Source organism: Choloepus didactylus, chromosome 6, assembly GCF_015220235.1.
Source record: "Choloepus didactylus isolate mChoDid1 chromosome 6, mChoDid1.pri, whole genome shotgun sequence".
Taxonomy (NCBI): Eukaryota; Metazoa; Chordata; class Mammalia; order Pilosa; family Megalonychidae; genus Choloepus; species Choloepus didactylus.
The window spans coordinates 16,356,644-16,428,732 of NC_051312.1; the positions used below are offsets into that span (position 1 = coordinate 16,356,644).

At 38.0% G+C, this 72,089-nt stretch overlaps 2 protein-coding genes and 3 pseudogenes across 2 annotated transcripts; 3 read left to right on the forward strand and 2 right to left on the reverse strand.

Annotated features, from left to right (window-relative positions):
- Window positions 1–17,458: 17,458 nt before the first annotated feature.
- On the forward strand, window positions 17,459–18,421 carry LOC119536615 (olfactory receptor 5A1-like). The gene has a single exon (XM_037839463.1). The coding sequence runs from the start codon at window positions 17,459–17,461 to the stop codon at window positions 18,419–18,421; it is 963 nt and encodes a 320-aa protein (XP_037695391.1).
- A 3,176-nt stretch (window positions 18,422–21,597) lies between these two features.
- On the reverse strand, window positions 21,598–22,376 carry LOC119536616 (annotated as a pseudogene).
- Window positions 22,377–23,624: 1,248 nt separating this feature from the next.
- Window positions 23,625–30,313, forward strand: LOC119536617 (olfactory receptor 5A2-like). Its single transcript, XM_037839465.1, has 2 exons — window positions 23,625–23,695; window positions 29,398–30,313. The coding sequence occupies exons 1-2, from the start codon at window positions 23,625–23,627 to the stop codon at window positions 30,311–30,313; spliced, it is 987 nt and encodes a 328-aa protein (XP_037695393.1).
- Window positions 30,314–44,520: 14,207 nt separating this feature from the next.
- On the reverse strand, window positions 44,521–48,463 carry LOC119536618 (annotated as a pseudogene).
- Window positions 48,464–54,281: 5,818 nt separating this feature from the next.
- On the forward strand, window positions 54,282–55,617 carry LOC119538376 (annotated as a pseudogene).
- The last annotated feature ends 16,472 nt before the right edge of the window (window positions 55,618–72,089 follow it).

Sequence of the window (72,089 nt, forward strand, 5' to 3'; positions counted from 1 at the left end):
AAGCAGGTGTAGCAATATTAATCTCAGATAAAATAGACTTTAAATGCAGGGATGTTTTGAGAGACTAAGAAGGCCACTACATACTAATAAAAGGGGCAATTCAACAAGAAGAAATAACAATCGTAAATGTCTATGCACCCAATCAAGGTGCCACAAAACACATGAGAGAAACACTGGCAAAACTAAAGGAAGCAATTGATGTATCCACAGTAATTGTGGGAGACTTCAACACATCACTCTCTCCTATAGATAGATCAACCAGACAGAAGACCAATAAGGAAATTGAAAACCTAAACAATCTGATAAATGAATTAGATTTAACAGACATATACAGGACATTACATCCCAAATCACCAGGATACACATACTTTTCTAGTGCTCGTGGAACTTTCTCCAGAATAGATCATATGCTGGGACATAAAACAAGCCTCAATAAATTTAAAAAGATTGAAATTATTCAAAGCACATTCTCTGACCACAATGGAATACAATTAGAAGTCAATAACCATCAGAGACTTAGAAAATTCACAAATACCCGGAGGTTAAACAACACACTACTAAACAATCAGTGGGTTAAAGAAGAAATAGCAAGAGAAATTGCTAAATATATAGAGACGAATGAAAATGAGAACAGAACATACCAAAACCTATGGGATGCAGCAAAAGCAGTGCTAAGGGGGAAATTTATAGCACTAAACGCATATATTAAAAAGGAAGAAAGAGCCAAAATCAAAGAACTAATGGATCAACTGAAGAAGCTAGAAAATGAACAGCAAACCAACCCAAACCAAGTAGAAGAAAAGAAATAACAAGGATTAAAGCAGAAATAAATGACATAGAGAACAAAAAAACAATAGAGAGGATAAATATCACCAAAAGTTGGTTCTTTGAGAAGATCAACAAGATTGACAAGCCCCTAGCTAGACTGACAAAATCAAAAAGAGAGAAGACCCATATAAACAAAATAATGAATGAAAAAGGTGCCATAACTGCAGATCCTGAAGAAATGAAAAAAATTATAAGAGGATATTATGAACAACTGTATGGCAACAAACTGGATAATGTAGAAGAAATGGACAATTTCCTGGAAACATATGAACAACCTAGACTGACCAGAGAAGAAATAGAAGATCTCAACCAACCCAACACAAGCAAAGAGATCCAATCAGTCATCAAAAATCTTCCCACAAATAAATGCCCAGGGCCAGATGGCTTCACAGGGGAATTCTACCAAACTTTCCAGAAAGAACTGACACCAATCTTACTCAAACTCTTTCAAAACATTGAAGAAAATGGAACACTACCTAACTCATTTTATGAAGCTAACATCAATCTAATACCAAAACCAGGCAAAGATGCTACAAAAAAGGAAAACTACCGGCCAATCTCCCTAATGAATATAGATGCAAAAATCCTCAAGAAAATACTTGCAAATCGAATCCAAAGACACATTAAAAAAATCATACACCATGACCAAGTGGGGTTCATTCCAGGCGTGCAAGGATGGTTCAACATAAGAAAAACAATCAATGTATTACAACACATTAAAAACTCGAAAGGGAAAAATCAATTGATCATCTCAATAGATGCTGAAAAAGCATTTGACAAAATCCAACATCCGTTTTTGATAAAAACACTTCAAAAGGTAGGAATTGAAGGAAACTTCCTCAACATGATAAAGAGCATATATGAAAAACCCACAGCCAGCATAGTACTCAATGGTGAGAGACTGAAAGCCTTCCCTCTAAGATCAGGAACAAGACAAGGATGCCCGCTGTCACCACTGTTACTCAACATTGTGCTGGAAGTGCTAGCCAGGGCAATCCGGCAAGACAAAGAAATAAAAGGCATCCAAATTGGAAAAGAAGAAGTAAAACTGTCATTGTTTGCAGATGATATGATCTTATTTCTAGAAAACCCTGAGAAATCGACGATACAGCTACTAGAGCTAATAAACAAATTTAGCAAAGTAGCGGGATACAAGGTTAATGCACATAAGTCAGTAATGTTTCTATATGCTAGAAATGAACAAACTGAAGAGACACTCAAGAAAAAGATACCATTTTCAATAGCAACTAAAAAAATCAAGTACCTAGGAATAAACTTAACCAAAGATGTAAAAGACCTATACAAAGAAAACTACATAACTCTACTAAAAGAAATAGAAGGGGACCTTAAAAGATGGAAAAATATTCCCTGTTCATGGATAGGAAGGCTAAATGTCATTAAGATGTCAATTCTACCCAAACTCATCTACAGATTCAATGCAATCCCAATCAAAATTCCAACAACCTACTTTGCAGACTTGGAAAAGCTAGTTATCAAATTTATTTGGAAAGGGAAGATGCCTCGAATTGCTAAAGACACTCTAAAAAAGAAAAACGAAGTGGGAGGACTTACACTCCCTGACTTTGAAGCTTATTATAAAGCCACAGTTGCCAAAACAGCATGGTACTGGCACAAAGATAGACATATAGATCAATGGAATCGAATTGAGAATTCAGAGATAGACCCTCAGATCTATGGCTGACTGATCTTTGATAAGGCCCCCAAAGTCACTGAACTGAGCCATAATGGTCTTTTCAACAAATGGGGCTGGAAGAGTTGGATATCCATATCCAAAAGAATGAAAGAGGACCCCTACCTCACCCCCTACACAAAAATTAACTCAAAATGGACCAAAGATCTCAATATAAAAGAAAGTACCATAAAACTCCTAGAAGATAATGTAGGAAAACATCTTCAAGACCTTGTATTAGGCGGCCACTTCCTAGACTTTACACCCAAAGCACAAGCAACAAAAGAAAACACAGATAAATGGGAACTCCTCAAGCTTAGAAGTTTCTGCACCTCAAAGGAATTTGTCAAAAAGGTAAAGAGGCAGCCAACTCAATGGGAAAAAATTTTTGGAAACCATGTATCTGACAAAAGACTGATATCTTGCATATATAAAGAAATCCTACAACTCAATGACAATAGTACAGTCGGCCCAATTATAAAATGGGCAAAAGATATGAAAAGACAGTTCTCTGAAGAGGAAATACAAATGGCCAAGAAACACATGAAAAAATGTTCAGCTTCACTAGCTATTAGAGAGATGCAAATTAAGACCACAATGAGATACCATCTAACACCGGTTAGAATGGCTGCCATTAAACAAACAGGAAACTACAAATGCTGGAGGGGATGTGGAGAAATTGGAACTCTTATTCACTGTTGGTGGGACTGTATAATGGTTCAGCCACTCTGGAAGTCAGTCTGGCAGTTCCTTAGAAAACTAGATATAGAGTTACCGTTCGATCCAGCGATTGCACTTCTCGGTATATACTCGGAAGATGGGAAAGCAGTGACATGAACAGATATCTGCACGCCAATGTTCATAGCAGCATTATTCACAATTGCCAAGAGATGGAAACAACCCAAATGTCCTTCAACAGATGAGTGGATAAATAAAATGTGGTATATACACACGATGGAATACTACGCGGCAGTAAGAAGGAACGATCTCGTGAAACATATGACAACATGGGTGAACCGTGAAGACATAATGCTGAGCGAAATAAGCCAGGCACAAAAAGAGAAATATTATATGCTACCACTAATGTGAACTTTGAAAAATGTAAAACAAATGGTTTATAATGTTGAATGTAGGGGAACTAGCAATAGAGAGCAATTAAGGAAGGGGGAACAATAATCCAAGAAGAACAGATAAGCTATTTAACATTCTGGGGATGCCCAGAAATGACTACGGTCTGTTAATTTCTGATGGATATATTTGGAACAAGTTCACAGAAATGTTGCTATATTAAGTAACTTTCTTGGGGTAAAGTAGGAACATGTTGGGAGTTAAGCAGTTATCTTAGGTTAGTTGTCTTTTTCTTACTCCCTTGTTATGGGCTCTTTGAAATGTTCTTTTATTGTATGTTTGTTTTCTTTTCAACTTTTTTTTCATACAGTTGATTTAAAAAAGAAGGGAAAGTTAAAAAAAAAAAAAAAGAAAAAGAAGGAAAAAAATATGTAGTGCCCCCTTGAGGAGCCTGTGGAGAATGTAGGGGTATTGGCCTTCCCCACCTCGATGGTTGCTAACATGACCACAGACATAGGGGTCTGGTGGTTTGATGGGTGGAGCCCTCTACCATAGGTTTTACCCTTGGGAAGACGGTTGCTGCAAAGGAGAGGCTAGGCCTCCCTGTGGTTGTGCCTAAGAGCCTCCTCCCGAATGCCTCTTTGGTGCTCAGATGTGGCCCTCTCTCTCTGGCTAAGCCAACTTGAAATGTGAAATCACTGCCCTCCCCCCTATGTGGGATCAGATACCCAGGGGAGTGAAGCTCCCTGGCAACGTGGAATACGACTCCCAGGGAGGAATGTAGACCTGGCATCATGGGATGGAGAACATCTTCTTGACCAAAAGGGGGATGTGAAAGGAAATGAAATAAGCTTCAGTAGCAGAGAGATTCCAAAAGGAGCCGAGAGGTCACTCTGGTGGGCACTCTTATGCACACTTTAGACAACCCTTTTTAGGCTCTAAAGAATTGGGGTAGCTGGTGGTGGATACCTGAAACTGTCAAACTACAACCCAGAACCCATGAATCTCAAAGACAGTTGTATAAAAATGTAGCTTATGATGGGTGAGAATGGGATTAGGAAAGCCATAAGGACCACACTCCACTTTGTCTAGTTTATGGATGGATGAGTAGAAAAATAGGGGAAGGAAACAAACAGACAAAGGTACCCAGTGTTCTTTTTTACTTCAATTGCTCTTTTTCACTCTAATTATTATTCTTGTTATTTTTGTGTGTGTGCTAATGAAGGTGTCAGGGATTGATTTAGGTGATGAATGTACAACTATGTAATGGTACTGTGAACAATCGAAAGTACGATTTGTTTTGTATGACTGTGTGGTATGTGAACATATCTCAATAAAATGAAGATAAAAAAAAAGAATAAATTAAAAAAATCTAAAAAAAACCAAACCAAACCAAACCAAAACAAACAAACAAACAAACAAAAAAAAACAGAGGAATTAAGATGGTTTCCACATAGTGAAAAGTGAGATTCTCTCTGTCTTATGTCTCTTATCCCATCACACATCCATTTCATTCAATATTCAACTTTTGGAACACTCTTAGCTGGGTTGCTATCTCCTGGACAGGTGCCTGGATAATTCTTATGCTGAGAACAACCTCTCAAAGAGAAAATACCTAGTGATACATGTAGCAGAGTTCCATTAGAGCAATTGTGAAGATCTTCCAGATCAGAAAGTTGAAAAGTCCATGAGGACAATTCCTGACCATGAACCAAGCTGCAGATCTTCTTTTTTTGTGCCTCACTCTAAAATGAGAAAGGACAGCTAAGGATCACCAGATCAAGTCCCTAAAATGAACAAACAAGAAAGAAAAGAACCCTAATGACAAAAAGACATTTCAGAGGAGCATAATAATATGTAAAAAAACAAATTCCCTCATTAGTATACTCAGAGAGATTTAAGAAGTTATTGTCTTTTTAAAAACAAGCACAAGTTGCTATTTAATAGGAGTAAGAATGAGAATGGTATCAGAAGATTTTCTGATACTATAAATCTATTAAAATTACTTGACTTTTAAAATATGCATACTTCTTATTTTTTACATTGAGAATTAAATTACAAAATATAGTGGTTTGTTTATTTTTTTGCTGCCCAGAATCCATAATCATTCTTTCCGAGAGGAGTATTTTGAATTTTTTAATTGGTAGGGGAATCTGCTTTTCCATCTCCAGCCCTCATTGTTTGAGTAGGATTAGTCCCAAACTTTATTTAGGGGTTGAATCCTCATTGTTTTTAGTCAGTGAGGAAATACAATCAGTTTGCCATGGCAACTAGCTTGGTGTAGAAGTGGGGTCTGACCTTATTTGTAAATAGGATCTTGGCAGATGTAATTAAGATCAAGGGAAGATGAGCTTATATTGGATTAGTGTGGGCCCTCAGTCCAATGACAGGTGTCCTTATAAGAGGCAAATTAGGACACAGAGAGACAGAAGACACACAACTCTGTGATGAAGGAAGCCAAGATGGTAGGCATGTATTTGCAAGCCAAGGAATGTCAAAGTAGGAGAGAAGCATAGAACAGATTCAACCTCAGATTCTCCAGAAGGAACCAATCTTGCCAACACCTGGATTTATTTCTGTTGTTTCAAGCCACCCAGTTTGTGGAGATTTGTTATGGCAGCCATGAGAAACTAATACAGTGGCATAGCCTAATCAAATTTAGAAAGTTGCAAGGAGATGTTTGCTGGGGCTTATGTGAAAGGAAACCTAATTCTTTTCTGTGGAAGCTGCCAGAAGAGACTCTCCTTTATTTTGGGTGATGTGGAGTGAGGCTGAGATCTGGAACATGCTAGCAATTTTATAACAGTAATGGAAATTAGCCTTAGAATGGAACAGTTACTGCATAAGGCATCTAATCAGAAGAAAAGAAACTGGATACTGTTTGAACCACTGGATCAAATTTTCCCTGACTACCTCAGTTTCACGATCCAATAGATTCACTTTATTGTTTCACCCACTTTCAGTTCTTTTTTTTTTGTCATTAAAACTGAAAGTTTCCTTCTTCCAAAAATAATTCTGTAATATTCACCAAGAATCATACATTTTGATTAAGTGGCCTCTCACTATATTAATTATGTATTCTAGTGTACAGATTACTATAAAACTTAGTGGCTTAAAACAGGAATAAAGATTTATCATTTTACACAGTAGTTTAAGTCAGATTTGTCTCAGTGTCATGTTGCATTCAAGTAGTCACCTGAAGGCTGGACTGAGACTGGAGAGTCCACCTCCTGGGTAGATCACTCACATACTGGAAAAGTTATGTGGCTGGTGGCAGAAGGCCAGCGTTCTATTGGTTTCATGGGTTAAAGCCCTATTCAATAAAGGAGGAAACTACCCAAGTCCATGGGGCCATCTTAGAGGAAGAATATCATACTCAGATCTTACTTATGTTTTAAAGTAGAAATATTCCAAGACATTCATTGAAAATTTGGAAATGACATATGTTACACAAAGGAAATGGTCAAATAAATGAAGGTATATTCACTAGGTCTGTTAGTTTGCATGTGGAAAAAGCATTGCTTACTTACAATACTCTCAAGAGTTTTTTGTTTGTTTTTTTTACATGCATGGTTAGTGTTTCATTCTTTAATGAATGGTTCTAAAACATCACACTAAGTAAGATTGAAAGGTCAAGTTTAAAATAGTTTTATAAGGATAAGTTATAACACACGTAATGACTGCTCATGCTACAAAATCTTGATCTTATTTTTCAGATAGACAGTCAACATCTTTGTCCTGTCTGCATAGACTTTCTCATTAGGTGCCTTCTGCATTTGTTGCATGATCTCAGATTCTCTGAGAAGTGGTCAAGCTGTCTTTTCTTTTCCCCTTGCTAATTTCTTGGGTTTTGTTCATGTTTTTCTGGCAGGCAACTTCTCTTGATTTCCACAGGCCATGCCAACCATGGGAAGGAGCCTGGAAGAGAGCAACTCAGAAAAGCAATGGCTGTGTCTCATGCAGAGCCATCTTCACTACCCATCAATCTGGAGGGCTGAGCCCATGCCTCAGGAGTTTTTGACAATCAATCCACAAACTCAGCTATTCAAGAAATAAATTTTTCCTTATCTTTCTAGAACTTGATTTCTAATATTGTTGTCTTTTCTTCTCTATTGGGAAAAAAAAAAATAGCCTCCTTGTGGTCCTTCCCACACCTCCCCAGGTTGTGTCTTAGTATGAGGGGGGCATCTGGTCCCTGACATCTTTCCACATCAGCAACTCCTGAAATATGTTTTGTTCCATCAGATCTTCAGCTCTCAAATTACAGCTGGCTTGCTACTGAATTCCATTTATCCACACCCTCAAGGCTCATTAGGTCTGATGAGTATGCTACTTTCAGCCACTCTTGGTTAAGTAAAAATTGTTATGCTTACCCATCCTCTACTACAGCACTGGAAACTGTGTTTCCACAAACTCTGTGGGGATGGTTTTCTACCTAAACCCCCACAGCTATTAAAGTTCTGGCTGCCAACCCAGGCTCAATTCAATAGATGTTCAGGTCTTCTCTGCTCTTGTGTTTTCAAAATTATCTGATGGTTGTGTTGTCTCCTGTGGGCTCTGCCCATAAGCCTCTCTGCAGGCTTTCTCATTTTTGGCCTTATCACCTCTGCTTCGACTTATATTCTCTGTCACCTCCCTTCTCTAACAACCTAGCCACCTGAGAGACGTGGACGGCCAAAGAGATATAGGAGGAAATATTAGGTAAAAAGCTAGATACTAATTCAAAAATTATCCTGCCACATACAGGTAAGTGAAAATTTCAAATAGAGGGTTGGGTTGGGTATAAAATATGAGCACAAGCAGACACTTTTTTCTAATACATTGCAACCCGCTGTTTGGCCATCTCCAAAGCCTGGCCTATTTTCTCCACTCTAACATGCTCTTCCCATATAGTGTCAAGGGTTTTCCTAAGGAGAAGCCAGTGCTTAGGAACCAAAGGAATAGGACTTAATCTCTTTTAGCTTCAAGGACTACCAAAACAAGAATTGCTTCTCTTCCTATACAGGTGGAGAGAGAAGGTAGTGAGGTAGGATGGAGGGAAGTAGAATGGCTTCTTCTTGTTTGTGCTTGGAAGGCATTGAATATTATTTATCTTTTCAAAGTTGTGTACTAATTTGTGTGGTTTTCTCTACTTTTCTCCTTTCTTTGCCCTTTCTCATATTCTCATTCTCCGTCGCCTACTATTTTATTTCTTTAAGCAAGCATCTGTGGTGATGGGAGAGAAGAAAGGAGCCATTCATGTTTCTTCCTCCCTATTCCAAGCCTCAGTAAGATCTTTCTGAATATGATCCTCTCCATGGAGTATCATCTGAATGTAACAAATTTGTCCAACATATGAACATGGAGAGTCTGGACTCCCTCTACTGCAGACAGTCTGATTGGCTAGGGATTTGCTGCTCTCTGGTGTCAGTGACAGAGAGACATCTCTGATGAATGCTCCTAATTTATTTTATAGATAACAAGGTTGCATGTGACCTTTATATTGGCCCCATGATTTCTTTTTGGGAAGTAAACAGGCTGGTTTAAAGGAGGGTTCCCTGACACCAAAATGTCTCAAAAGATTAACAACCTGAAGGGAAGTCTTGGAGCTTAAACATGGGACTAATTAACAGGATTGGTTTCTCCTCTATCACCCAGGAAGGACATTGTTTACAGCCTGCATGGTTTTAATTGTTTGTTCTTTGTTGTGGGCTGCATTCTCAAGTCCTGTGTTGATGTGATAGGTAAGGCTCATAAGCATTTAAGTCTCTCTTATTCTACAATGAGGTCATTTCTGAAGGAGACTGGGTGAGTCTAACATTGCTATGAATAGGCTATTTATCCATCTTGGGATACTGATGGGAATAGGATGCTCTCAGAAAATAGATGTTGAAATATCTGTTGGGAATTTTCTGAGTATCTGGAATACTACAAAATAAAGGAGTTGGTTCACTGGAGAAGAAAGCTTTCTCAAAATATTAGGTGTGTGTCTTAGGGGCTCTGCTCTAGGGAACGTTGATGACCAAGGACGTAGTCAGAATTTCATAGATTTACCAACGACTCAGTGTCACTGTCCTTGGAGTCTGAGCTTTATAAGAGCCCTTTCCATGTCAGTTCTTTTAACTTGAAAAACAAACCTGTATTAGAGTCATCTAATATATAGGCTGTGTGAATAAATATTAGCCTAACTCTGACTCATTTAGTTAGTATTTAAAATAAATGGATAACAGAGGCTCAGAATAAGAGTGGTGGGTGATTTTTGAGGGCCCTATACTACCTAATTTGTTACATTTAAAAACTCATACTTGAGAAGTCCACAGGTGACGCAGTTGGGTCCGGGTTTAGAATTCCTGAATTGAGTGGTCTAAAGCAGCTCTTAATTAGCATGCCAAGTCTTCTAAGTCCCACCTGTCTAGAATAGATGTAGTACTTGATTATCTGAGTAATCCTGTCGTCATTGTTCCTAGTAGGCAAAGCTCTTCAGATTTTGTTTCCTGGTCTACACATATGTTGAATTATCTCAAAACCACTATAATCATCATTAGAGGTAGATGTACAGTGGAGGAAAAGTAAAGATTAGAAATGCAGCTGACAAAATGGCTAAAGAAAAGAGTGTATGAAAGAGGCCAGTTTTTCATATTCTCTTTCCACTTCCTTCTTTCCTCATTTGCCAGGAAGGGTCAAGTGGAAGTAAGCATGGGGAGGAGGAACATATTATGCCAAGAATGATGTGAGAAAAAGCTGAAGGATGAGAGGCAAAAACCATTATCCCAAGGTAAACTATTCAAAACAAAAGAAAAAAAGCTTCAGAATCACTGATAATTTAGAGGTTACTAAAATAAGAGGGAAATAAAAGGTAACTAAATCAGAGGTAGCATTAAAAAATAATAGACTCTGACATGGTTAACAAAATGTGTCAATTAAAAGGAGCCTCTAAGACCAGCAATGGGATCACTTATTTACCATGGATCTCTGCATAAATTAGGGTTTGATGTGTGAAAATTTTGCCTATTAGGTATTTGTGGACACAAACTTTGCAGTGGTTACCATTTAAAGATTTCTCTGTCCCTCAGTTACACCAGCACACATTGCTGAACATTTTTTTTAATTTGAGAAGTTGTGGGTTTACAGGGCAATCATACATAAAATACAGGAGTCTCATTACCAGCCTATTATAAACTCCTTGTATAGGTGTGGCACATTTCATACCAATTACCATTTTGTTACAATTGAAGAATGCATATTTTTATAATTGTACTATTAACTGCAGTCCATGGTTTAACTTAGAGTCAACAATTTAATACCTCCTCATCTCTTCTTCCTGAAAGAAAACTAAATTCTCTTCCAGTTTGTGTTATTCCCTTAGTATTTCTTTTCCTGAAAGAGTATGTATGTGAAGAGTTATGGAATTGTATTATTGATAGCATGCTCAAGTGCATTGCCATTACTCTGTCCTTTTGTATAATAATGCCTCAGAAATAGACTTGACATTTGTGGTGGTTTGAAGCTGTATGTGAGAAAAACACGTTCTTAAATTTAACCCATTCCTGTGGGTGTGAATCCATTGTTTAAGTGGGACCTTTCGATGAGCCTATTTCAGTTGAGATATGACCTACATCCATCAGGATGGATCTTAATACTATTACTGGAGTCCTTTTTAAATGGAAGGAATTCAGACATGAGCCCCCAGAAGCTAAAAATCATAGGGTCCCAGATACGACCATGTGCCTAGCCATGTGCCCAGAAGCTAGTCTTTGAGGAGAAAGCATCACCTTGATGATGCTTTCATTTGGACTTTTTCCAGCCTCAAACCATAAGCTAATAAATCCCATTGTTTAACCCAACCCATTTCATGGTATTTGCTTTAAGTAGCCTAGGAAATTAAAACAGCATGTTAGAGAACTTTTTTTGAGAAATTCCTTCAAAGAATATGCAGGGGCCTTTCAAGGTCTCTAACTTCCTACTCACAACTAGCTGGTGATCACCTATAGGATTTTTATCTCTGACTCCCTCATGCCAAACATCATGTCTTGCCTTGTATTATGGCCCTATGGACACATTTCTTATCTCCATCCCGTGATACAGTCATCTTATGGACTCCTGTGCATCTTCCCAAGTATAGTGCTTTTCCCTTGATAGTTGTTTAGAAATAAGATTAATGCAGCAATAATTACACTTTAGAGAGGGAGTAGTGTGTAGTCATTAAAGGTGTGACTCTGGAGCTAGAGTGTCTGGATTTGCATCCCTAAGTTCTGTCCTTTATGGGTTGCCACTCTGAGACACAGACCCTCATCTTTAAAATGGGGATAGTAAGATACATGTCTTGTAGGGCTATTTCACAAATTAAAATAAGATAAAATGGAGGAACCTAAGATGGCGGCTAGGTGAGACAGAGAAAAAAACACCTCCGTGGAAAACACTAGATAAAAAATGAGAAAGTGACCCAGAACACCACTTCCAGAGTAGCACCAGCCGGAGAAGTTCTGCTAAAGCCACAGGGAATGTGCGTTTGGTGAAACCAGGAGTCTGCATTCTGAAACAAGTGAGTGAGATGGCTGAGTCCCTCGGCCATGCTGCAGTGTGGGGAAACGGTGGGTTGGCATTTAAAAAAAAAAAAAAAAAGCCTGGGAACAGCTGCAGATAAGACAGGAGCGGTCTGGACAAATGCCTCGGTGTCTGGGGTGGAGGATACCCCTTCCCACACCCACTGCTGATTGTCTTGGGTCCAGGGGAGCAAAGGGGAGATGCATGACTTGCAGCAGTCTCCCCAGTGGGTGGGGCTACTCCTGCCTGGGGCCGAACACACAGCACAGAGCTGAGCCAAGAAACCCAGCCTGACAGGGAGTCTTTCCCGCAGCACCGCTCACACGACACAATATTGGCCATGGACGATGGCCTTGAATACACCCACAGCTAATTGTCCTGGAGCTGGGAGAGTGGAGCTGTGCAGAAAGGGGGAAGTTAACGTGTCCCATTCAACCATCTCTGAAGTGGGCTGGGTATGCCCCTACACAGCCCGGTGGCCCAGGGCTTCCCTGGAGGCCGGCGCTCACTTGTGACAAGGCACCGCCCTCCCCTCCTCAGCAGAGGTCCTGGAAAAGCACAGCTGGGAGCGGGGAACCACTTGGAAATCCCAGGGCACCTACACCAATACCAAGGACTTTTGTGTCAGTGGCAGAGAACAGCCTTAAATCTCTGGGAACACCTGGGAGGTTTGATTATTAAACCTGCCCTTCCTCCCTAACTGCTCAGACACATGCCCCTCATTGAGGGCAGACAGCACCGGCAACACACCCAAATTAAGTGCACCAATTGGACCCCAAAAGAATCTGATCCCCACACACCACAAAGTTGGGGAGAACTGACTTGAGGGGAATAAGTGACTCACGGACACCATCTGCTGGTTAGAGAAAGTGTATGTCACCAAGCTGCAATTCTAACAAATTAAAGATCAAGTAAAGCAAATGCCAAGAGGCCAAAAACAAGAGAAAATCTTAAAGCATATGATAAAATCAGACAACATGGAGAACCTGAACCCAAACACTCAAATCAAAAGATCCGAAGACACACAGTTCCTGGCAAAATTAATCAAAGAACTACAGACAGGCAATGAGAGTACGGCATGTGATATAAAAGGCTTGAAGAGGAGCATGGCACAGAATATAAAAGACATAAAGACCCTAGAAGAGCATAAAGAAGAAATTGCAAGAGTAAATAAAAAAAATAGATCTTATGGAAATTAAAGAAACTATAGGCCAAATTAAAAAGACTCCGGATACTCATAATACAAGATTAGAGGAAGTTGAACAACAACTCAGCCTCCTCGAGGACCACAGAACAGAAAATGAAAGAACAAAAGAAAGAATGGGGAAAAATTGAAAAAATTGAAATGGATCTCAGGGATATGATAGATAAAATAAAACATCCAAATTTAAGACTCATTGGTGTCCCAGAAGGGGAAGAGAAGGGTAAAGGTCTAGAAAGAGTATTTTAAAGAAATTGTTGGGGAAAACTTCCCAAACCTTCTACACAATATAAATACACAAAGCATAAATGCCCAGCGAACTCCAAATAGAATAAATTCAAACAAGCCCACTCCAAGACATATTTTGATCAGATGGTCAAATACTGAAGAGAAGGAGCAAGTTCTGAAAGCAGCAAGAGAAAAGCAATTCACCACATACAAAGGAAACAACATAAGACAACTAAGTTGTGACTACTCAGCAGCCACCATGGAGGCTAGAAGGCAGTGGCATGACATATTTAAAATTCTGAGAGAGAAAAATTTCCAACTAAGAATACTTTATCCAGCAAAACTCTCCTTCAGATTTGAGGGAGAGCTTAAATTTTTCACAGACAAATGCTGAGAGAATTTGCTAATAAAAGACCTGCCCTACTTCAGATACTAAAGCGAGCCCTACTGACAGAGAAACAAAGAAATGAGAGAGATAGAGAGACTTTTAACAGACATATATAGAATATTACATCCCAGGTCACTGGGACACGTGTTCTTCACTAGTGATCATGGATCTTTCTCCAGAATGGACTGTATGTGGGGACATAAAAACAAGCCTCAATAAAATAAAAAATAAAAAAATGAATTTATTCAAAGCATGTTCTCCGACCACAATAGAATACAAATAGAAGTCAATAACCATCAGAGACTTGGAGAATTCACAAACACCTGAAGGATAAAAATGAGGGGGAGATGAAAACATTCCTGGATGATCAAAAGCTGAGGGACTTCATCACCAGTAGATCAGTCCTAAGCAGGCTGAAAGGAAGGGACACTAAACAACTGACTGAAACCACATGAAGAAATAAATATTTCCAGTAAAGATCACATGGTAAATATAAAGACCAATACTACTGTATTGTTGATTTATAGCTCCACTATTTACTTCCTACAGGATCTAAAATACGTAAACTGTAATGATAAATCGGTGGTTTTGGAATCAATGTAAAATATATAATTTTTGACAAGAACTACATAAAGGTGGGGGAATGGAGGCGTATAGGAACACAGTTTATGTGTCCTATTGAAGTTAAGTTGGTATCAAAGAAAAACAAGATTGTTATAGATTTAAGATGTTAAATTTAAGCCCAATGGTAAACACAAAGAAAGTATCAGAGAATATGACCAAAGAGATGAAAAGTAGAGTAGGGGTTCCAAGAAGTGGGGGAAGGGGCAATGGGGAGTTAAGAAATGAGAGAAGAGTTTTTGTTTGTGGTGAAGGGAAATTTTTAGAAATGGATGGTGGGAAGGTGATAGCATTGCAACATTTTAAATGTGATTAATCCCACTAATGGAATGCTAGGGAGGGGTTGAATAGGAAGATTTAGGCTACATATATCTTTCCACAGTTGAAAAAAAAAATAAGACAGTCTAAATAGATGACAATTAAATGCCAAGGATGATCCTGGATGGGATCTGAGGTCGGAGGAGAGGAGGCTCAAAGGGACACAGATGGGACACAAGAAAAAAAGAGAAAAAAAAAAAAGGAACTGTAGAATGTAAGCTTTATATCAGAGTTGAATTTCTTGAACTTCTTAGCTGCGTTTAATGAGATTGCATAAAATAACGTTCTTGTCCATGGGAAAGGTATATGTGAATTATACTGTTTGTTCAAAGATATGTGCAGCTTGCTCTCATATGTTCAGAGGACAGAGCAATAGATGATGGGTGTTAGGGAGGGAGGGAGGGAGGGAGAGAGGGAGGGAAAGAAAGAGACAGTGGTGTGACAGGATCTTAAAGGTGATGGATCAGGGTATTGGGGGAGGGGTGTCAGGGTATGATGGAGTTCTATGTATGGGGTTTGTATTGTTTTTGCAACTGTTCCTGTAAGATTGAACTTGTTTCAAAATAAAGTTTATTATAAAAAAATAAGATAAAACATCAAAGAAGTGAGAATAGCACCTGGAACACAGAAAATACTCATTATATGTTAGCTCTCTAATACTTGCTTTGTTTTTAAAATAAAGGAGAGGAAATTTTCAAAAAACTGCTTGTTTTATAGACAGCACATCGGGTCTAAGTATTGCTTATTGAATGGATGGACATGAGGGGAAGCTGTGCAGATCTCTGTGATCCTAAGGAGATGATCAGTATATGATGCAGCTTGTCAGTAAGTCTTTATATTGTTATGGTTCTGGTGATGGTGTTGAAGATGATAATGATGTCATATATAATCTTCTGCTCTCTTTCCACAAGGTTTTCCTTTCATGTATTCTTACTGTGGACAGAATCACCCCTAAGCCTGGGATGGTAAATACATTGTTTGTTACCATTCTCCACTTCCCATAATGATAGCAGACATTATGACTTTCTTTTGCAATTATTGCCCCAATTCCCTCAGAATCCTTCTCAAAAGAGTGTAATAACTGAGGAGGCAAAAACTGATCTGATTTTTAGATATGAGCTGTTGGCCTTACTTCTCTGGATATGGCCTTACACTTCTACAGGAATTTTCTCTTTTTCTTCACTTTGGGAAGCAGGTGGCTGGGAAATGGTTAGAGGAAAAGATGCGTTTTGGATGGCTAAGGTTGACAAATATTTCTAATTCAAAGACATATTTTATTTCATTAACATCCCAGCTTCTATCTAGGGAAATCTCCAAGACTTCCATTTTCTATCCTTATACAGAATGCATAGGCTACATATAACAGCTGTTTTCTTCCTTTCAAGGCTTCCTATGATTTTCTTTGTAACTTGGGTTCTTCTGGATGAAGGTGTGTTTTGGGGGGTGAGGGGGATGTTTCAATAATTGCCTAGAAAGAATGAAAGCTGTATCTTCTTGAAGGGAACATAATGCCTGATGCAAAAATACTCTTTTGGTTAGTTACTATTTAGACCAAAGTGTTAGTGCTTGCTTTTCCTGAATGGTGCCATGTGAAAAAGCAAAAGATCTTCCCCAAATCCCACCCTCATTTCCCTGTTCTCATGACCATCACTTAAGTATCCTGACTACATAAGTCCAGATCACTCTCCCATGTAGGAGAAGATGTCAACGTGGGAACTATGGATAGAACTTCTGTGTAGCAGAGAATCCAATAAATCCATTTAGAAATGTGATATTTGCATTTTGCTAGATAAGGAGACCAGAGTTTCCGTAAGATTTTCAAAAGAATCACTGACCTAAAGAAAATCAAGTATCATTGTCCAAGATAGTGTAACTTAGAAGTATTTCTGACTTGAGGAAAGGAAATTACACACTTGCGAGTAAGCGATCCTTCTGGCTCTTACAACCCTGTCTTATTTCAGTTCTGAGGAGCTGGTCTAGAGTCATGAAATTGGTTAAATCACATCCATTTCAACCTGCTGCTTCTTGATTTGTGACTCTTCACACCATCCTACTATATTGTTCTTTTATCTTTCCAAGTCTTTGAAAGCAAGAAGAATCATTGACCCTCCCTGATTACAGAATAATTGAATGTTAGTTTTCAAGGAGATTATAGGGAACATCTACTCCAGTCTCCTTAAATGAGACCCAATGTGATTCAGGGGCTTCTCTAAGCATCAGGTTAATAGAGCCATGTGTAAGCTGAATATTTTTGTTTCAGCATATATAGAGATGTCATTTTTTTTCCTAAGTTGGTATAACTCCAAGTGTCACACATTTGCAAAATCTGACTGGTAAAACATATTGAGTTATTTTTGGGAGATATGGTACTAATGATGCCCTTTTGCTATCTTTATTCCAAAAGACAGAATGATAATATTTACCCAAATAATTTTCCCGCTGAGGTTGGTGATTGTATACAGAAGGCACATTTTAATTTAACTTTGGTGTTTTAAGATTGTACAATTAGCCAGTTGCATGGTTGAAAATAGTTAGTGTTTCCTTTTCTTGTTTTGGAATAATGCTATTTCTTTCTCTCATCTTTTTTCAACAGATGGCAGGAAGCAGGTCCAGGGAATGGAATGGAAACCACACCACTGTGACCATGTTTGTTCTCCTGGGACTCTCAGATGAAGGACAGTTGCAGCTCATCCTCTTTCCAGTCTTTCTAGGGATTTACATTTTGACCTTGACCTGGAACCTGGGTCTCATTCTACTAATCAAGATGGACTCCCATCTGCATACACCCATGTACTTCTTTCTCAGCTTCCTATCATTTACAGATATCTGCTATTCTTCTTCCATTAGTCCAAGGATGATTTCAGACTTCTTAAAAAGCAGAAAAGAGATTTCCTTTTTTGCCTGTGCTGTTCAATATTTTGTCGGGGCTTGGATGGGGCTGGCTGAGTGCTGCCTCTTGGCCACCATGGCCTATGACCGATATGTTGCTATTGGTAACCCTCTGCTGTACTCAGCCATCATGGCCCCTGGATTCTGTGGGAAGATGGTTGCTGGGTCCTCTATGAGTGGTTTCTTTTGTAGCTTAGTTCTAACAGTCTCTTGCTTTCATCTCTACTACTGTGGGCCAAATATCATTCAAAATTTCTTCTGTGATGTACCTCAGGTTATTTCCTTGGCTTGCTCTAATCCCTTATTCAGCCAAATAGTTCTTCTTCTAATAGCTGTATTTGTTGGGTTTGGTTCTTTATTTGTTATATTCTTCTCCTATGGTTTTATTACAGCTTCTGTCCTGAAAATGCCCTCAGTCAAGGGCAGGTCCAAGGCCTTCAATACCTGTGCCTCCCACCTGGTGGCTGTGACACTCTTCTATGGCACAGCCCTCTCTGTGTACATGCGTCCCAGCTCTAACTGCTCCCTGGAGCAGGACAAGGTGCTGTCAGTGTTCTATGTCATTATTATCCCCATGTTAAACCCTCTGATCTATAGTTTGAGGAACAAGGAGATAAAAGAGGCCCTCAAGAGGGAAATAAAGGGGGCAATGGGTTTACCTCAGTAAGAATAATATTTGAGCAGATATTATGATCCTTTCAAGGAAGAAGGTAAGAATGTGTAATTGGCCTTTTGCAGGTCACATAAATAGGTAGGTGTCCTTGATTTCTGGTGTGATCATGCTTAGCTGTCATCAAGAAGGAATCTGTCTGAGGCTATGACACCTGTACTGAATACAGTTTAAAAAGATAGTTTCCTTGATTAGAACCAAGGTAGATAAAGCACACAACTTCTAATGCTTATAGGAGACAGGGGCTAATAGATATTATATGTAGAGAAATGGTAAGAATCCAGGACTCTATACAGCCTGTTCTTTCCTTCACTGATTTTCTTTCTTTATTTTATTCATTTAAGTTGTTAAACATTTCTTTTATTTCAATAAAATAACACATAAAATACATGAAAACTAAAAAAATAATTTAAAAAGGAACACTTTATAGTTTTGGGTGTGTTTCTGTGTGTGTGAGATATATATATATATATATATATATATTGAGAGAGAGAGAGAGAGAGAGAGAGAGAGAGAGAGAGAGAGAGAGAGAGAGAGAGAGAGAGAGACTTTGGCTGTGTTTGCTCCTAAAGAAGATTGTTCTCTAAACCTTACCCATTGAACTTACGAAAGGAAGGAATCCTTAAACAGAGATGGGAGAGAGGAAGAGGAGAAGGGAGGGGACACCCTAAGGAACAGAGTTAGGGAAATTCTTGGGAGCCAGAAAGAGGCCAAAGTCAGCAATTTCTGGGTGTAGATAGGCCTGGAGCATGTAACTTGTTAGCAACCCAAAGACTGTGCAGAACCACAGAAATGAAGACTGTCATGGTTGTTTAGGGGGCAGGACTCAGCCAGCAGAAACCTGAGCCTTCTAGGGATTCCAGGGCCTTAAGTTTCAGAAGGAAGCAGCAAAGCAACCAGAATCAAGGGTACCTTAGAGACTGAGTCCAATGAAGAGGACTTAAAAAGGAGACATTTCTTGCACACTGGAGTTTTTGGGCCAAGTCTCATAAAATGTTACATTATTATGTAGACTTTATACTTCACATATATTCATCATATAGATTTGGTTTTTTTCTTTCCATGTGAAGTTGGAACGTGAGAAATCATCTCCTTTATGGAATTTTGGGGCATATTGAGGTCTCTCATGCTCTTTCCACTGTAGGCAATGATGTATCTTGAACCTCACAAAGTGTGATTTGTGGAACATATATTGCCTTATCGGCCAAAAATATTTTCTCCATTGCTTTGGTACTGTGCCTAAATTTCATATTCTTGTGTTTTTTTTTTTTTTTTTTAATCAAACCTGTCTTAAGAAGGTGTTCAGCTAAAGGATTAAATCATTACAGCCCTTATGAGGGAAGTATGTAATCCTAAACTATTAGCAGTAGTCAGACCAAGTAGAGGACCTCGTATAAAACATAAGTGTATTTTGAGAAAATAGCACAATAGGTGAGCTCTTTCCACCAAGATAATGTTAGGAATGATCTTAAGGATATATATATATATATATATATATATATATATATATATATATTTAACAGTTAGCATTTTTAAATTAAGATTTATGCACACACCACACACCATACAATCATCCAAATTATACAATCAGCTGATCACATCACCATCATATAGTTGTTCACTCATCACCCCAATCTATTTTTTAAACATTTTCCTAGCACCAGAGAAAATGAAAATAAGAATAAATAAATAAATAAGAGTAAAAAAAAACACCCAAATCATTCCTCCACCCCCACCCTATTTTTCCTTTAGTCTTTTGCCCCCATTTTTCTACTCATCTATCCATACTCTGGATACAGGGGAGTGTGATCCATAAGGCTTTCACAGTCACATTGTCACCCCTTGTAAGCTACAGTGTTGTACAATCGCCTTCAAAATTCAAGGCTACTGGGTTGTAGTTTGATAGTTGCAGGTATTTACTACCAGCTATTCCAATTCATAAAAACCTAAAAAGAGTTCTTTATATAGTGCATAAGAATGCCTACCAGAGTGACCTCTCAACTCTGTTTGGAATCTCTCAGCCATTGGAACTTCATTTCATTTCATTTCACATCCCCCTTCTGGTCAAGATGTTCTCCATCCCATGATGCCAGGTCCAGATTCCTCCCCGGGGGTCATATTCTGCATTGCCAGGGAGATTTATACCCCTGGGTGTCAGATCCCACATAGGGGGGAGGGCAATGATTTCACCCACCAAGTTGGCCTAGCTAGAGAGGGAGGGCCACATCTGAGCAACAAAGAGGGATTCAGTGGGGGACTCATAGACTGGGGAGTGACTTGATCTGATTTATATTTTTGGAAAGTTATTCTGGCTGATTTTGGAGAATGGGTTATAGTAGGTTGGAAATGAGATTAGTCTATGTGAGGGATGATGGTGGCTTGAACTTAGTGTTAGGAGTGGGGTCAGAGAGATGTCGTTATATATCAGATACTATATTTTGGAGATGGAATGGCCTAGAAATAGGAAAAGGGGAATCAGTTATGAGATTTTGGCTTGAGTGGCTGGTGGGTGATGGTACCATTTACTGGGAAAGGGAATACTGATGAAAGAACAGAAATTTGAAGGAAAGCAAGAGTTCTGTTTTAGTATGCTAATTTTCAGATGATGATTACACAACCATTGGATATCAGAAGACCAGTTAGGTTCATGAGTTGGGAACTTGATGGAGAAGTCAGGGCTGGAGATAGAACTTTGAGTGTCACTGGCCTAGAAGAGTCTTATGGCCGCAGAATTGGATGAGATCACCCAAGAAGACAATGTAAGCAATGACATCACACTCCATAGCATACTGCCAGGATGCATTTCTTGGAGTTCAAGAGATGAACCCATTCTTTGAAATATATAATCACCATACAATGAATTCCCTTTTTTGTTTTGTTCGAAATTGAGATAATTTGATTTAAATTGAAAACATTCTTAAAACTACATTTAGTCAATACTCTTTTGTTCTAAAAATCATGAGTAGGTAGGGCAGAAATAGTTCTAGGTTAACAGGTGCAGATTCGGTTTTATTCTTTAAACTGTAGAATATAGAGAAAAAAATAGGTTATTTGCAGAAAACAATATCTACATATGTACCCAGAAGTACAAATTTGGTGACAGGAAAGACCTGCCGGCATCTCAGAAGCAGTTCAAAAAGAACTTTGTTTTCTTTTCTTGAATTTATGTATATCTAAAGTCCTTCTTCATCCTCGATCTTGGGAGTCAAATAGGATTTTAAATGCCCCATATCAGCAATTTTATATTCTATAACAAGAGGTACATCTGCAGACATACTAATTGTTCCTGTAGGAGAGTGTGGAGTGGCTTTTGGAAAGAAGTTCGGGTACCTCAGTGAAAAGTCAGCTGAACTAGCTCATTCATCTCTATGCTAGCAGCTTCCTCCTCTGCATTGACAGTGGTTGTGATAACTTAACGTTTCCATTTCCAAGTTCTCCACTTGGAGAAAATTTCACTCCATCTTTTGCACAGGAAATTACAACAGCATCTTCAATCTGACTGAGATCTTGGCAAATACGTGCAAATTCACCAGAAACCATCTTGACTACACAGCTATACTCCTTTTCTGGAATTCCAAGGTGTTCAGCATCTAAATCCATTAACTTCATTCCACAGTCTGAAACTTTTTCTTGATTTAGTGCTTCAAATACCGGCACCAAAGTGTCAGCATTATCTTCATCCCTTAGCGTAATGACGTCTTCACTGCGATTTCATTTTAGTACTCTGGACATGCTGGTGAGGTTCACACCCATGGTCAAATTACAGTCTCAGCGGTAGGTGTCAAAGCCTTCAGAGCGCACAGGGAGCCGCACCAAGGAGACATGGGACGAGTCCATGTCCTGCAGGCTCATGGCTCAAGCTGGTGTCCCAGCAGGCCTCGTTGATGAGGTCCTTGAGCGCCTCCAGCACCTTCTTCAAGACGGAGCCCTAGACGAGGCGCGCCTCTATCATGGTGCAGGAATTGCTATGATGCGGTTACAGGAGAGTGAGAAGAAGGAAGTTCCTGTCGGCTTTGGCTTGATGGGGATCTGAGCAAGCTGGGAACGCAGCACCGGAATGTTGGGACCACGGGGAAGCGCCTCCGGACCTCTGCGTTGGCAACTGGTTAATGTGGCCGCTTCTGGGAACGCACACTCTCCGTCCCTACAATGAATTACTTTTGATAACTGATGGAAGACCCAGATATTAATGTGGAGGAGCTTGGCTATATTTTGACCATGAGTGATATGCCCACTTTCCCCCCTTTTTTTGGTGGGGATTGAGTGAGGGAAAGAACCTGGCAAATGGGTACCAGGCTATCTTTTAATCTGATTTTCAGTGTGAGGAAAGGTGAAATGGCAGTGTGTTAAGTCCAAATGGGCAGCTGATCAGGAAGGAAAGTAGGTAGAACCCAAACCAAGTAGTGGGATTTGAGAGACGGTGATTCCAAACAACCCCATCACAAAAGAGCAACAGCACAAGTGGCAAGTAAGCAATTTTCATGAGAGTAATCCTAAAGCAGAATCAAGCCTCAGTTCTAAAAGCCGAGATAGTCATGGGAGGTGTGTTGAATAAGGAAAATAGTGTAGACCAGGAGTTATTCTGAAACCAGGGAGTCACTGGCTACAGCAGGTTTTTGTTTCTTTGTTTTCAGTTCTTGCATATGTAGCTTAGAACATGGCTGGGAGAATGAAAAGTATTGAGGAAAAACATGTGTAAGTGCATGTGTGTGCCTTTGTGTTGGGGGAGCAGAACGGACACCAGGGATGGCATACTAATTGCTTTTTCACTAATTCTTTCTCCTCATGTCCCCTCCGCCCATCCATATGGGGATATTCCTAAAATTCTTGTTTCTTGTCCTTTTTTACCCTCTATACATTTTGACTAGGTTATTTTCTCTTATCTCAGAGTTTAAATTAATAGTGTTATGCATACCCATCATTTTCTGGCCACATTGGACAGAGGTTTAAAGCATAATTACAATACAGCCATAAAACAATGTGTTCCAGACTCTCTCCTTACTTATTCTTCAGGAACCCCAGATTCCTCCAAATTCCTCCTAGTTCTGGGAGCTATAAGGGGGGTGTCTCACATGTTTTTATTTTTTTAATTTTATTTTTTTCTCATGTTTCTACAATCATCTGCCATTGCACTGTCTACCATTTTTCTTTGTTTTTGCTTGGAGTCAGGATGGTGTTTCCTGCAGGTACCTGACTGCAGATGTCACGGACTCCGAGGCACACCAGCACCATGCTGCAGCTGCAGATGCTGCCACTGAAGGCACATGTCATGTAACTGCACTGAAAGCACCATCTCCTGATGCTGCCCACACTACTGGCCTCAGTGCTGCTCGCACTTCCAATGCCCCATGAATATTAGTCAGCACTCTTTTTCAGTTTCTTCTTTCCACCATTCTTTTTCTAGTTCCTTTGGTATATGATTTAGGAATGGGTCTTTGGTCTGGGCTGAAGGATGATGCAAGTGATAGAAAACTGACTCTTTCAGGAATCACCACTCTCCTCTGTAACCAACCATTGCACCTTGGTTGTCTTCTTTTAGGATACTCCCTTCGAGGGTTCCTGAAGGAACTTCTGATGAATGGGATTTTAGTCAAAGCAACACTCAAAGCCTTCTTGGAAAATTCATAGTCTTTATGGTATTGACTCAAACGTGTCTTTTAAAGGCCTTGAGAAGAAGGGAAAGTTTAGCTTTTCTTTTGCATTTGCATATTTTAAATCTATGCTGCAACTTCCAATATATCAGTGGTTAAGGAAAGTTTTATTTTTAGGGAGAAACACATAAAATGATATATTAAGTGGCATTTTAATTAAAATATTGGTACTTAATGAAAACACATAGTTAGCTGGGAACAGCAGTTATATTGATTACCTTGCTGTTTCTAATAAACTGTTATCAGAATATTATAGTTGGAGGTGTTTCTTCTGAGACTAATGGGCAATTAAAAATCAAAATGATATCTCCTTCCATTTGAGGAGCTGTTATGATGTTTTCATATAGGATTATGTCATGTGAGCCTCATACAATCATGCAGTGTCTATACAATCACCCTTATCAAATATATTTGTTTATTACTGTCATTCACTATTTACACTAAGTATAGTAAGTTGCTTTATCTCCTTGGTCTGGGATCTTTACCAAGATTGATCCGCAGTATAGTATTGACCTCAGATGCTTTGGGAGCTCATGGTACAGTGCCTGGAGAAGGAGGGGGGAGGGATAATGTGTTTCATAATGATCATTATTACAATGCTGTGGTCTCATGCATTTTAGTCCCCAAAGTCACTCTTAAAACTGACCTTGCAATTTAGACACATTTCCACAAGGTGGCAGCAATTCCCCATAGGGGGTCTAAACTAGGATGCACTGTGCAGCTGTGGTTTGTAGATTTATCTTAGATGTAATAATATAGTTCGGGTTCTTCTAGTTAAGTTTCATGTTTTGGTTGTAGGAAACTGAGGCCCAGAGAAGTCAAGAGCCTAATCTCCCACAGTAGATGGGGAATTGGAACTCAAGTTTTAGGACTTTTAGCCTAGTGCTTTTCCTCTTTCAATATTTTTAAAAGAATTCTAAAATCTCTAAATGCATCTTTACCTTGGATTTGTTAGATAAGACTGCTTGGTGAAAAGACTTTGGATATTTATCAGGTTCAAGTTTTTACTAGTCACTAGTGGAAGAAATGAAAGTTGAATACTCTTCAGACTCCAATTTGAGAATCAAGATAATAGATTTTTTTCTGGGCTTTGTTTTAAAACAAAATAGCATCATTAGAACAGCTATGTTGACATGTTAATGAAACATAAAGGGAATTAAAATTTTAGGAGATGCTGTCAGTGAACTAACTCTAAGATGCATAGAATCCTAGTGAGATAAATTTTGAGCTGAGTTGTAAAGTCATGTCCTCTGCTTCTCAACATTTATAATTCCATGTGAAGTTTATTTTCTTTTATGTGGTATTTGCACTGACACAGTTTTTGGTATGGGTTTACTTCTGGACTTTCAATTATATTCCACTTATAGATATATGTATCCTTAGGCAGTAGCACACTGTTCTATTTTTAACTTTTTATTGTAGTAACAAATATCGAATTTAAAATTTTCCTTTTTAACTATGATCAAGTGTACAGTTCATAAGTATTAATTACATTCACAATTATGTGCTACTCTTACCAATACCCATTATCCCAACCTTTTTATTATCTCAAACAAAAACTTTGCACACGGTAAGCAATAATTCCTTCTCCTCCATTTTTGTCCCTGGTAATCTATAATCTACTACCCATCTCTATGAAATTTGCTTCTTCTAGACATTTCATATAAGGGAGATCATGTGATATTTTCCTTTTGTGTCTGGTTTATTTCACTCAACATGATGTCTTCAAGGTTCATCCATGTTGCATGCTATCAGAACTTCATATTTTATGGCTGAATAATATTCCTTTGTATGTATATCTCACTTTTGTTTGTCCATTCATGTGTTGATGGACACTAGGGTTGCTTCCATGCTTTGGTACTTTTTGCTGTTTACTTAAACTTCTGCTATTAAACTGTTATTGAAATTTGATATGTTTTGGGTGAAGGTTTGAAGACTTTATAATATACAGTTGAATTTAATCAGATGATTTCTTCCTCATTTTCAAATTTCTTATAGAATTGCTTAACAAGTACTGAGTATCTCCACTCTGCAACTTCCTGCCCAAGGCAGATGTTACTAATTTATGATTTGCTTGTTCTTCTTGAGCTTCTGAATCTAACTCTAGATAATCATTATCATTTAATCAGAGTTGGCATGCAAAATAGTCTATTCCCATCCTGTTTTATCAGGCTTGTCTAATCCCCAGAAAATGTATTGATCTTAATTACAGATTTAACCTTTTAAATTTGCCTGAGATCTTAATTTGGTTTTAGGTTCTCCTGGGTCAGTTTCTCCTCAACCCTGGCTAGCAATGCTTTACCTAGTGAAGAACTTCCTTGCTCTTTCTTGTTCACAACTGATTTTGGAGGTAATTTATCTCCTTTTCTTCAACTGTCTTAGTAGCGAGGCTTCCTTCCCTAAACTCAGCCCATTACCCATTACGTGTCAAGAGTCTCAGAAATTATATCCCTTCATATAAAAGATAATTCTATCATCCATGAAACATATTAACTCCTTTTTATAAAATGTATCACTTTAGGAAAAGTATTTAATAAGGGGAAATGCAATTACTAAAATTTCAGCTATATGTACAGATCCAGACTTCCAGAATTTGAGGGTTCTATAGAAAGTGAACCCAATTTTCTCAGGCCCAGAGAGTTTAATTGTCTTACCCACAGTGACACATCCAGGAAATGGGACTGCTTGAGCGGCACCCAAAACATTAAAGAGAAAATGGACAGTTTTCATCACAATAAAAAGTCAGAAAGGAAAGGCATCTGTTGGCTATGATCCTAGAGACAGAGTTGATGATGTTATCAGCTAATATTTATTGAGGGCTTTCTATTCACAGGCACTGTGCTAAGACCTTATTCACATCTCATTTAAATATCCAGCGACCTTCTGAGGTAGGTATTATTATTCCACCAGTTTTACAAATGAAGAAATTGATAAAGAACTTAAAAAATGTTGTGCACATTTGTATTGATAAAATTGCAGAGCCAGAATTTGAACCCAACTTTCTCACTTGGGAGCCTGTGTTTTTAACCACTGTATTCTAGTACAAGGTTTGGTCTGTTTGTCTGTGTGGTTCACATCCAGAAAGGGTATCTTAAAGCAGAAGGCTGCCACCAACTCACAAAGGAAATCTTACTGTACCCAGATCAGGGAAAGCCCAGAGGAGAGTAAGACACGGGACTGAAAGAAGACTCTGGCTATGGGTTGGGTCCTTTCACCATCACTCCTGAGAACAATTAGCTCTCAGAAAAGTTTGGTTCTCTCTAATAATGGTTGGGTTTTTAACCTTGGACCTAGGGGTGAGTAACAGAGGGCAGCCTCTCAGAGGAAGAATGTGGCTATGTCTGCCCATTAAAATAATGAGCTCCCAAAGGCCATTTTGCAACTCAGTAACAAAGAACCGGAGAGTCTAGGAGCAGTTATTATTATTATTTGCATTAGTTCAAAGTATAAAAAAATTAATCCAGAAACCAGGCATAGAGCAGTGGAAAATGCAGGTGAACTAAAGTTTGCAAAAGATGTAATCGGAGCAAAGCAACCAATATTTCTTTTCCTGAGCATGAGATCCCAAGATACTTCTGCATGAAGTAACTTAGTAAGTCCAGCTCCTTCCCACAAAATGACAATTGTAAATTTATAGTCTGTTCCCCCTATTATCTGTAAAAGAGTCAAAGTAACACTACCCACCTCCAGGAACTGTTGGGGGATTAAATGAGTCAGTAGAAATGAAGCCTCTAGAACAGTGCCCAGTACACATAAGCATTAAATAAGTGTTTGTGATTATTATTATAATTGAGTACTCAATATAGAACAGTGCCCAGTACACATAAGCATTAAATAAGTGTTTGTGATTATTATTATAATTGAGTACTCAATATAGGCGAAACACTATTCTAGGCTTTGCTGATCATCAGTAAAAAACAATCATTTTTTCATTCAACAAATATTTACCAGGTGCTTATGGAAGTATTCAAGGCACTCAGGATAGATCAACAAACAGAACAGACAGCAATCTGCCTGCCTTTGAGCAGCTTACCTTCTGGTAGGGGAGATTTCACCAAATAAGCTGGTGTATCTTTTTGATAGGATTACAATATTGACGCCGTTGTAAAAAGTGGTCTTGACACTTCTTCTTGCCTTTAGCTGCTCAGTCTGTGACTTGTAAGGAAATTAATTTTTTTTTACAAAACATAAATCTAGGATGGGTTTTTAACATGATGAATACCAGAGAAACACAATCAGATAGGTATAATTAATTGCAAACATGCATGGGCAACCACATTCTATACAAATGATGAAATACCACAAACTTTCATTTCAATACTGAATTTTCCCTAGGGAACTTCTGTCTTTTTATTCCCATTTTTATTTCCTCATTTTGGCCGTATGTCAATGCTAACCCATTCTTGCTTAATCATGAAACATGTACGGGTTTACTGCACGTCTTTGGACTGATAATCTGCTCTGGTTTTATGGTATCAAAGTTGTCTTTAAATATTACTGTCTTTTAACATCTAATGAATCCTCCCCTCTTCCTCATTTTTCTTGCCCAGAAAATACTGGTTTCTGCTGGCTCTTGACCATGGCTCAGTCAATTTCTGTCAATTTGGTTTTTCTCCATCCCTCACTCTATGGGGATAGTCCTTCTATCCAATTTTGGTGCTGATTGGATTATTCCAAATTTTGATCTTTTTATGTGTTTTATGCTATGACTTACAGAAAATTTATGTAATTAGAAAAATCTTTGGAAATACATATATATGTATTTAACCTAGGAGAATGGCTGCTTCTGTGCTGGTTTTTCACTTCCAAAATGGAATATGGATAATATTGCCCATCGTGTCCAGTTCTTTTTTTTGAATTATTATAATAAAGAAATATAAAGCATGATAAATGTCTAAATTTATTATCTTAAACTGGTTTAATTTTCATTTCAGAAAGGCTAAAAAAATCCATAAAATATCCAAATCCAAAGGGACTGCGGAATAAAACTTATTCAACCCTCTCATTTTAAAATTGAGCAAATGAAGACCCAGAGGGGTGAAATTACCTTTCCACAGTTATGCAGTGAATTAGGAAGGAGCTGAGGATATAACTCAGGCTTCTGACTCACAATATCTTTTAGTCCACAAGGTATATAATATAAACATTTAAAATAGTGCCAGGAGATTTTCACAGGCTGACTTCCTCTGAGAGGACCTTGCCTAAGAGATAACTGGGACTTTAACTGGATATTAACTGCCCTTATGACTTTCCAGACAATATCCTTTCATATAATAACAAACAAAATCTGACTACAGGATTGTTTCTTTCCTTTTTTGCAAGAAGCAGCTCTGTGGCTACAGGAAAGAACAATATATTTGTGACAAAATTCATCCTCCTGGGATTTTCAGATCATCCCCCCATTAAGATTTTCCTTTTTCTGTTATTTTCGGGAATCTACCTCATGACACTGGCCTGGAACCTGAGCCTCATCACCCTCAACAGGATGGATTCTTACCTGCACACACCTATGTACTTCATCCTCTGTAACCTGTCCTTCATAGACATCTGCTATGCATCCTCCACGGCTTGGAAGATGCTCTCTGACATCATCAGAGAGTGGAAAACCATTTCCTTCTTTGGCTGTGCAGTGCAATGCTTTGTCTTCTGTGGAATGGGGCTGACAGAATGCTTTCTCTTGGCAGCCATGGCATATGACCGGTATGCTGCAATCTGCAACCCACTGTTCTACACAGCCCTCATTTCGCACACACTTTGTTTAAAGATGATGGCTGGGTCTCAGGTGGGTGGATTCCTTAGTTCTTTGATTGAAACCTACTCTGTCTATCATCATGATTTCTGTGGGTCCAACATGATCAACCACTTCTTCTGTGACCTTCCCCCAGTCCTGGCTCTGTCCTGCTCTGATACTTTCACCAGCCAGGTGGTGACCTTCATTGTGGGTGTTGTCGTGGGAGTGGTGTCCGCCCTTGTGGTTCTCATTTCTTATGGTTACATTGTTGCTGCTGTGCTAAAAATCAGCTCAGCGAAAGGTAGGACCAAGGCCTTCAACACCTGTGCCTCTCACCTGACCGCTGTGACTCTCTTCTACGGCTCTGGTCTCTTCATGTACATGCGACCTAATTCCAGTCACTCCCTAAATTGGGACAAGGTGGTGTCCATATTCTATGCTGTGGTGATCCCCATGGTGAAGCCTGGCATCTACAGTCTTGGGAACAGGAGATTAAAAATGCCATGAGGAAAGCTGTGGAAAGGGACCTGTGCTTTCTCATGGACATTCATTTTTCTGACTCTAAGCTAATGTTCACAATGAAGCTGTGAGTTGGGGCAATTGTGCAGACATTTATATAGTTTTAGGGCTAGATAACCACCCAATGATTTATGTTGACCAGACTATTTCTCCTTTTTTCATTATTCCCCTAACCAGTTTATCTATTGGTTATTAGAACAAAATTTTGGTCATTATTGGTTTCTAGAATGACCAGGAAGGCATAGATTGAGATTGTAAAAGCTCAGCTTAGCAGAAAATGCCACCATGACAAAGACTGACCAATTTTGAATACCAAAATTGAGTCCATGTCTGTAGGAGGAAAACCATTGAAAAATGTTCAGTCCAGCATTCAGGGCAGTGATTCTTAAGGAGGGTTAGGAGCTGACACTTTTCTGAAGCCCATTTGCCTTCCCCTGTTTTGAGATTCTCAAATGCTTTCTCAGGGCACATGAAGATCACAAGGGTAGATACGCTCCCCTATTTGAGAATCACTGACACAGTCTGCTGCTGCGACTGGTGGGGGCATAGTACTGACTCTTCAGCTGTAGTAAAGCAAGAAAGAAATTGAAAACTTATGATTAGGGTCTTAATGAGTGAATAAATGGGCCAATCTCATGGCCAATTCCATCAACTATACAAAAAGCAGTCACTAAATAATTGAAGCAAAACCAATGAATCATTGCTTAAGCCTAAAGTAACAGCTTTCTAATCAACACTAAAAATTCTTTAGGAATCTGGAGAAAAGGAGCATACTCAGATTTGGGGAAGTGTTCTTTGTTTTCACCTAGCTTACAACAAGTTCTAGAAGAGAATTTAGATAAGGAATTGAAGAAAGGAATTTTTCTCCCTTCCATTGTCTCAAAACTTATGTGTTCTCAAACTGGCAGTAAAGTTATAATATTCAGCTGTGGCCTGCCTTGGGTAGTCCAGAGATAAATAAGTATATAAGCCCCTGTGTGCCCTTGGGCAAGTTACTTGGATGCTGTGTGCCTCAGTTTCTCCTTTGTAAAATGGGAATAAAAATAATAATTATCCCATAGGCTTATTGTGAGAATTAAATGAATCAGTAAATGCTTACAATAGTGCTTCAAGTATAATAAATGTTAAGAAATGATATTATTTTTGTTTTTATTATTGTTATTTATTTATAATGATTTATCAGTATCTGAGCCACAAGATAGAAGATGTTCATTTAATTTGGTAGAAAATGTGATCTTCATGATGGCTTTGATGCATTGGAAAGTGGGTCTGGAGGGACTACAGCAAAGAGTATTCATTTTTTTTAAATTTAATTTTATTGAGATTGTTTACATACCATACAATCATCCAAAGATGCAAAGTGCACAATCAATTGCCCATGGTACCATCATACAGCTGTGCATCCATCACCAGAATTAATTTTTTTTCCATTTTTAAGACATTTTCATTATTCCAGAAAAGAAACAAAGACAAAAAAAGAAAACTCAAATCCTCCCATAACCCTAACCATCCTCTCTCCATTATTTAATCATAGTATTGGTATAGTACATTTGTTACTGTTACATTTGTTACTGTGGTACATAGTATGCAATAGATATATTTTTCCCTATATACCCCTGTATTATTATCTTCTAGATATAGTGTCATGCATTTGTTCTATTTCATGAAAGAGATATCTGATATTTGTACAATTATTCCTGGACATTGCCCACCACAAGGTTCACTGTTTTATACATTCCCATATTTTAACCTCCAATTTTCCTTCTGGTGACATATGTGACTCTAAGTTTCCTCTTTCCACCTCATTCACACACTATGCAGCACTGTTAGTCACTCTCAAAATAGTGTGCTTCCATCACCTCTGTCCATTTCCAAACAGTTGAGTTCAACCTAGTTAAACATTTTGCTCAAAATAAGCAACCACTCCCCATTCTTTAGCCTCATTCTTTATCGTGGTAACTTACATTGAATGTCTATGTGTTTACATATTATAATTACTTCATTTAAGTGTGACTGTACAATATTTGTCCTTGTGTGTCTGACTTATTTCACTCAATATAGTACCCTCAAGATTTCTTCATCAACCCGTTTTTTTTAAGACACTTTTGACCACACATCATACGTTCTGTCCTAAATGAACAATCAGTGGTTCCCTGTGTAATCACATATTCATGCATTCACCACCATCACCACTACCTATATAAGGACATACCCATTTCTTCCACAAGGAAGGAGGAAGAGTCAAAGGAGGTAAAGAGACAAAAGAAAAAAAAGAAAGAAAAAAGACAGCTAAAAAGCAACAAAAGGAAAGGTAGAATTAAACTAAAGTGGTATAAAAGAGTCAGACAACATCACCAATGCCAAGTGTCATATACTCCTCCTTTATGTCCCCCTCTCATAGGCATTTGGCTTTGGTATATTGCCTTTGCTACATTAAAGGAAGCATAATACAATGTTTCTGTTAACTATAGTCTCTAGTTTCCATTGACTGTATTTTTTCCCCAATACTACCCTATTTTTAACACCTTGCAAGGTTGACATTCATTTGTTCTCTCTCATGTAAAAACATATTTGTACATTTTACCACAATTGTTGAGCACTCTAGGTTTCACCGAGTTTTACAGTCCCAGTCTTTATTTTTCCTCTTTTCTTCTGGAGTCCCACATGCTCCTAACCTTCCTCTTTCAACCATACCCACAGTCATCTTTGTTCAGTGTACTTACATTGCTGTGCTACCATCACCCCAAATTGTGTTCCAAATCTCTCACTCCTGTCTTTTCCTATCTGTCTGTAGTGCTCCCTTTAGGATTTCCTATAGTGCAGGTATCTTGTTCACAAACTCTCTCATTGTCTGTCAGAGAATATTTTAAACTCTCCCTCATGCTTGATGGACAGTTTTGCCAGATGCAGGATTCTCGGTTGGTGGTTTTTCTCTTTCAGTATCTTAAACATATCACACCACTTCCTTCTTGCCTCCATGGTTTCTACTGAGAAATCACACATAGTCTTATCAAGCCTCCTTTGTATGTGATAGATTGCTTTTCCCTTGCTGCTTTCAGCATTCTTTCTTTGTCTTTGACATTTTTTTTTTAAATTGAATTCAGTTTTATTGAAATATATTCACATACCATATAATCATCCATGGTGTACAATCAGCTGTTCACAGTGCCAGCATATAGTCATGTGCTCATCACCCCTATTTTTGTACATTTTCCTTACATCAGAAAGAATCAGAATCAGAATAAAAACTAAAAGTAAAAAAGAACACCCAAATCATCCCCCATCCCACCCTATTTTTCATTCAGTTTTTGTCCCCATTTTCTACTCATCCATCCATACACTAGATAAAGGGAGTGCGATCCACAAGATTTTCACAATCACACTGTCACTCCTTGTAATCTACATTGTTACACAATCATCTTCAAGAGTCCAGACTACTGGGTTGGAATTTGATAGTTTCAGGTATTTACTTCTAGCTAATCCAATACATTGAAACCTAAGAGGTGTTATCTATATAGTGCATAAAAATGTCCACCAGAGTGACCTTTTGACTCCATTTGAAATCTCTCAGCAACTGAAACTTTATTTTGTTTCATTTTGCATCTCCCTCTTTTTCAAGAAGATATTCTCAATCCCATGATGCTGGGTCCAGATTCATCTCCGGGAGTCAGATCCTGGATTGCCGGGGAAATTTATACCCCTGGGAGTCAGCTCCCACATAGGGGGAAAGGCAGTGAGTTCACCTGCTGAGGTAGCTTAGTTAGAGGGAGAGAGAGGGCCACATCTGAGCAAGAAAGAAGTACTCAGGGGGAGAATTTTAGGCATAATTATATACAAGTCTAGCCTCTCCCATGCAGTAACAAGCTTCATAAGTGCAAGTCCCATAATAGAGGGCTCAGCACATCAAACCGCCAGTCCTCAGTATTTGTGAGAACATCAGCATCAGTCCAGGTGAGGAAGTCCAACTCCCCCACATTTTCTGCCAGTTCCTCGGGGGGGGGGGGCGCTACAAGTATATTTTTATTCTCTGCCCAAATTCCTTTGGGATGTGTGACTGCTTCACTCTAACATATACAAACCTACCATATCTCACTTCCTATTCAATGTCTTTGACATTTGATAATCTGATTATTAAGCGTCTTGGCATAGGTTTATTCAAATCTATTCTGTTTGGGGTATGCTGCACTTCTTGGATCTGTAATTTTATGACTTTCATAAGAGATGGGAAATTTTCATTGATTATTTCCTCTATTATTGCTTCTGCCTCTTTTTCCTTGTCTACTCCTTCTGGGAAACCCATGACATGTACATGCATGCAGTTTGTTTTGTCATTCAGTCCCCTGAGATGTTGCTCATATTTTTCCATTCTTTTCCTTATCTTTTCTTTTGTGTGTAGGCTTTCAGGTTCCTGTTCTCCATTTCATGAGTGTTTTCTTCTGCCTCCTGAGATCTGCTGTTGTATGTCTCCATTGTGTTTTTCATCTCTTGTATTGTGCCTTTCATTTCCATATATTCTGCCAGTTATTTTTTCAAACTTTTGATTTCTACCTTATCTTCATCCAGTATTTTCTTTATATCCTTCATCTCTTTTGCCATATCTTCTCTGAACTTACAGACTTCGTTTTTGTTTTGATTTCGCATATTCCTTTGAAAATCTTTACTTGATTGATTCATTAAAGTGAAAAAATATCACAACTGTATCTTGATTGAGGTGTAAGTTTGTTCCTTTGGCTGGGCCATATCTCTGCCCTTCCCAGTGTAGTTTGTAGTCCTCTCTTGTCTAGGTCTCTGGCTTCCCCAGTTGTCCCAATCAGATTTTCCCAGACCGTAATGGGTTCAGATGTCAGAGTGAGGTTATATTCAGTTTCAAGTCTCCCTGAGGGTGTGTCTTAGAGATTGACTTTCCTGTGAGGTCTCTAGCCACTGTGTTTTTCCTAACCTGCCCAGCAGGTGGCACCAGTCAGCCTGTCACTCCCAACTGGTGTAAGGAGGTGTGGCCCCTTTAGTTTCTGTTTTGGTTGTTTTCCCCCAGGCTCTGGGGTCTGAATCTTGAAAGGAAGGTGGCTGTAGAATTGGGCCCCACCTCCTTCTTCTTGGGGAAGATACAACCCCTAGGGAGTTGTCTTCTGCATTTAAATTGGTCTTTGCCTCTTTGACTCTGTTATCTCCACCCCTGCCTGGGTCAGAGCACTGTGAACTGAAAATGGCTGAGGCTCTCTCCACTGAGCCACTCAGGATGAGAGAGTAAAAAGGGAAAGAATGCTTCCTATCAGAGCCAGTCCACAGTTCCCCAGTTTTGCCCATCAGCCAGAGAACGTACGTGGTCTTCTGGGCTCCCTTTCCTGGGACACAAGTGTTTTCTGGCTCTTTAAGATCAGTTGTCACTAAAAGCCTCTGTCTGCTCATTATTTTTGCAGCTTGTATTCAGTGTTCCACATTTGTTAATTAAAACCCCAGATGGAGCTGGGCTGAGCTATATTCACTAGCTCTGGGACTGCTGATCTCTCCCACAGTGAGATTTTGCAGTTCAGCCTTCCATGGGGTGAGGGGACTCCTGGCACAGTTCCACAGTTTCTACTTACAGATTTTATGCTGTGATCTCAGCCACTCCACCCAATCCAGGCTAGTGCAAAATATGTGGACAGTCATGGTTGTCCCCCAGCAGCTATTCTGGATCATTTACTAGTTGTTCCTGGTTGTATATTAGTTGCTTCAGGGGACTGACTAAACTCCACTCCTGTCTATGCTGCTATCTTCTCATTTTTAAGTCATCAGACTTAAAAGCTTTTCCAGATGGACCAAAGATAATCAAGCTCAGAATAGCTATCTGCATAAGCCAGAATGCTCATTTTAGTTTTCAGTGAAAAACATAACTGCTAAGCTTGTATTTGTGCCAGTGGCACAATTCTCTGCCTGTTGAGGAAACCATGTGGGAAGACAAATTATAATTCAGAGTCTATTTGGGGAGGAAAGTATTAGCAAAGTGGACAGTGTACACCAGTGCCTGATGTGCCCAGCACCATGTTAGGGATACACCTGCTACAAAGCCAGACAGAATGAAGCCCTTGGCAAGGACATTACATCTTTTCCAAGGTGAACATCTTCCTTCAAATCAATATGCTGTTTATACATTGATTAATTAAGAACTTGTCGTTCTTTTGTCTAATATTTTGTCTCTAGAATGCCTTTGTTAATGCATTTTATCTTATCAATTATGGGCTGATTTTATAGCTTAATTTTTGAGATTTGTGGAAACCTGGTTGTTATCCGTAGGTACCACCTATATTCTCCTAAGTTTTTTGTAGGTACCATATATATGATTTTACACACACACACACACACACACACACACACACACATGGATTAGTGATTGGAGTATTTAACCAGGTTTGTTTATTTTTTGCTGCCCAGAATCTGTAATCATTCTTTCTGAGATGAGTATTTTGATTTTTTTGATTTGTAGGGGAGTCCCCTTTTCTGTTCTCAGCCCTCATTGTTTGAGTAGGATTAGTCCCAAACCTGATTTAGGGGCTGAATCCTGATTGTTTTTATCCAATGAAGAAATACAGTCAATTAGCCATTGCAACTAGCTTGGGGTAGAAGGGGGGTCTTAATTGTGTCTCCCAAAAGAAATATTCAACTCATAACCTCTGGTACCCATGAATGTGACCTTATTTGTAAATACGATCTTGGGAGATATAATTAAGTTCAAGTTAAGATAAGCTGATATTGGATTTTTTACATCTTCTTTGGAAAAACATCTATTTTGGTCTTTTGCCCATTTTTAAATTGGGTTGTCTATTTGTTGGTTGTCATTGAGTTGTAGGAGTTCTTTATCCCAATGTCATTTTTAAACCTCATTTCTTATCATGGAACTATGGATATGCCCATATGGCTATATTGCACAACTTCAACTTAAAACATCAAAAACTAATCTGATCATTGTCATCAAGAACAAAACACTTTTCTATCCATAGCTGGCACTATCAGTGTCCTTGTCAGAAAGGCTCAGCACCTCTGAATTATATCTGATACATCCCTATACTCCCTTTTTGGTTTTTTGTAAATGATTCCTGAATAACTTGCTTTTAATTTTCCCCCATTATTTGCATGTATTAACACCTCCACTTCATTCTCAATCATTTACATTTAGAATTTGTTAGTCCCTGCCCAGTCCTTACTGCAGCCACCTCTTTGTCTACTCAGTCTTTGAGTACACAATAATGAGAAAATGAATTAGTTACTACCAGATGGAGATTTCTGAGAGATAAAACAATTCAACTATAAAAGCTCAATTTTAAATAATGAGCCCAAGGTGATTGTATCCCTTGATTTATGTAATACATTTGTGGCAGGGGATTTTTGAAGTGCTATTTTGTGTTTCGAATTCTGCGTTTTTTTAATTTGACCCACTGAGTTACTAGGATGAGTCAGTCCCGGAGGACTCATTGATTAAATTAAGAAAAAATTGCCTGTGACCAGTCTTCTTATCTCATGGATAGAAGAACATGCAGACAACCCCTAAAATAATGAAAAAAAAAAATAACACACATTTTAGCCCAACACAGTTTGATAGCACAATTATTTTTCTTTTCATATTTTAAAAATTTTACTGAAAAATCATGCATAAAATACAGACAGCCCATATATCACCCTATTATTAATACCTTGCATTGGCACAATTCATGAAAGAACATTTTTATAACTGTGCTGTTAACTATAGTTCATAGTTTATAATAAGGGTCACTATATTCATATGAACAAAATAATTTTTCCCCACAAAATCACTTTAAAATAACTTTCTTTTACCCTTTGTTTTATTTTTATTTTTCTTAATTTAATTTATTTTTTATTGTGGTTATATATAATGTATGTATACATACATATATGTGTATATATGTATTATATATATATATATATATATATATATATATATATATATATATAATGTGAAAATTCCCATTTTAACTGTTTGAAATTATACCTTTCAATAGTATGAACTTCATTCACAATGTTATGTTACTATCACCACCATCAATTACCAAGACTTTTTATGACCCCAAACAGAAACTCATTCTGCATGGACATCCTGTTTTCCCAGCACCATTTGTTGAAGAGACAATTCTTCCCTCATTGAGTGGACTTGGCACCCTTGTTGAAAATTTGTTGACCTTAGATATGTGGGTTCACTTCTGGATGCTCAATTCTAGTCCACTAGTCAATACCTCTGTCCTTAGGCCAGTACCACACTGTTTTGGTTGCTGTGGCTTTGCAGTAAGTTTGAAATCAGGAAGTATGAGTCCTTCCACTTTGTTCTTCCTTTTCACTTTTGGTTATTTAATATCCCTTCAGATTTGATATGATTTGAGGTCTCATTTTTCCATTTCTTCAAAAAAGGCTGATGGAAATTTGACTGAGGTTGCATTGAATCTGTAGCTTGCCTTGGGTAGAACTAACATCTTAATATTAAGTCTTCTAATCTATGACCATGGAATATTTTTCCACTTATTTAGGCCTTGCTCCAGTTTGCTAATGCTGCCATTATGCAAAATACCAGAAATAGATTGGCTTTTATAAGGAGGTTTTTATTTGGTTACAAAGTTACAGTCCTAAGGCCATAAAAGCATCCAAATTAAGGCATCAACAATCAGGTACCTTCACTGAAGAATGGCCAATGGCACCTGGAATATCTCTGTCAGCTGGGAAGGCACATGGCTGGCATCTTCTTCCTTTGCTCCCAGGTTTTGTTTCAAAATGGCTTTCTCCAAAATGTTGCTCTTGGTGTGTTTTTTTCTCTCTTACCTTCTCTGGAGCAACTCTGGGCTAGCATCTCCAAAGTGCCAGCAAAAGTCTGCTTTCAATGGCTGTCTCCAAAATGTCTCTCTCAGCTGCAGCCATCTGGGCCTTTGCTCCCAGATGCATCCCAAAACGTCACTCCTCAAGCATCTCTAACTGTCAGCATCAGCAAGTGTCTGGGCCTGTGTGGCTCTTTTTAAAGGACTCCAGTAAACTAATCAAGACCAATGCTGAATGGGTGGGGCCAAGTCTCCATGGAAGCATTCAGTCAAGAGGTTACAGCCTAATCAAAAAGATTAATCATTCTGCCCCCACAAAATTGCCATTAAAGAATATGGCTTTTGGGGGATATAATATATCCAAAGCAGCACAGGCCTTCTTTCTTTTAGCTGTGTTTTGTGGTTTTCAGTGTATAAGCCTTTTACCTCCTTGGCTAAATTATTCCTAGATATTTTATTCTTTGAGATGCTATTGTAATAAGATTATTTTCTCAATTTCATTTTCATATTGTTCATTTCCAGTGTATAGAAATACAACTGGTATTTGTGCCTTAATCTTGTACCCTGCAACTGCATCATTAGTTTATTAGGTCTAATAGTTTTCCTGTAAATATCTTGGAATTTTCTATGCAATGGATCATGTCATCTGTGGATAGAGATTGTTATACATTTTCCTTTCCAATTTAGATGGGTTTAATATCTTTTTCTTCCCTAATTGCTCCTGCTAGAACTTACAGTACAATGCTGAATAGCAATGGTGAAAGTGGGAGTCCTTGTTCTGTTTCTGATCTTAGGGGGAAAGATTTCAGTCTTTCACCATTGAGTATAATGTTAACTGTGGGTTTTTCACATATACCCTTCATCATGTTGAGGAAGTTCCCTTATGTTTCTGTTTTTTAATTTTTTTAATCATGAAAGGGTGTTGGATTTTGTCAAGTGCATTTTCTGTATCAATTGAGATGTTAAAGTGTTTCTTTCTTCATTCTACTAATGTGTTGTATTATGATGATTAATTTTCTCATGTTGGACTATCCTTGCATTACAGGGATAAATCACACTTGGTCATTGTATATATACTTTAAATATCCTGTTAGGTTTGACATGGTAGTATTTTTGTTGAGTATTTTTGCATCTATATTCATAAGGGAAATTTGTATTTATCTTCATTTTTTATGTCTTTATCTAGCTTAGGTGTCAAGGTAATGTTTTTTTCTCTAAATTTAGTTTTATTGGGATATATTCACATACCATACAATCATCCACAATGTACAATCAGTTGCTCACAGTACCATCATATAGCTGTGCATTCATCACCACAGTCAAAAAATCACCACAAAAAAATAAGAATAAAAATAAAAATAAAAGTAAAAAAAAAAAACAGCACCCCAATTATGCTTTCCTTCCCATCCCACTTTATTTTTCATTTAATTTTTGTCCCCATTCATCTGTCCATACACTGGATAAAGGGAGTGAGAACCACAATGTTTTCAAAATCACACAGTCACACTATGTAAGCTATATAGCTATACAATTGTCTTCAAGAATCTAGGCTCCTGGATTTCAGTTCAACAGTTTCAGGTATTTCCTTCTAGCTATTCCAATTCACTAAAAACTCAAAAGGAATATCTATATAACAAATAAGAATAATCTCCTGACTGACTTCTCTACTCCAGTTGAAATCTCTAAGCCAGTGAAACTTTATTTTGTTTCATTCCTTTTCCACCTTTTGGACAAGAAGGCTTTCTGAATTCCATGATGCCATGTCCAGCCTCATCCCTTGGAGTCATGCTCCACATTGCCAGGGAGATTTACACCCCTGGGAGTTATGTCCCACATAGAGGGGAGGGCAATGAGTTTACCTGCCAAGTTAGTTTAGAGAGAGAGGTCACACATGAGCAGCAAAAGAGGTTCTCTGGAGATGACTATTAGATGTAATTATAAGTAGGTTTAGCCTCTCTTTTGCAGTAACAAGCTTCATAAGGGCAAGCCCCAAGATCGAGAGCTCAGCCTTCTAAATTGGTAGTCCTTAATGCTTGTGAGAATATCAGTAATTTGCCAGCTGAGGAAGTTTAATATTTCCATATTTTTTCCCAGTCCCCCAAGGGGGCTTTGCAAATACATTTTAATTCGCTGCCCAAATTACTTTGGTATGTATCAGAGCTTCACACTAACCTGTATGAACCAACCAGATTTCATTCCTTATTCAAAGTTCCATGCAATTATGGTGTTTTAATAAACTGACCATTCAACTTATATTATATGGTGGCTACCAAAAATATAGGTTTTGCACCAAATAAACATCTCTTCCTTTGGTCTCACACAGAAGTTGTAGTTTTAAAACACTGTCAGTATCATCCTTTATCCTTTAGTCTGATTTGCTTTAGTCCCAACCATATCAGCTTCATTCATATCTATAATTGCAGTCTGAACTGTTTTTCAGCTTTTTAAACAGTTACTGTGTGGGGTAATACTGATATTCATAGCTGCCAGGCTCTAGCTCTGAGTCTCAGGTGCCACACAGATAGTGAACAGTTTATACACAAAGAGCTCAGCATCTCAGAATTTAGAGATAACCGTTACAACTCAGGAAAGGATGTAACTGTTGTAAGAGCTTACAACCTAGGAATCTTTACAATAGGCCTTCCTCAATAACCTATGCTCTAATAGTCAATTCTCAGAATTTTCACTTTATAGTTAGTCCATATCAGTGAGGTGTTATAATGTTTGTCTTTCTGTTTCTGGCTTACTTCATTCAAAATGCTGTCCTCAAGGTCCATTAACGTAGTTGCATGCCTCACAACTTCATTCCTTCTTGCAGCCACTCAATATTCTATTGTATGTATACATCACAGTTCACCATTCTGTTCATCAGTTGACATACCCTTAGGCCACCTCCATTCATTGAAAATCATGAATACTGCTGCCATAAACACCAGTGTGCAAATGTCCATTCATACTCCTGCTCTCAGTTCTTCCAACTATACACCCAATACTGGGGTTGCAGGACCTTATGGCAACCCCATACTTAGCTTCTTGTGGAATCACCGCACTGCCCTCCAGATGGGCTGCAGCATTTTACTTCCCTACCAACAGTGAATTTGTACATCCCTCTCTCCACATTTTCTCTGGCACTTGTATATATCTGTTTATTTCCTACCCCCTGCAATTTTATAGAGATATATTCACATACCATGCATTCATCTACAGGGTACAATCAGTTGTTCACAGTTTCATCATATAGTTGTGCATTCATCACCACAAACATCCCTTGAATACATTCAGTTGATGCTGGTTTGTTGGAATGATTTGGGAATAATTCCCTCTTCATTTTTTGGAAGAGTTTGAGGATTGGTGTTAATTCTTTGAATGCTTGATAGAAATTACCAGTGAAGTCACGTGGTCCCAGAATTTTTTTTCTTGGGGGGTTTTGATTATTGAGTCAATATCTTTACTTGTGATGTGTCTGTGGAGAGCTATTTTTTCTGAGTCAGTTTGGTTAAACTGAATGTTTCTAGGAATTTGTCCATTTCATCTAGATTCTCTGTTTTTTTTAAGCATACAATTGTTTATAGTATTCTCTTTTAATTATTTTAATTTCCCAAATATCTGTAGTAATGACCTCACTTTAATTCTGATTCTTTTTTTTTTTTTTTTTTTTTTGCATTTTTTTTCCTTTGCCAGTCAAGCTAGGGGTTTGTCTGTTTTTGATCTTTGCAAATAATCAACTTTTGGTTTTGTTGATTTTCTAAATTGTTTTCTTATTCTCTATTTAATTTATCTCCACTATTGTCTTTATTATTTCCTTCCTTTTGTTAACTTTAGGTTTATATTGCTGTTCTTTTTCTAGTTTCTCAAGATATGATGTTACTTTATTGATTTCAGATTTTTCTTCTTTTTAAATGTTAGCATTTACAGCTAACTTCTCTCTGTGCGCTGATTTCTCTGCATCCCATAAATTTTGGTATGCTGCATTTTCATTTTCATTTGTCTCTAAGAATTGTCTAATTTCTTCATGATTTGTTTTTACCCATTGGTTGTTGAAGGCTGTGCTGTTTAATTTCCACATATTTATTAATTATACAGTTTTCCTTCTGTAGATTTCTACCTTCATTCCACTGTGGTTGAATATGATGCATTGTATGATTTCAGTCTTTTAAAATTTGTTTTGTTGCCTACCATATGGTCTATCGTGGAGAATGACCCATGTGCAATAGAGAAGAAAGTGCGTTTTGCTGTTTTGGCATGGAGGGGTCTATATTTATGTATATTTGGTCTAGTTACTCTATAGTATTTTTCAAGACCTCTGTCTCCTATTGATCTTCTGTATGAATGTTATATACATTATTGAACATGATGAATTGAAGTCTCCAACTACCATTATAGAACTGTCTTATTTCTCCCTTCAATTCTGTCAACATTTGCCTCATGTATTTTTGGGCTCTCTTGTTAGGTGCATATATGTTTATAATTGCTATATATCCTGATGGAGTCACCCTTTCATCAATATATCATGTTCTTACTTGTACTTTGCAACAATTTTTGACTTAGAGTCTATTTTGTCTGTCATTGGTATAGTGACTCAGCTCTCTTTTATTTACTATTTTTACGGAATACTTTTCCATCCTTTTGCTTTCAACCTATATAGTAACTTTGGATGTAAGATGAGTCTCTTTTTAACAGCATGTGGTTGTACCATGCTCTTTATGAATTCTGCCATTTAATCCTTTTACATTCAAAGCTATTACTGATAAGGCAGGACTTACTTTAGCCATTTTGCTATATATTTTTTTGTAAGTCCTCATTCTTTTTGTGCCTTATTTCCTCAATTACTGCCTTCTTTTTTATTTTGTTGGTCTCTTGTGAAAAATATTTTTAAGATATTTTCTTTGTTGTTACCATGGAGTTTGCATTTAACATCCTAAATCCATAATAATCTAGTTTGAATTAATACCAACTTAATTTTAGTAGCATACAGTTTCTGCTCCTATACCCTTCCATCCTCCCATTATGTTTGTCTTGTCTCAAATTACACATTTATATTTTTTGTGTCAAATAGCATAGATTTGTGATTTTTTTAAATAAATGGTAAACTAATTATTAAAAGGAAAAACTGAAATGTACATTTTTGTTCTTCATTTGCTTTTAGAAATTTGATCAAAGTTGCAAGGAAGTGTCTGGGCATGGTTATGTACAGACTTGGGAAGGGTCACCAGGCAGTGAAAATGGCTGGGCAGCACGTGGTTCCTCTTGGTGTGGTCTGGTCACCAGGGACTGCTAACCACAGTCATTGCTACTCAACTCCATCCTAGAGGCTGTCTATCCCATGCTTTCCCCAAGAGCCCACCAACCCTGTGCCAAGTACTGGCTTCTCTCCCCAGGACTCAGGACACTGGGAGGGCTCTAAGGCCACCTGGGCTCTGGCAGGCAGGCTCTGAGCTTGGCAACAGACTGAGGCTGGAGGCCAGGGTCATTGCTGCCCTGATTTCTTCTCCATTGGCAGCTGAACCTTGGACATCTGTTCAGTTTTCTTTGTTTTTGAGAAAAATAGTGAGCCTGGGCAGTGATTGCTCATGATTCCAGGATGTAGTTAATTTTGAGCATGATTTCATTGATGATAGCCATGTCATATTCAAAGTAGAGGTGTTTATCATTGTGATTGCTTAGACAAGTGAGTTCAAATATTGCACAACTCAGGCTTTTTTCTTCAGCAAGGGTCACAGGCACAGAGCAAGTCAGGATTGATTGAGATGAGTTTCTGGTTAATCTGAAACTTAGTTCTGGCTCTCTGATTCATAACAGGATCTGTCTCTACCTTGTCTCCAGAGACACCTAATTGTATGTCGGTTGTGAGTCATAGAATGTGGATCATGCTGACTTTGAATGATTTGTAATGGTGGCTGCTAAGCATATTCTCTACTGTAGTTAAGTCAATTTGCATATCCTCTTTGAAAACCCTATCTGTCCTTGAACTATTCTTGCAGACCAGGCAGAACCCCCATGTGCTCTGGCTCTCCAAGGTGCTCTCCAGGTCCACAGTAGCACTGAGTTCACTCTGCTTCTCCAGGAAGTACTGAGGGTCTGAAATATTCTGGGATCTTTTCCTTTGCTTCACTGCCTTTAGAAAAATTTCCTTCATGGTGACCTTTGTATTGTCCACTTGAATAAGGGAGAATCCACGAGCAGCATTTATTTGAACAAAGAGTGACTCTTTGGATGCCAGGGCAGGAGATGAATACTTTTCAACTAGGGTCAAGGTTCTGAAATTAAACTTATGAATGGTTTCATTGGAATCCAGTGGGAGTGAAATCTGTGTCAACCTCCCCATCATCCTTATCATGCAGGCAATAAACACTGGTGTTGTCACTGAGCTTTGGTTCCTGTCCTTCACTTGGATACTGCCAACAGATGAGCCCAATCAGGTCCTTCACTCTGCCCTTGTCGCCATGGTCATTGGCAGCAGTCTGTCCTAACGGGAGTGCAGGGGGACATAGATGTCAATCTTCTAGGTTGCTTTTGACCCTATGTGACCCTTCCCATCAAATTTGGAATACCCATTAAAGCAGTTATTCATCTGCTGAGGGCATTGCTCCAGGCATACAGATAATACTGCTTTCCAGAACCCATAGGTTTTCCTTTGAGGGGCTTTTTTTTTTTTTTTTCAGAGAGTGACTTTAACTCCTGGACTAATTGCTTAAAATTTCTTTCTTTCTATTGAATATTTTTTTGCATTTTCCTTGGCTCTCTCTCTTTTCAGTCATTCAAATCACTGAGCTAAAGCTGCTCCTATAGACCTAGCTAGGCAAGCCCCAGGATATTTTTTAGAGGAAAAAGGTGAGCTCCCCTGCACCTTCCAGCTCCTGCTCTGAACTCTGTCCTCTTCAGATCCTTAGGGGACAAGCTCTTCTCCTAGCCACTCCCTGGGTTTGACTTCATGCCCCTGCTGCCCAATGCCACTGGCTGACAGAGCAGCAGCCTTGGTACCCCAAGTCACACCATGACCTGAACTGTACCCCAATGCACCAGAAGTCCCTGACCAGGAAGAAGCTGCTGGCTGGGGCTGATTATTTTTATGCATTTATATTTTAGACCACATAAGAAATACTGTTCCAGTTTGGTAAAGCTTCCATTTTGCAAAATACCAGGAATGGATTGGCTTTTAAAAAGGGAGTTCATTATGTTACAAATTTAGAGTTCTAAGGCCATAAAAGTGCCCAAACTAAAGCATCCAGAGAAAGATACCTTGGCTCTGAAAAAGTCTGATGGTGTCTGGAACACCTCTGTCAGCTGGGAAGGCAGATGGCTGGTGTCTGCTTGTCCTTTGCTCCTGGGTTGCGTTTCTCTCTAAGCATCTGGGAGTCCTTTCTTAGCTTCTCTGGGGCAAACTCCAGGCTACATCTCTTATCTTAGCATCTCCAAATGTCCATCCTTCTGTCCACATCCTCAAGCATCTCTGTGCATCTCTGTCAGCTCCCACTCCTCTGTGCATCTCTGCCAGCTCCTGCTCCTGTCTCTTTTCCTAAGCATCTTAAAGAACCCCAACCATCTAATTAAGACCCATCCTGATGAGTAGAAAAATAGGGGAAGAAAACAAACAAGCAAACAAACAGACAAAGGTACCCAGTGTTGTTTTTTACTTCAATTGCTCTTTTTCACTTTAATTACTATTCTTGTTATTTTTGTGTGTGTGCTAATGAAGGTGTCAGGGATTGATTTAGGTGATCAATGTACAACCATATAATGGTACTGTGAACAACTGAATGTACGATTTGTTTTGTATGACTGCATGGTATGTGAATATATCTTAATAAAATGAAGATTTAAAAAAATAATAAAATAAAAAAATAGCTAGAACACTCTAGAATGGCCCTCACTATCTATACAATTCATTTATCTATCTATCCTTCCTTTCTTCCCTCTCTCTGTTCACCTACTGTTTGTTGAGAGCCTACTGTGTTTAGCATTGTATTATGTGCTGCAGGTGAGACAATAATGTGAGAGTGGGGCAAAATTAGAAGAAACGTTAAGATTTAGGATCTGGCAGAGCCACGCAAGCAGGAACAGAAATCATAATTAGTTTGTTTAGCCCCAAAATGAAACCACACCCACTTGAATCTCCATATGGTAAATTAACTCAGAATTCAATGGAGAGATGGGTTTGGGGGCACAAGGAGAAACGTCTCTCAATTTTCACTCCTTTTCTCCTTTTCCTTAGGTCTTGTTTTGGCCTGGGTACTTAAGTACAGGTAGTTTCTTTCTTCAAGGTTGATAAGGTTTTTGTTTGTTTTGTTTTTCTTTGTTTGTGTGGGTGTGTAAGATAGAGGGGAATGAGGAGAATTGACAGATAGACAGGAGCTTTTAAGCTTATAAGATACGCTCCCCCCTTTTTTAAACAACTCAAAGCTTATTCTAGTGCAATGACTGTTTACTTGAAATCTAGGTAAAGAACAACTGCCTATGTCTTCCTCACAGTCAGAAATGGGAATAAAACATAAAGCTGAGATTTTGCAAGACTGAAATATAGTGAATAGAGATGGTACATTTTCATTGTGGGAAACCTGTGAAATTCTGAAATGTTTGATGAAAAACAATACCCATAATTCCATCAACCAGAGATGACCATTATTTACAATTAACAATATAGTGGAGTTCTTTTCCTTCCAGTCTTTTTTCTGGGCATGCACAAAACAAAACTGTGGGGGGAAAAAAAAAGAGCCATCCTGAATGGGCAGGTCTGCACTTCCATGGAAATATCTAATCAAAATGTCTCAACTACAGTTGGGTGAGTCATATCTCCATGGAAATAGCCTAACCAAAATATCTCACAAATTGGATTAAAGAATGTATTCTTGTATGTTATTTCAAACAAAATGACAAAAAAATTAAAAAGCCTTTTTTTTGGGGGGGCATATAACCAAACTGGCACATTCCACCCTCTGGACCCCCAAAAGACATGTTCTTTCCAAATGCAAAATTCATTCATTCCATCACAATATCACAAAAGCTTAAATAATTTCAGTAACAATAGATAAGTACAAAGTCTTTTCAAAATCAGTTACAGGCATGATTTGTCCTAAGGTAACATTCCCTTCTGGCTGTGGACCTGTGAAATTCAAAAACAAGTCATCTGCTGCCAATATATGAGGAAGGGACAGTCATAGGATAAATGTTCCCATTGTCAAAGGGAGAAATAGAAAGGAAAATGGGGTTCAAAGGTCTGAAAGAGTTCCTAGAACCCACAGGGCATATTTCATTTGATTTCAAAGTCTGAGAGTCATTTATAGAATGATGTTTTACCCTCAGGACTTGAAAGAGTGGGAGTCCTACCCTTTCCAAGGGCTTTCATGGTGGCTCTTTTCTCTCCAAAAGCTGGGGTGATTGCTTTGACATATCCACTCATTGGGGAGACCACGTTGTTCTCAGCTCCACCATCCTCAAAAATTGGGGTGGCACCTGGACTCTCTGCCACTTCTGGGCCACATACTTAACCCCTTCAGAACAGTGGGGTGGTGGCCAGGCATTCCCCAACCCTTGGGGAATGTGCTCTGCACTCTCTGAGGCCTGGGGTGGCAGCACTCTTACTGAGCATTGAGGCAGAAGGCCTGCCATCTGCCTCCAGGGAAAATTCACCCTCTTCACATGCTTGAATGGGTCTGCTCTCCTGGCCTGAGGTATCTTAGCTTCAGACCTTGGCTTCCATGGTTCCACCTTTGAAGAAATTTTTCCTTCAATCTGTCCCTTTTCTGTCCCTTTTAGTCCAGACTAGTAGTGGTTCTGTTTACACAGATCTCACAAAAAATTTGTTGCTTGGCATGCAGCATACAGGGGTCAAAACCATGAGATAACAGGACTTTCCACACATCCTTTCTGGATAACTGCATCTCCAATCCTGGCTTGTTCTGAAATGGCTGGCTGGTTCCAGGTTTCATTATATCCTCATGTGGCACACTATACTCTGGGGTTTCACTTTTTGGAAGCCCAGAATTTTCCAGGCTATCAATTTCTGGTGTTTTTGTTCCCAGGTTTTCAGTTCTCAGCTTTCTCTTTCTTCTTTTATTTTTCTATAAGCTGCCAGATGAAGACAGGCTGCATTTTCCACATTTAGTTTAGAGATCTCTTCAGCTAAGTATCCCAGCTCATCACCTTCAAATTCTGCCTTCCATTCAACACTAGAACTCAATTTTGCCAAATTCTATAACACTTTAAAACAAGGATCACCTTTCTTCCAGTTTGCAATGACACTTTCATCATTTCTGCTTGTGGCCTTGTTGGAAGTGTTTGGAGTCCATATTTCTACCAACAGTCTCTTCAAAGCAATCTAGACCTATTCTATCTTTCAAAATCTTCCAATTATCCACTTAAAAAGCTGTTACAACATGTTTTGTATTTGCAAAGTCAGCAGGAGAACACTTCTCTATTATCCAAATCTGTTCTGGTTTGCTAAAGCTGCTATTATGCATAATACCAAGAATGGGTTGTTTTTTATAAAGAGGGTTTATGTTTACACATTTATAGTTCAAATTAGAAGTGTCCAAATTAAGATATCCAGAGATGATACCTTGACTCTGAACAGGCTGATGGCATCTGTAACACTTCTGTCATCTGGGAAAGCATTTGGCTGGTGTCTGCTTGCCTTTGCTCCTGGGTTGCATTTCTCTCTAAGCATCTGTGAGTCCTCTCAGCTTCTCCAGGGCAAACTCTTGGCTTCATCTCATAGGTTAACATCTCTAAATGTCCATCCTTATGTCCACATCCCCAAGCATATCTGTGCATCTCTGTCAGCTCTCACTCTTGTCTTTTTTCTTAAGCCTTTTAAAGGACTCCAGTGATCTAGTTAAGACCCATCCTGGATGGGCAGTGACAACCCTCCATGGAAATATCTAATCAAATGTCTCACCTACAGTTGGGCAAATCATATCTCTATGGAAGCAACATAATCCAAATATCCTACAAGGTCAGATTTAAAGGAATATGGCTTTTGTGGGAGACATCGTATAGCCAAACTGGCACAAATACAAAGAGTTATAAGACAAGAATACACTAATATTGGCATTCATATTTACCTGTACCATTTGCTTTGCCATGGATCTTTAGTTCTTCATATGGCTTCAAATTACTATCTAGTATGCTTTCCTGTCATCCTGAAGGACTCTGTTTAGCATTTCTTATTTGCAGGATTAGTGGCAATGAACTTGACAGCTTTTGTTATTGGGTATGTCTTGATTTCTCCCTCATTTCTGAAGGATGGTTTTACTGGATATAGAATTCTTGGTTCACAGTTTTTTTGTTTGTTTATTTGTTTGTTTTTTCCTCATTTTCAGCACTTTATAAGTCATCCCACTAATTTCTGCCCCTAATGGTTTCTGAGCAATAAATCCACACTTAATCTAATTGAGAATCCCTTGTATGTGATAAGCCACTTCTTTGTTGCTGGTTTTAGGATTCTCTCTTTGTCTTTGGCCTTTGACCTTTTGAATATAATGTGTCTTTGTAAGGATCTCTTTGCATTTATGCTATTTGTAGTTTGTTGAGATTCTTGGATGTGTATATTCATGTATTTCATCAAATTTAGGAAAATTTCACCCATTATATCTACAAATATTTTCGTCCCTTTATTTGTCTTCTTCTGGGATGTCAGTAATGTGCATGTTCATATGCACATTGGTGTGTCACAAGTTCCTTAGGCTGTGTCCACTTTTCTCATCCATTTTTCTTTCTGCTTCTCAAACTGAATAATTTTGATTGCCCTGTTTTCAAGTCCACTTATTCTTTCTTTCATCTAAGTCTGCTATTGAACCCTTCTGGTGAAATTTTTATTTCAGTAATTTTACTATTCATCTCCAGAATTTATTTGGTTCCTTTGAACAGTTTCTGTCTCTGTATTGAATTCATCCTTTTGTTCATGAGATTTTGTTCCCAATTTCCTTTAGTTCTTTGTCCATGTTTTCATTTAGCTCATTGAACTTTCTCCCTAGCTTCTCCTAGGCCACAAACACTAAATTGTTTGTTCCAACTGCAATATTTTGCCCCAGGGGATGCAATTTTCTCAATTCCATGCCACTTTTCTGCACCACTTGTCCGTCCTGAGGGAGTTCTGGGTTAGCAAAACAGGTAAGTGCCAGGAGTCAGTTTTTCAAGGAGCCACCAGTTGAATTGGAACATACATAAAAGCACACTAAATTTGCATGTTATATGTGCTCTGATCCCTCCAGAACCAAATATCAGGAACTCTAACTCAGAATATATACCACTCTCCCACAGATGCATTTTATCTGGGAGAGGAGGTGAGGCCAGTCAAGTAAAAAGCACCACACAGCTTTCCTAGTGTTTTAGTTGCCTTTTTCTTGATTCAGTCTTCACTTGGTTGCAGTTAACCTTTGACAGAATTCTGGGTAAAGTTGATTCTGATAGTCTTTACTTGTTTATTTTTAATTTTTTTGGAGTAGGGTGCACATTCAGAGCTTGTTATTCTGCCATCTTGCTGATGTCACTCCTAGATAACTTTTAATTTTTGTTTGATTAAAATAGTCAGTTACCCATCTCCAAAAGAAATTCTTTGTAAAGGTGGGATTTATCTTACACATTTCTGAATTTTCTTTTCTAGCAAATATGCTATCCTTGGCTCTGGAACTTTTACATTGTGGATAATAGAGGCTACTTGAAAATAATCTGTAGCCTATTGTAGAGTCCTGAGGTTGTTCATATGATTACATCAAAGTTTCTCACACCCTAGTTTTGGCCTAGAAGCAAGGACCATGCAGACAATCCAGTAGCAACCAGTGTGGACCATTGACTGACCATTTCAGGGTTCTACCCAATATTTTGGGGGGCCATATAAGATGTACTAATGATGACTGAGATTCAAGTTCTTGGTTAATCTTCAGCATCAGTTTTGGAATTATATTCAATTTGATATAAATAAAATTGCCTTGTATTTTTTCATATGCCTGTTTGTGGACTGAAATTTATTGCTGCTTCCTTATTTATTTTGGGGTTAAGACTAGAAGCCAGGTCTTGATTCCATTCTAAGCTTCTAGCCACAACACCAGGTTTAAGTATTCTTTTTTTATGATTGCTTAATTACTTATGTGTGTTCCAGGTTGCTAAGGATGCCAGAAATGCAAAATACCAGAAATGGATCAGCTTTTAAAATGGGTTTTATTAGTTCACAAATTTACAGTTCTAAGGCCATGAAAATGTCCATATTATGGCATCAAGAAGTAGATGCCTTCACTGAAGAAAGGCCATAGCATCTAGAACACCTCTGTCAGCTGGGAAGGCATGTGGTTAGTGTCTTCTGGTCTTTAGCTTCCAGGTTACATTACTTTCAGCTTCTGATTCCAGTGACTCTCTCCTTAAGCATATGTGGATTCTCACGTAGCTTCTCTGGGGGCAAACTCTGGGCTTCATCTCTTAGTATCTCCAAATGTATGGGTCTGGGTTGACTCTGAACTCTCTTTAAAATATCTCTGCCTTTTATCCTTTCATAGAGGATACCAATGAAATAATCAAGACCCACCTTGAATGGGCAGGGCCAAATCTCCATGGAAAAATGTAACAAAAAAATCCCACCCACACTTGGGTGGATCACATCTCCATGAAAACAACCTAATCAATAGATCTGACCCACAATAAGCCTGCACCCACAAGATTAGATTAAAAGAACATGGCTTTTGTGGGGTACATAATAGATTCAAACGAGCCCAGTGTTTTGTTTTTGTTTTTGTTTTTTTTTAAATTCAGGTAGAAAATCTCAACAAGAATAATCTACCAGGCTTAAATGACTCTGTACCCTTGGCAGTACTTATATAATGCTATTTGCAGATTAAGAACTTCTGATACATATGTCAGAAATTGCTTCCAATGACCCTCACTTCCTAGTGTTCATGCCTTTGTGTGATCCTCTCCCCTTGTATGTGTATTGGACACAGTGATGACTTTGCCCTGCTGAACCAGCAGCAGGATTTGCCCTGAAAGAAGAAACAAATTTGAAATGTTTTTGAATGAAAGTTTTGGCAGTATTTGAGTTAATAAAATATGTTATATTAATAGCATTTTGTAATTGTATGAAATTGAGACTATCTTGTATTTTTTTTAAATAACTTTTTGAGATTTTGTGGACAGGATGGCAGGTTTTACTCATGTGTTTTACTCATTCCCAATTAAATTCTCACTAAAATTATTGACAATATTTCCAAATAGGGAACATTTTTTATTACCACTGGAAATAAGGGATAAGGAAAGTCCACATTAAATGAAATATGAGAAAATTCCAATGCCATTGTACTGATGACATTGTTTAAAGGAAGCTGCTAATGACTGAAAGACCTTGAGTTCAAGTAAGTGGTGAGAGCTCTTACTGGTTCTCCACTGACCGTTATTCAGAGACGCAAATGTGCTAAGTAACCATGAACTGAAAAGTAATCAGAACTTCAATAGGGAAAACAATTAGGCAATCAAACAAAAAAGGTAATTTAACAAATGCCATCAAAACAACGAAGGAAATTTGAAAAGCTGCAGAAGCAAAACTGAATATAACATTTAAAGCATTTAAGGCTGCATGTGTGTGTGCGCGCTAATGTGTGTTAAATGTACTTCTTATGAGGAAAATAAATATTAAGTAAATGATCAAGAAAGCCTATTGTCTCACTGGGAGAGAAAATCCAACCCCACTGATGTTCTGTTTATTAGATTAAGGTATACAAAACACCAGTATCTCAAAATAATTAAATACGAATCATGGGTGAAATACACATGGCAAACAGAAACAAAAGCATAATGGGTAGCGGTAATAATGTAAGCATACAGCATTTAAGGGAAAGAGTGAACCTACCCTACTATTGAGTGAAGAACCTATTCATAATGATGATGCAACAGTGAATAACCTACTTTGCAAAATAACAGCAAGCAAAAGTGAAGCGAAAGTTTAAGATAGGAAGATCCTTCATCCTGGGGCGAGGTGGGGCGTATCCCGGCGCCCGCAGAGGGTCGACCTTAAGTATGCGGCTGTGGCTGCGGCCCACTCACAGGCCATAGCGTAGTTACTGCAGTGAGTGATGGTTTGGGACCACAGTCTGGTCGGAAGGTGTTAAACACCATCGCCTGTTCCTAGCACAGAACAAGGCACAGTGGACTTTATTAGGGATCTTGCAGGTGCTGCCAACATGTCTGACATTGAAGAAGCCACTAACCAACTCTTGGATGTGAACCTTCATGCGAACCAGAGATCTATACAGAAGACGGAAAATGGCCCCAGTAGTGAGTCTGAGTATGTCTGAGTCACCACTGGAGCCACCGTACCTACTGGTTTTGAGCAAACAGCTGCAGATGAAGTGAGAGAGAAATTAGGATCATCATGCAAAATCAGCAAAGACGGGGCCAAGATATGTTTTGACATTTCCGTGGAAAGTCTGGCTCAGGTCCATTGTCTGAGATCAGCTGATAATTTATTTGTGGTTGTTAAAGAGTTTAAAGAGTACCAGTTCAAAGAAACAAAGGAAGAAATTTTAAAGGATTTTGAAGACTTGGCTGGGAAGCTTCCATGGTCAGACCCTTTGAAAGTATGGAATGTCACAACCAGTTTCAAAAAACAAAAAGTGTAGAAAAATAAATCATAATTTAAGTAAGGGGAAGCTTGATAATGGACAAAGAGACAAATAGATGAGAGAGATGTTATAAAAGAGTTCACTGACAACACCTTAGATGCACATATCTTAGACAGTTATGAAAATCCAGCCATTAAAGAAGAGATATCAACATTAGAAGGTGATGATTTGGCATCTTCCAAAGAAGATGACACTGATGAAAGCCCAAGAGAAGAAACTGAGCCTCAAGTGCTGAAGTTTAGAGTCACATGCAACAGGGCAGGAGAGAAAAATTGCTTTACCTCAAATGAGGCTGCAAAAGATTTTGGGGGTGCCGTTCAAGATTATTTAAAGTGGAAGGCTGACATGACCAACTTTCATGTGGAGGTTCTTTTGAATATCCATGATAACAAAATAGTTGTGGGCATTGCACCAACAGAAGAGAGTCTCCATAGAAGAAATGCATTTTGGACTTACAACTCTTAGCTCTACTCTTGCCTATGGGATGCTCAGGCTCTGTGCTCTCAGCCTACTGATATAATAGTTGATCCGATGTGTAGAACATGGGACATACCAGTAGAGGGGGCTAGTGATTGGTCTAACTGTTACATTGCTGGTGATCATAATCCATTGGCTGTGAATAGAGCAGCAAATAACATCTCATTTTTATTGACCAAGAATCAAGTTAAAGAAAGCAAACCATCCTGGGGTTTGCCTGTTGATGCTGTTCAATGGGATATCTGCAATCTGCCATTGATAACTGACTCTGTGGATATTATTGTAATAGATATGCCATTTGGTAAAAGGACATGTGTGGCAAAAGGTTCAAACTGTCTGGGTGAATATAGGGAGTCTTCATGATGTGGTTTATCTTCTGAAACATACCACTAAGGCTTTTGATCATCATTCAGAATAAGAAGAAGAAAGAGAAACCCCTTGGTAATGCAAAGAATGAAGATGATGTTGGAAATGTCTGCATGAAGATCCAGCTCTGAGAGAAAAATAGTGCAGTTTGCACTGTGTTTAAACTGTCCAAAGCTCTGCACTCTGGTTAACCAAACATGTGAATGTTAATGTGATGGAATTGAAGAAAGCCTTATGAGGAAGCAGAGCTTTTCTTTGGAGCTGTTTTGAGAGTAGGTAAGCAATGAGTGTTTTTCTGAAATCCTTTAAAGAAGCTTACTAAAATGCTTTAGAATTTGGGTTTGGAACATGTTTTCAGAATCTAGTAATTCCAGTTTTCCTTTGTAGCCTAAAAGAAAAGAAGTGTCCATGCAGCTTTGCTTTTCAACTGCTCAAGTTCTTGTTACCTCATCCTAAAAATGTGTCATTACATTTTGTGAAGTGTTTGCCCCACTTACAAGACATGTAGAAAAGTTTACCATCTGCCTTAAATATTAAAGTATACATATTATTCAGATTAATACATAGAACTAAAACAGAGGATTAGGATTTAATCCTAGGGATTGCAAAAATACTGAACTATTAATAGTAGTACAGGCCATTTCTATTTGTAAATAGAAGTAAATTTATAGATAGAAAGATGGAATGGGACCAATAAGCCAAATTAGAACAAATTTTTTTCTTTCAATACACAAAAGGTGTGTTACTTTTAAAAGTGAAACATAAAAATCTATCAAAGTAAGATTTTTTATTGGTTTCTTAAAGGGACTAGAGAACAAAGTAATGTATCTGTTAATGAAAAGTTTTTCTTTTAGGGTCAATGTAATTTCTAATTATTTTTTTCTCCTGGATAACTTTTTACATTTAGTTGCTTTTCCAGTTGAAGTCCTTCCTGAGATGGTTTTGTGGAAAATGAAATAACCTCAATATTTACTCCTTGTGAAAATAGTGCCTACCTGAGGCAAGGAGCAGTTGAGGTTTTATGTGAAATTTTTTTTTGTAGTATTCTAAGTTTATTTTGGAGTTTCTGGCTGCATTCTCTTTAGATTTTCAGTGTCATCTTAGTAATTTAATAGTATTACTCATATTATCTTCTGAGGTCCCACATTTAGAATAAAAAGACACAGTACTTCCCTTTTAAGAATAAACATTTCACATTAGTAACATTAAAAAATACAAGCAGAAATTTAAGAATTTAAAATTGTGCATATTAAAACAAATAAGATTATGATCATAAAGTTGATAAAAATTGAAATTAAACATTTATGATAAATTTAAATTAATGTGAAAAATATCTTCTCAGCAATTTTTCTAGGACTTTATAAAATGAACCCAGTAATAGAAGAAACCCTCAATCAATATTTGGTAGCAGAATCATGTAGGTAACTACATCTGAACACAAAGCTATATGATTAGATTAAATAATAAAAAAATAATAAAGGAAAAACAAATCAGGTCACTTTGGGTAACACATTGAATTGTTAGCCCCAATTTTCAAGCCTCTCTGAATCCACACTTTTGCTGCAAGCATATATTGAGTGGAGTGTGTTTCCCCACACTTGACCTGGGACTTACTCTGTAACCTGCTTTGATAAATGGAATGTTGGTGGGACAATCAAGCTCAGGCCTTAGAGATCTTGAATATTTCCACTTGCCCACTTGGGTGTCTGCCATTGCCTTGAAAAGAACAAGTCCTTGGTAGCTTTTGCTCCAGGAGGAGGATGAGAGGCACATGAGTCAGATGTGTCCCAGCCAAGCCAGGCCTGCACCAGCCAACCACCAGCCAACAAAGCCAAGTTCAGAGGATTCATCCATTTGGGCACAGCCTAGACCAGCTGAATCCCAGCCCATCTTCAGCTGTCCTGAAAATTTGTGAGTGATAAATAACCATTGTTGTTGCAAGCACTAAATTTTAGGGTGGTTTGTTTAATGGCAATAGTTAAAAAATACACTTTGAAATTGAAAGAATAAAACTTTTCTCCATACCCAAATTGGCTATTTTCAAATCCAGGCTCAGCCACTGACTAACTGTGTGATGCTGAGTGAGACATGTAGCCTTTCTGTGCTACTGCTTCCTCATCTATAAGGTGGGGATACTTCATATCTACTTTCTTGGGTTGTTTGGATGAGTAAAGGAGCTGATATATGAATAGTGCCCCTAGCACATAATAAGCATTATATATAAATGTTACTTGGAATGGTTTGTACATAAATGTTTTGTAATATTATTTACTGAGTGCCTAGTATGTTCAAACATTTTAAACTGCTTAAATTGAGCTGATTTCTGTTGCTGTATCAATTTTACATGTGAGGTAATTGAAGACAGTGGAATTTAGAAACTTGCGCAAAGTTACAAAGCTAGTAAATGAAGGACCCAGAATTTGAATTCAGGATCACAAATATCCCATCTTTACTACCTCTTATATGCAAGGTACTGAAGTACCTCTAATATTCAAGGAATATATGAGTACAATATACCAAAGCTTATAAGATGTGGCCAATGCTAAAGTTATAGTAACCTTATTTTCAAAGAGAAGATAAAGTAACGGAGTTCTTAACTGGAGGATTTTCCAGAAGAATGTGAGTACAAACCATAAAGAAAGTAAAGAAAGAAAATAATATGTGGAAATACACTGGAAAAGAGAAGAAATTTTTGATAACTGAATTTGACAGACAGATTGTTGAGAAAATAGGCCAATGGAAAAAATTGGAAACAACCAAATTTGAGGAAGGATTTAGTATTAATGAGATTTTACATTTTAAGAGAAGATATCCACAGTGTTAAGATAATATTTAAGACAAAATGAAGAAATAGATGACAATTTTCTGCAAAACCATGTTAATAACATTGACTCAAAAACTATTAAACAAAAATTGACCTTCAGAAGATGAAAACTGAATTTATCAAATAACTTTCTAAAATTCTGGCTGTTAGGCAGAATGACTTTGGCTTGTTTATGGCCAATATTATGGGAGAAGTTTCAGTACTTTGAAAATGATTAAAACTGCCTGTATATTTTAAATTGGCATTCTCTTATCCAGGAATATTGTCCCCTATGACACAGTGTAGACTCATGAAAAACAGACAGAAAGTGGTTGGGGAGGAAGAAAATACCTGTTTGGCTAACTTAATACAGTCATATTAATCATGGAAGCCATTTTCAAAGCCAGATTTTCAGCTTGCTTGATTTATTCTATTGATATTTTAAAATTATTATTATAGTGCCAAATATTACAACTATAATAAAAATATGAGAGCAATTCATGCTTCATCATTTATGAATGTAGCTGTTAAAATCATAAATAAAAGGGCAAAAAAAATCAGTTTTAAAATAATCAGTTAGAGAAAGATTTACTTCTTGGATGCAATTATGACTATGCTATTATATTTTGACATTATAACAATGCATGAAATTTAAAACAAAGAATAAGCCCCAAAAAGTAATTTAAAAACATCTAACTCAACTCCAATTCAAAAACATATTCTTAAAAAACAAATTGTTGCAATGATGTCTGGAACATTTCAATAGTAGCCTATAACACAATTGTCAAAAATCGTTTCAGTAGTAACTTATACCATTGTCAATGACCTGATCCACCATCCAAAGAAATAATGGGAAAATGTCTCAGCAATAAAAATAAAATGGTATTAAAATCTGCTAACTCTTCCCTTATGCATACATATGATGAATATTGATCATAATTAAGCCAAACCCAGATCTTCTTTACTGTCTGAATTCCAGGGTATGTATGTGTTTACCACCCTCTACTTGCTTTACAGAAATTGAAGAAACAAATTGAACACATTATTCAACTCATTATAGACTATTTGCCTGGGGCCCTTTTTGAATGACAAGTCTCTAGTACTGCATAAAAACAAAACTTAAATAAAGAAGGTGATGGAATCACCTGGGTTATAAATATTGGATCTAAGACCACAGGTAAGTGTAATTGAAATAATTCTCCTCAGCTATGTGCAGTTTATCCCACCTCAGTAGAACTTTTTGTAAATTCCCAGTAAAATCAGGAGCAAAAACAAAGTTCCTACTGTCAATGTAATTATTTAGCAGTATTCTTAGTGTTTTGGTCTATGCAAAAAGACACAACACCTACAGTGAAATATTCGAGAAAAGAAAATTTGTCATTATTTATAGTCACTATGACTATATACTGATATATCCAAAGAGAATTAATGTTTAGAAAATCAAAAGACAAACAAGAAAAATACACAGAATTAAGGAGTCAATTAAAAAGATTTGGTATAAAATAATATATAAAATCAATTCTTCCAAACTTTACTTATTAGATTCAGGCATCCTTATACAAATTCTAAATACAAAAATTTGCAACTTTTTCAAATGACTTTGAGGTCTGTGTGAAAGAAAAACCATGAAAAAGAGAAAAAGATTGGGAGAAAATAGACTAAAAAGTTATAGCAAGACAAGATCTAAAATAGTGAACTGCTGTTCAAAGATAAACAAAAAATTAATAAAATGGAATAAAATTCATTAGAAAGTCCAAGAATAGACCATGGTTCATATTATAATTTAATACTGGAATTAAGTGGCACCATAAACTGGTGAATCAAAAACAAATTTTTAACTCATGTTATTGGAAAAACTAGTTAGTGGTTTGGAAAACCAATCAATTTGACTCACTGTTGACATCTATGAAATTATAATCCACAGAAATTAGGTAGTAAAATATAAAAACCAAAAGCATACAAATGCTATGCAGACATATAGCAAAATATCCATGTGACACTTTTATAATTTTTAAGAATTTATTATTTTTAAATGTTCAGTTAAAATAGAAGCACATAATTAAAAAAATGTTGAATGTCACAAGTACTTAGAGAAATGCAAATTAAAAGAACAAGGTATGATTTTCATATATTAATCTTGCAGGAAATTTTAAAAGCAAGAAATATACTGATAATGAGAATTCCTAGAAGTAGGCAACTACAGACCTTTCCGGGAGTTGTGTAAAATGGATGTCAGGGAACAAAGGTCAAAATTCTTGGATTTCCATTCAGACTCCACAATCCAGGGGTTTGGCAAAAAGATTTCTGAAGCATATAATGATTGGGAAGAATTGATTTGTCCCCCTCTCTTTCCACAACCCCACTAAAAATCCTTTGACCTGGGCGACGGGAGGAGAGCTAAAGAGGAATTAGGATTGTTACAAGTTGGTAAGGTGTTTTTGCTTTTGTTTTTTTTAAAGAATTGATATACTTTTAATTTAAAGAATCTCAATAAGTAACACTTGTATTACTTAAGATACTTGGGATATAAATAACAGACATGTATCTCACATAATATGGATTAGGGTGGGCTTCAGGTGGGTTCATGCAGGAGCTCAATGATGTCATTAAGAAGATCAGTTCCTTCCATGTGATTTTTCTGCATCCTGGTGCTGGTTTCATTCTCAGGCTGGTAGCAGGGTGCCTGCAGTTGCTCTAGAATTTATTCCAGGCAAGACAATATCCAGAGGAGAAAAGAGATCATTTCTTCCTGTGGGTCTCTCACAAAAATGAAGAAACATTTTCTAGAAACTGTTCTCTCCCTACTCCCTCACCCCAGTAGACTTCCACACAAATATTGAGCAGAATTGGGTCTCCTGTGCATTCCTAAAGTAATCACTGGAAAAGGGAATAGGGTTGATTTTAGAATAACCAGTTTTCCCCTGGAGTTGGAGTGGGGTATCTTCAATTGAGACATGTGGCTTCATGGAGTAGTGGTGGATATTGGGGTGTAATTAGGGTGCTTTTGGAAAGATGAGAAAGGGCAGAGAAAACGACAGGTGAGCAATCAACAGTGTCCACTAAAGTTCATCCCTTTATTTGTATCCCCCCTTTCTTCCAACCAGATAGTGAGAGAGCACTTCAACAATGTCTCCAATTTATTTGTGCCTCTCTATATCCACATCCTTGGGCGGTTCCCTCCCACACTAACTCTGATATCAGTCATGTGACTTGCTTTGGCCAAAAGAATGTTAGCAGACCTGAAACAAGCAGAGACTTGAAAAGTACTTGTGCAATGGAGGTTGCCTGCTTGCTGCTCACGGAACTCCAAACCATGAAGAGAAAAAGCCCAGGCTAGCCCGACGGGTCTTCAGAAACACATGACACAGTCACCACCCCCTCACCCCAGCAGTCAGCACCAAGAAGCAGCCGTCTCACTGACCAGCTACAGAGCCAAGGGTGAGATAGGCTGAGAAAAGATTTCCCAGTGGATTCTAGCCAAATTGCTGAATAATTATGAGGTAAATAAATATTGTTTTGATCCATTAAGTTTGTATAGTTTGTTTTACAGCAAAAGATAACTGGTTTGCATGCATTTTCAAAAATGCTCAATAATACTCTAAACACAATCACTTTCGCATCAGAAGGGGTAACAGTATCATCAAATTGTCACATTCAGCAACAAATCTGGGACTCAAGGTAACATAAAGTCCTCTCCTTGAAATGATAAAAAGCTTTTCATGCTTAAACTTTTGTGTATTTAGGCTAAGGCCAGAATGAAGCCAGCAGTCCTGCAAAGACCAAAGAGGAAAACTGCAAGAGAAAATGCTTTGAAAAAATGTTTGGAAGCATTGGACAACTTTGAAGGCAGGCAAGGTTGGGGCCATGGTCCCAGAAAGAAGTGCAACTGCATGACAGATGTGCTGCTCTCCCCCTTGGTGTATTTATGTGCTTATTCACAGGTTTCAGCTGAAATGCTGAGGAGATAAGAGTTTTTAGCATTCTTATGGGGGAGGAGAGACAAAAACTACAACTCAGGACCACATGTTAAAGACAGCATAAAAACAAGGCAGAAGACTGGGTCACTAATGAACATGGGACTGCACTATCAGCTCTCTACTGACTATGTTTACATGTGAAAAACATGCATTTCTTTCTTTTTTGTTTTTTATTTTCTGTCAGTTGTAGCTGAACCGAATCTGAATCAACATGGTGTCTTCTACATCATTTTTTCAAGACAGAAAAGGGAATTGTGATTGTTGCATTTAGCCTGGGTTGAAAACTACCCCTCTGGAAAAGAAGTGAGGTGTAAGGCATCCCCTCAAGGGAATAAATGCTCCTTGAATCATGCAAGGCCCTGGAAGTAAATAGATAGCAAATTCAAATGGAGATATTGAGGAGAATTTAAATAAAAAGCATTTAAAATGGCATGGGCAGGGACTGGATATAGTGACACAGAGCGTTTGTTACATCTGGGTCTGAAAGGTCAAGGGGAAATGCAGTTTCCTGAAACTGGAGAGAAAGCTGATGGAAGTGGTGGTTTTCTTGGAGGAAACCAGTGGTCACCCACAGTTTCAAGGAAGATGGAGCCGCAGAAATGAACACCCTGCCTTCTCTCTCCTCCCATCTTTTGTTCTCTCAGAGCTTCTCAGCTGGAAGGAAAAAGGGAACTCAGTGAGCTGTGGCTGTTTTGGTCTCCCAGGGTTCTGACCAGGGTAGAGAACAAATCTGGAGGTACAATTGGGGAATATCCATCTCACTCCCATTGTCAGTTATCAGGGAAAGAAAATCCTAGTAAGGAGAGGAGCAGGAATCCTACACTTGTATGGTTCTGAGAGTGAGGGCCCCTTTAAATTTTGCTAGTTGTGTGCCAAACTTGCCTCACTTTAGTCTTGTCCCTGAATCCTGAAACAGAAATTAAAGACTCAGTTGGGTTCTTTTATCTGGGCCTTAGACTTTCAGGACCAATCCCTTGGCAGGAAAGATATACTCCAGACAGTTCCATCAAAGAGAAGTAAGCTGGCATGTCCCACCAGGTGGTGGCCTGGAGACCAAGGATAAATTGGCTGGTACAGGCCCTATAAATTGGGCCAACCTATGGAAATGAGACTACTCATATTTCATCCCCAGTTTTTGGCTACTCTTCTAATGGGGACTGACACTTTCTTACCAAGTGTGCCAGTTTGAATCTATTATGTCTCCCAAAATGCCATTATCTCTGATGTAATCTTGTGTGGGTAGATGTATTCGTGTTGATTAGATTGTAATTCTTTGAGTGTTTCCATGGAGATGTGAGCCACCACTCTGTTGGTGATAACTCTGATTGGATGATTTCCATGGAGGTGTGATCCCACCCATTCAGTGTGGGCCTTGATTAGTTTATGAGAGCACTACATGAGCTCAGACAGAAGGAGCAAACTTGCTACAGCCAAGAGGGATGCTTTGAAGAATGCACAGGACCTGAGAGAGGAACTTCAGCTTACAGAGTCATTTTGGGGATGGCCATTGATAGCAGACTTTTGCTCTGCAGAAGCTAAGAGAGAACAAACACCCCAAGAGCAACTGAGAGTGGCATTTTGAAGAGGAGCTGTGGCCTAGAGAGGAATGTCCTAGGAGAAAGCCATTTTGAAACCAGAACTTGGAGCAGACACCAGCCACATGCCTTCCCAGTGAACAGAGGTTTTCTGGACACCATTGGCCATCCTCCAGTGAAGTTCCCCATTGTTGATGCATTATGTTGGACACTTTTATGGCCTTTAGACTGTAACTGTGTAACCAAATAAACCCCCTTTATAAAAGCCAATCCATTTCTGGTGTTTTAAATTCTGGCAGCATTAGCAAACTGGAACATCAAGTTTTCACTAAATTCTTGGTAACTATATTACAGCCTAGTAATTTCCCTGTTGGAAATTAAGGGAGCATAATATTAGAAAAAAGCAGAAAAGGTGATCAAGGAATTGACAGAAATGCAGGGAAGCAACCTAGTACCTGATGTCTGACTGATGCCAGTGACAATCAGGAAAAACCTGGAGGATATGTGAACATTTCTTAAAACTTCTCAGTGGAACTTAGCAAGGAGAACCTAGGAAAATATTAGATATATAGATTCTTGCCAATAGGGGCTTGTGCCATTACATTTGAATATTAAAATAAGTGGTAGCCAAGTCTTATAGCCACAGGATGGCAAAATCAAGGACTTATGGGTTCTATTTAAAATATTTCAAATTTAAATCCAGAAAAATATCTAATAAGAATTACCCTATTAAGCAGACTATGCAAGAACATAAAATTTGTATGATGACACAGAAGCTGGACAAGATGACAACATAGGGAAGCATGGAATTTAGTTAGTCCTCTACAACTAGTAAATATCCAGGAACAACTAGTAAATAGTCTGGCACAACTGTTGGGGGACATCCATGACTGGACAGACATTGTACATCAGCCTGGAATGGGTGGTACAGCTGAGATCACAACATAGAACTGTAAGTAAAGTTCCCCAAACTGCAGAGCTGGTGCCCTTCCCCCACTGGCGTGGCAGACTGAGCTGAAACACTTCCCTGTGGAAAAAAGCGTAAGGTTAGCTGTAGTAAGGGAAAGTAACTCAACCAACTCCAACTGCGGTTTTAATTAACAAATTTGGACTACTGAATACAAGCTTCAAGCACAAAAAACCAAGAACAAGCAGGAAAGGAACCTTAGGTTCCTCCCAGCAGAGAAGAGGCAGGGCTGTCAGAAAAAAAAAAAAAATAAATAAATAAAAACAGAAGCTTTTGGAGGAAGCTGAGCTCAGAATACTGGACAACAGCTGTGTCCCAAGAAAAGGGGGACAGAGAACTGGTACCAACACTGGCTGACCATAAAAACTGGGGAGCTGGGGACTGACTCTGAAAATGGGGGTTCTTTCTTTTCCCTTCTTTTCCTCTCATTCTAAGTAGCTCATTAGAGAAAACCTCAGGCATTTTCAATTGCTAGCATTGACCCAGACAAGTGTGGAGTTAACAGAGTCAGAGAGACAAAGGAGGAATTCAAGTGTAGAAGATAACCCCCTAAAGGGTGTATCTTTTCTAAGAAAAGGGGGATGGAGCCCAGCTCAAGTGTCTGCCCTCCCTCAGATAATTCAGACCCCAGGGCCTGGGGTGGGAGTGGGGGACAGAAAAAACTTAAGCTTGGCTTCTGACACCCTTGGCCCCTGGCCAGGACAGGGTCCACTGAGAATTAAAGGGATCATACCTCTTTACACCAGTGGGAAACTGCAGGCTGACAAGCATAACCTTCTGGGCAGGATAGGAAAAGCACATAGTCTAGAGGCCTCACAGGAAATTCTGACAATCTTCTTGGGAAACTTGATGCTGAATACAGCCTCCTCCTGAGACCTGGACCAGTCTAGTCAGGAAAATCTGATTGTAATCAAGGAAACCAGATGTCTACACAACTAAAAATTATAAATTACACTGGAAAAAAAAAAAAAAAAAAAAGAAATGACCCAGTCAAGGGAACAAATTTACACTTCAACTAAGATACAGGAGTTTAAACAACTAATTATTAATTCAAACATCTTAAATCAATTCAAAAATTGAATCAATGAGTTGAGGAAAGATATCATAAAAAAGACGAAGAATATGAAGAAGACATTGGATCAACATAAGGAAGAACTCGAAAGTTTGAAAAAACAATTGGCAGAATCTATGGAAATGAAAGGCACATTACAAGAGATGAAAAACACAATGGAGACATACAACAGCAGATTTGAAGAGGCAGAAGAAAAGATTCCTGAACTAAAGGACAGGACATCTTGTATCTTGCACACAGAAGAACAGAGAGGGAACAGAATGGAAAAATATGAACAATGTCTGAGGGAATTGAATGACAATATGAAGCACATGAATGTACATGTCATGGGTGCCCAGAAGGAGAAGAGAGGGGAAATGGGGCAGAAACAATAATAGAGGAAATAATTACTGAGAATTTCCCATCTCTTATGAAAGACATAAAAATGCAGATCCAAGAAGTGCAGCGTACCCAAACAAAATAGATCAAAATAGACCTATGCCAAGACACTTAATAATCAGATTATCAAATACCAAAAACACTACAGGGAGCCCTACACACAGATAGGAAAAGACAGGAGAGGGATGTTTGGAGCACAATATTGGGTGATGGTAGCAGAGTAATATAAGTGCACTGAACAAATGAGAATGGTTGAAAGAGGAAGGTTGGGGGTATGTAAGACACCAGAAGGAAAGATAGAAGATAAAGATTTGGGCTTTAAAACTTAATGAAACCTAGAATAGTCAATGATTATGAATAAATGTACAGATAAGTTTTTACATCAGGGAGAACAAATAAATGTCAACTTTGCAAGGTGCTAAAAATGGGATGGTATTTGAAAAAAATACAATCAATGCAAACTAGAGTCTATAGTTAACAGTAACATTGTAGTATGTTTCCATTAATTGTAATAAAGGCAATATACCAAAGCTATATGTCTATAAGAGGGGGATATAAGTTAGGGGGCATGGGATTCTTGGCATTGCTGTTGTTGTCTGACATTTTATTGCATTTTCTTTTAATTTTATTTTTTCTTTTATTGTTTTTATTTGTCATTTTTTTTTCTTTATTTCTATTTTTTCTTTTTACTTTTTTTCCCTCTATCTTTTTCTTTGTGGAAGAAATGGAAATGTCCTTATATACATAGTGGCTCTAAATGCATAATTATGTGATAATACAGGGAATCATTTTTTTTGGGGGGGGGGATACAATGTATGGTGTGTGAATAAAAAACATCTAAAAATAAACAGAGGGATGAAAGTGCTAGTGAAAATATGGAGAAAAGGATGTAGTTAGTCAATGGTGGGAAAGTACAATGGTACAGCCCAACAGGAGGGCAGTGTGGTGGTTCCACAGAAAGCTAAGCCTGGGGTTGCCATATGATCCTCCAACTCAGTTGTTGGGTATATATTTGGAAGAACTGAAAAGAGGGAAATGAATGTGCATTGGCACAGCAGGGTTTATGGTGTCAGTATTCATGATTTGCAGTAGATAGAGGTGGCCTTAGGATACATCAGCTGATGAGCAGAATGGCAAACATTGGTGTACACATAAAATGAAATATTGAGCAGCTACAAGAAGGAGTGAAGTTTTGAGATGAATGGACATTGAGGACAGCATATTGAGTGAAATAAACCAGAAATGAAAAAGAAAAACACTATAATGCAGATGAGGTCTCTCTCTCTAAGCCAACTCTGCAGGTAAACTCACTGTCTTCCCCTCTACATGGGACATGACTCCCAGGGGTGTAACTCCCCCTGGCAATGTGGGACATGGCTCATGAAGATGAGCTTGGTACTGGCATCATGGGATTGAGAAAGCCTTCTTGGACCAAAACAGGGAAGAGGAATGAAACAAAGTAAAGTTTCAGTGGCTGAGAGACCTCAGATGGAATTAAGAGTTTATTCTGGAGTTTATTCTTATGCATCATATGGACATCCCTTTTCAGTTTTAGCGTTTTGGAATAGCTAGAAGGAAATACCTGAAACTATTGAACTGCAACCCAGTAGCCTTTATTCTTAAAGGTGATTATATAGTTATATAGCTTACACTATGTTACTGTGTGATTGTGAAAATTTTGTGGCTCCCACTCCCTTTGTACAGTGTATGGACACATGAATAGAAAATGAAAAGCTGGCTACTTTGGGCCATTATTACCTCCCTACCACTTGGAGAGTTTCATTGTGCCCTGCCCACCCTTCCAAAGGGAGTGGGAATTGGTCTAGTAACAGAGAGATGCAGGTTACTAGCAGTAGCAGTCACGCAAGCCTGGTGGCTCTGGTTTGAAAAATACACATGTAATTGTACACACAGGGATTTAATAATATGAGTCAACTGGTCAACTTAAGTTTTATGTTCCCAACAAGGGGATATTTGGGTTATTTTCTGGTGGGATCAGCATGTCACTAAGCAGGCCTTTTGATATATTAAAAATTTTTAAAGCAAAACAAATTCAGATTTTATTCATATTTGTAGAGTTTCTGGGTCTTTCTGTTTTACAGTATTGCTTGCTGGCTTCAATTGTCTTCTTTCCATCTCTGCCCTTTGAGGAGTTGGTGAAGGCCTGGATTCACACAATTGTAATTTTGCATTCTGGGATCTTTTTCCAGAAATGCAAGATATTCCTTTCCTTTAGGATTTCTGAAGAGTTTTATTCTTTCCTTTTATGATTAAAAAATCCCTACTTTGATCCATAAAAAAATGATTGTGGTGATGAATGCACAATTATATAATGGTACTGTGAATGATTGATTGTACACCATGGATGGTTGTATGGTATGTGAATATATCTCAATAAAATTGACCTTTTTTAAAAAAATTCATATTATGTAGCTACTAAACAATGTTCACAAAGTATTTGTAAGCAACTTGAAAAATGCTCATGGTACATTATGTGAGAAAAGAATTGAGATAGTATAACTTCAAATTTGTAAATATATGCCCTAGTGAAAACTGCAGAAAAGTAGTAAACATGCAAGTATTTTTTGAATATGAACAGTGTGGCAGGGGCATTTACTATGTCCCAAGTGATTTGTGGTTATTCTCTCTACTGTAACTCCAAAAGTCAAATCAAAGGCATTATCCTATATAACTCTAAAGGTCCCTTCTACTTTTAAGTCTGAAATGAAAACTTGAAATGTGATTCATGGAGGTCTTAGAGACAGGAGACTATACTTGTTAAGAGACAGATTACTTGACTTTGAATCTTGGCATTACCAGTGGGCAGTGAGTTACTTAACCCTTGCACGTCTAAATTTTCACATCTGAAAATAAGCATAATAACAACACTTTAGAATTAAGTTAATATATGTAGAGTGCTCAGACCAATGTGTGGATAGGACAAGCATTATATAAATTCATTTTAATTGGATATTGAGGGGCCCATGATAGAACAGAGAAATGGGACCAGCTGAGAGAATTTCCCACTAGTTTCCTTTATCCAGCACCCTAGAGAATAATTAATGGAAAATATTGTCTTCTATTAATTGCTTCTTCTTTCTCCTCAATGGACCTCCAAAAAACCATTTAAGTGAATAGCTAGATGAAAGCACCAGTCCTGAAACACTTGTATGCTCTATTGAAGACCAAGGGCAAGTCTATGATACAGGACCAAGAGAAGGCAGTGCTCCCAGATTTAACCAGGTACAGGTATATCATCAGGAATATCTGGGTAGGTCACATTGGCAGGGACACCCTAGAACGATTTGTTCAGTATTTATAATTCACCATCAACCTCATCCTTACCACCATGTTCTATAGTTTTCCACCTTCTCATTTCCTGCTCTTGTAACTCACCTAGAGCTTTCAAAAACAATGCTTTGCACCCCCTACCTGCCATCATATAATCCCCTCCCCTTTCCAAATACCTGTTATTTTTTATTTCCTCATATTACCCTATTCCAAGAGATTACTTCCAGGAGAATCTGAGATCTTTCTGCTAAAATTAAAATCTCTTGTATGAATGCTAAAGATTTGCCAGGTTGTGGAGTTCAGATGGAGTGTTGGGGATTTCCTGAGATCATAGAATGTGGAATCGTTAATTCCAAGTGCCTCATTACCTATTGATCCCTCTTTTGGCTTTTATTAACAGCTGCTTTGAAAGATTTACCTACTGACTGCCTTTAAGAAAGAATCATCATAATCAAAATAACAATAGCCAAGTAAAATTTCTCTTACTATTAGTGAAGAGCCTGCTTTGTGGGTAGGCATTGTATTTGGCAATATTCCTATATTAACTAAGAGCTAACCAAAACTCAATGAGGTGGATATTATTACCACTTTTATAGGAAGAAATTGAGCTCTAAGGGTTTACGTAATAGAGCCAAAGTCACAGAGTGGACACAAGGTGGAATTTAACCTACCTCAATCATAAATTTCCTTATTTTTGTAAATCAAAGAAAATCAAAACTTCATAGTGTGAAATACAGAAATTTCACTGAATTGCAATTATTCTCATACTAAGCAAAGGATTTTAGTTGAAGTTTTATTGAGATATGTTCACATACCATAAAACCCACCCAAAGTGCACAATCAATGGCTTTTAGTATATTCACAGAGTTGTGCATTCATTATCATATTCAATTTTTAGAACATTTTGTTTTCTTTCAAACCAAGAAACCCATACCACTTAGCAGTCACCTCTCATTCCCTTGATTCTTCCCCAGCACTACATAACCACTAATCTATTTCTGTCTCTACAGATTTATTTATATTTACATTTTATAAAAATGGGATCCCACAATATGTAGTACTTTGTGTCTGGTTTCTTTCACATAGTATAAAGCTTTTAGTTATTGTTATTTTTTAATTTGAGAAGTTGTAGGTTTACAGAGAAGTCATGTAAAAATAGTGTTCCCATATACCTCACTATGTTGACATTTTCAATTAGTGTTATAACATTGTCACAATTAATGAAAGAATATTGAAATAGTACTAAAAATTATATTTTATATTTACAATGAGTGTACTTTTCCCCATATACCACACTATTATTAACACTTTGTGTTGGTGAAGCATATTTGCTATAATTCATGAAAGAACATTCTTATACTTGTATTATTAACCCCAGTCCATCTTTCACAACAGGGTTCACAGTGTTATACAGTCCTATATTTTATCTTCCAACCTTCATTCTAGTAACATGCATGACCCAAAACTTCCCCTTTCAACCACATTCACATGCAGAATTCAATGCTGTTAATTACACTCACAATAATATGTTACCACCATGCATTTACAAAACTTTATAATTTCTAAATAGAAATTCTGTACAAATTAAGCATCAACCCCCCATTCTTTACCCCAATCTATCCCCTGGTAAACTTTATCCTAGATTCTAACTCTATGAGTTTGCTAATTATTACTAGTTCATTATCAGTAAGATCGCACAGTATTTGTACTCCTGTGCCTGGATTTTTTCACTCAGCATAATGTTCTCAAGGTTTGTCCATGTTGTTGTATGCCATCAGGACTTCATTCCTTTTACAGGTAAATAGCATTCCATTATATATATACATAAACATATATACATATATATACATAAATGTGTGTGTGTGTGTGTGTGTGTTTGTATGTCTTCCACAGTGGCTGCACCATTTCACATTCTCACCAGCAATGGATGAGTCTTCCTATTTCTCCATATCCCCGGCAACACTTATAATTTTGTGTTTTTTTAAAACATTAGCCATTTTAATGGCTGTGAAATGTTATCTCATGATTTTGATCTGCATTTTCCTACTAGCTAGTGATGTTGAACATCTTTTCATGTGTTTTCTACCTGTTTGTTCTGCCTCTTTGGAGAAATGTCTATTCAAATCTTTTCCTCATTTTTTTCAATTGAGTTGGTTGTCCTTTTATTGCTGAGTTGTAGGATTTCTTTATGTATTCTGGGTATTAAACCATTATAATATTTTGTTTCCAAATATTTTATCCCATTGAGTAGGTTATCTTTTCACTTTTGTGTCAAAGTCCTTCAATGCACAGTTGGTTTTTTTTTGTTTCTGTTTTTGTTTTTTAATTTTGAGGAGGTCCTCTTTACTTTTTTTCTTTCATTGCATGAACTTTGGGTAAAAAGTCTAAGAAAACATTGTTAACACAAGATCCTGTAGATGCTTTCCTATACTTTCTTCTAGGGGTTTTATAGTCCTTGTCCTTATATTTATGTTTTTGATCCATTTGGAGTTAATCTTTTT

Bases quoted from the DNA above. Each gene is read 5' to 3' on its own strand.
- LOC119536617 (XM_037839465.1), top strand. From the start codon at position 23,625: ATGTCACGGACTCCGAGGCACACCAGCACCATGCTGCAGCTGCAGATG. The intron at 23,696-29,397 runs GTAACTGCACTG...CTTTTTTGCAAG, and splicing joins CCACTGAAGGCACATGTCAT to AAGCAGCTCTGTGGCTACAG.
- LOC119536615 (XM_037839463.1), top strand. From the start codon at position 17,459: ATGGCAGGAAGCAGGTCCAGGGAATGGAATGGAAACCACACCACTGTG.